Here is a 71,648-nt window from a genome sequence, read left to right on the forward strand (position 1 = left end):
GGGCCTTCTGCACTGTAGTAATTCTATGATTCTCCGACAGAGTATCCTACTCAAGCCCTCCCCTCTGCCCTATCCCCGTAACCCCGCACATTTCCCATGGTCAATGCACCTGACCTACACACTTTTGGACACTAAGGGCAATTTAACATGGCTAACCTACACATCTTTGGACTGTGGGGGAAAACTAGAGCATCTGGGGGAAACCCATGCAGACACAGGGAGAACATGCAAACTCCATATAGTCACCCAAGGCCAGAATCAAACTCGGGTCCCTGGCACCAGAAAGCAGCAGTGTTAACCACTGTGCCATCCATGGAGTATTTTAATCCACACATAGACTGGAAAAATCAAATGGGCAAAGGTAGCATAGATGAAGAATCCATAGAATGTTTTCAGGATAGTTTCTTAGAACAGCACATTCTGGAGCCAACCAGAGAGCAGATGATACTAGACCTGGTATTATGCAATGAGATGGGATCAATTGATAACCTCATCGTGAAGGCATCCGTGAGTAGGAGTGATCATAACTTACATTCAGATAAAGACAAAATACTGCTTGGAATCTGAAACAAACACAGAAAACGGTGGAAAAACTCAGGTCTGTGGAGAGAGAGTAGACATGATGTGGAGATGCCGGCGTTGGACTGGGGTAAACACAGTAAGAAGTTTAACAACACCAGGTTAAAGTCCAACAGGTTTATTTGGTAGCAAAAGCCACACAAGCTTTCGAGGCTCTGAGCCCCTTCTTCAGGGTAGACACAGTAAGAAGTCTCACAACACCAGGTTAAAGTCCAACAGGTTTATTTGGTAGCAAATACCATAAGTTTTCGGAGCACAGCTCCTTCGTCAGATGGAGTGGATATCTGTTCTCAAACAGTGCAAACAGACACAGAAATCAAATTACAGAATACTGATTAGAATGCAAATCTCTACAGCCAGCCAGGTCTTAAATGTACAGACAATGTGGGTGGAGGGAGCATTCAACACAGGTTAAAGAGATGTGTATTGTCTCCAGACAGAACAGCTAGTGAAATTCTGCAAGTCCAGGAGGCAAGCTGTGGGGGTTACTGATAATGTGACATAAATCCAACATCCCGGTTTAAGCCGTCCTCATGTGTGCGGAACTTGGCTATCAGTTTCTGCTCAGCGACTCTGCGCTGTCGTGTGTCGTGAAGGCCGCCTTGGAGAACGCTTACCTGAAGATCCAAGGCTGAATGCCCGTGACCGCTGAAGTGCCCCCCACAGGAAGAGAACAGTCTTGCCTGGTGATTGTCGAGCGGTGTTCATTCATCCGTTGTCGTAGCGTCTGCATGGTTTCCCCAATGTACCATGCCTCGGGACATCCTTTCCTGCAGCGTATCAGGTAGACAATGTTGGCCGAGTTGCAAGAGTAGGTACCGTGTACCTGGTCGATGGTGTTCTCATGTGAGATGATGGCATCCGTGTCGATGATCCGGCACGTCTTGCAGAGGTTGCTGTGGCAGAGTTGTGTGGTGTCGTGGTCACTGTTCTCCTGAAGGCTGGGTAGTTTGCTGCGGACAATGGTCTGTTTGAGGTTGCGTAATTGTTTGAAGGCAAGAAGTGGGGGTGTGGGGATGGCCTTGGCGAGATGTTCGTCTTCATCAATGACATGTTGAAGGCTCCAGAGGAGATGCCGTAGCTTCTCCACTCCGGGGAAGTACTGGACGACGAAGGGTACTCTGTCCACCGTGTCCCGTGTTTGTCTTCTGAGGAGGCCGGTGCGGTTTTTCACTGTGGCGCGTCGGAACTGTTGATCGATGAGTCAAGCGCCATATCCTGTTCTTATGAGGGCATCTTTCAGCGTCTGGAGGTGTCTGTTGTGATCCTCCTCATCCGAGCAGATCCTGTGTATTCGGAGGGCTTGTCCGTAGAGGATGGCTTCTTTTACATGTTTAGGGTGGAAGCTGGAGAAGTGGAGCATCATGAGGTTATCCGTGGGCTTGCGGTACAGTGAGGTGCTGAGGTGACCGTCCTTAATGGAGATGTGTGTGTCCAAGAATGCAACCGATTCCGGAGAGTAGTCCATGGTGAGTCTGATGGTGGGATGGAACTTGTTGATGTCATCATATAGTTGTTTCAGTGATTGCTCACCATGACTCCAAAGGAAGAAAATGTCATCGATGTATCTAGTGTATAGCATCGGTTGAAGGTCCTGTGCGGTGAAGAAGTCTTGTTCGAACCTGTGCATGAAGATGTTGGCATATTGAGGTGCGAATTTTGTCCCCATGGCTGTTCCGTGTGTCTGGATGAAGAACTGGTTGTTGAAGGTGAAAATATTGTGGTCCAGGATGAAGCGGATGAGTTGTAAAATTGCATCTGGAAACTGGCAGTTGATGGCATTGAGTACTGAGGCCGTTGCAGCAATGCCATCATTGTGGGGGATGCTGGTGTAGAGTGCCGAGACATCCATTGGAGAGAGTAGAGCCAATGTTTCAAGTCTGGATGACCCTTCAGTTTGAGGGAGAGAAGAGTGTATTCAAGTCTAGCAATTTAAACTTAAATAAGGGCAATTATGAGGGCATGAAAGCAGAACTAGGTGTAGTGAACTGGCACTTGAGGTTAAGGTAAAAGCAAATTACTATGGATGCTGAAATCTGAAACAAAAACAAAAAATGCTGGAAAATCTCAAGGCACCATCTGTGGGAAGAGAATAGAGCTAACGTTTCAAGTCTGGATGATGGATAGCAAGTGTTGATAGATAATTAAATAAGAAAAAAGTTAACAAAGTGACATCCCAAAAATAGCTGCAAATTGGGAAATTGAAAGAACTCAGGAAGATTACAATCTCCAGGCTAATGGTATTGAGAAAATTGTTGGGGTTGTGGGCTGATAAATCCCCTGGTACAGACAGACTACACCCTAAGGTCTTGAAAGTGGCTAGTGAGATTGTTGATGCCTTGGTTTTAAGTTTCAAAAATTCCTTAGATTTGGGGAAGGTCCCATTTGATTGAAAAATGGCAAATGTAACTCCTTATTCTAAAAGAGAGGGAGACAGAAAGCAGGAAACTACAGACTACTTATCTTAACACCTGTCAAAGGGAAAATGTTGTAAGCTATTTCTAAAGATGTTATAGCAGGATACAAAGAAAAAAACCAAGGCAACTAGGCAGAGTCAGCATGGTTTGTGCAAGGGAAATGTATAACCTATTGGAGTTCTCTGAAGGAATCCCGTGCTGTGGATAAAGGGGGTCCAGTGGATGTACTGTACTCAGGTTTCCAGAAGGCCTTTGCTAAGGTACCACATCAAAGGTTACTACGGAAAATAAAAGGTCATGGTGTAGGGGCTAACATGTTGGCACAGATTGAAGATTGGCTAGCTACCAAGATGCCAAGTTGGCATAAATGGGTCTTTTTCTAGTTGGCAGGAAGTGACGAGTGGTGTCCCATAGGAATTAGTGCTGAGGCCTCAACTCTTTCCAATATAAATGACTTAGATGAAGCGACCAATAGTTACAGTTGCTAAATTTGCTGATGACACTAAGATATGTAGGAAATTAAATTGTAAAGAGGACTTATGGAGGCTACAAGAGGGCATAGTTAGGTTAAGTGCGTGGGCAAAGATCCAGCGAATAGAGTATAATGTGGGTAAATGTGAAATTCTCAATTTTGGCACGAAAAATAAAAATAGTGAGATTGCAGTTTTGAGGTTCCAGAGGGATCTGGGTGTCCAACTAGCTCAAAATGCTAGTAAACAGGTACAAGTAATTAGAAAAGCTAATAGAATATTATTGTTTATTGTGAAGGCGATTACAAAAGTAGGGAGATTACGCTTCAGTTGTACAGGACATTGGTGAGACTGCATCTAGCATAGTGTGTACAATATTGGTCTCCTTATTTAAAGATGTAAATGCATTTGCAGTTCAGAGGCTTACTAGACTAATACCAGGATATCCACAGGTTGTCTTATGAGGAAATGGTTGACAGGCTAGGCTTGAATTTACTGGAGTTTAGAATAGGCAACTTGATCGAAGCCTTTAAGATCCTGAGTGGATATGAAGAGAATGTTTCCTCATGGGAGAATCTAGAACTGCGGTCACTGTTTAAAAATAAGGGGTTGTTCATTTAAGAGAAATAAGGAGAAATATTTTGTCTTAGAGGGCTGCCTTTGGAACTCTCTTCCTCAAATGATGGTGGAAGCAAAATCTCTGCGTATTTTTAAGGCAGACCTAGATAAATTCTTGATTAACAAGGATGTGAAAGGTTATCGGGATAGGCAGGAATGGGGGTGGAGGTTACAATCAGAGCAGCCATGAATGCTGGAGTAGACTTGGGGGGCCAACTCCTGCTCATAATTCATACATGTGTAAGCCTTGAGCAGCAACCTGCACCCAGCTGGGCCTGCACAAGTCACTGTATTCATACTGGAGAGAAGCCAGTCACCTGTAGCGTCTGATTCACGTAGTCCGATTTAAACACCAGTACATTCACATTGGAGCAATGTCTACTCTGTGAGAAGATATTCTTTTTGTCAACTGGCTTGATGAAATATCAGTGGACTCATATAGGACAGCCATCCACCAGTTCAATACACAGAAAATGATTTCTTCAGTCATCAGACCTGTTGACACAAGAATGTGATAGACTGATGAGCTGTTAAAATGTGTTTGTGTAAGCTGTTTAAAGTCTGAAAGACTTACCTCTGCATTATTTCCTTAATGTCAGCCAAATCTCAATGATCATGAGTCTCAAGTGAGTCAGATTAGAGGTTCATGCTTCACTCAAGGCTTGAGCTCATAATCTAGAGACATTGTTGGAGGGGCCCCTCTTTCTTGAGGTGTTATATTGAAGCCCTATCTGCTCTATCAGATTGATGTAATAATGAAGTGGTACTATTGGAAGACCTGAGGCACTCACCCAGTGTCCTGAACAATATTTATTCTTCAACCAACTGGTTATCTGGTCATTTTCATTCCCATTTGTGGGACTGCTATGCACAAATTGGTAGCCACATTTCTTACATTGCAACAGTGACTATATTTTGAAAATACTTTATTGAATTTACAAAATATAAAATGTGAAATAAATTTGAGGTTACAATTACAGTGTCACATAAAAATTGGATATTCTTATTTTCATTGTAGAGCAAAGTGTTGAGTGTGGCACATCAGGTAAGCGAATACTGCACAGCAATATTCAGAGTGAGACAGCTCACTGTCCAGCAACATGAGAACGAAGAATTTTGAGAAAGTTACAAAGTGCAAAATAGATCTAGTAAAAGATAACAGGGCCTGAGCCGGTAGCCACAACACTACACACTGCAAACAGAAATCGATCATTAAAGCATGCAACATTCAGGTTTCAGACAAAGACAGGAGGTCACAGCCTAAAGTCACACATCAAAGGCAGATACCAGCAACTGAACATAATCACTGACCTGTCAATCAGACCACACTCACAGCCTGTCAAACATGCCATACTCACCGGTGCTTCCTACAGTAAGTCATCACTGAGCAAAATGGTAAAGGTAAGATTGCCTTGCACCTGGAGCTATTAAGATTAAACAGTAGGCATTGGCACTCTCGTACATTTGCTGAACAGTGTAATTAGCTAAAATTGTTCCAATCAGGCAGGTGTGGGAGAGCAGTCCCCCACATTTCATTCCAAAATTCCCTTACTTCCCTCACTAGCTGGTAGTTTCCTCAACAGCCCTGCATTATTTATTGATGCACTGCACTTCCAATCACACCACTCACCAGTAATCACCTCTTTCATCTGTTTCAAATTATTCAACCAGTGATTTTTCATGAACAAACATAAAATATCTATATAAAAACACAACAGAAAATTAAAAAATCTTTGGAAACTTCCCCAGCCACCAACTGCAATTTGTTGCTCACCGGCCATAAATGGCAGAAGGGTTAATATCCATCAATGGTAGCTGCACACATATTACAGTAGAGCCACATGGTGGACACATTGACACAGTGAGTGACTGCCATGCTCACAGACAAACAGGGACACAGTCACACAATCACCGGTGCCAACTTCTGATTCCAGCTGTCCTCTCTCTCCAAGGAAGCTTGGCCACAATCAGCAATGGCAGGAATTTCTTCAGAATTCACCCAAATGACTTATATCTTTACTGGAAACCGGGCTCAAAATGTGTAAATAGTATTATTAGTTTTGCACCAGCTGATTAAGAACAACACGACTTACAAACTGATTAAGAGTGAGCAATAAGCTGAGATTCCAGGAAGATCATACCTCAATATTGTGAGGAAACACTTGTACACAGAGTGAGCTCTCAGCACCTGAACACAGACATCATGAGTATCATCTGACTGGCTATCTCTGGCTGCATTTCATATTATTGCACCCTGCCTCGCCATGGCTCTGTTACAGTGTTATTCAACATCAAGTGTTCAGCATCGCTATACGGTGTCTGGATTAGAGATGTGCAGGACTGCAGCATTGCTAGAAATACACAGCAACTCAGTCAGACAAATCACTATTTGGCAGCAAGGTTTTTTTTGAAAGAAAATTTTCACTGCCATTTATCTATCTGGCACTGAAGAACCTGTTGGTGCATGTTGAAACATTCTCTTCTCCCATAATCTTTATATTATTCATTTCACAATTCAATTCCAAACACACAGCTGCAGTGACTGTCTGTTTCCCAAATATATTCCAATAAATCAATTAAATGGCATTTCCAACTCAAACATATTTGTCAGGATTAGTCACACCCAAAACACGTCTCTGAGACTGACTGGCTTACTGTGTATTACCCCTATCCTAATTTCATTCCAACATTCACAATTCTTTTTGCTTTCAGCTGGGCTGATTTGCATAGCCAGGATTTCATGAGGGTGTTAACAGTGAATCCACTCACTACCGACTGCATTCCTCCCCCACTCCGCCACCCCCCTTTACTTGGGCTTTCAATTGTATGCAACCTGTCTCCAAACCAGATTTCACCGATTAAAAACAGATTCCAAAAATCCTTGCGATTGCAACATAGGTCAGGCATTGAATCAGCTTCCACATAAATGTGTATATGTCAGGTTCTAATAGACAGGATAGGATGTTGAATGATGTCTGTCCAGTCTCAGTCTCTGAAACTGGTAGCCAGTCAAACGTGAAAGGTTTAACAGCTCATCTGACCTGGTACCTCCAGCCACACGAGACGCAGCAGCACTCTGGAACATAAGCACAAAACACACATGTTACAATTCAATTCTTTCTTCAAAGAAATTGGAGGATAGAAGGACGTTCTTTGCCAGCAGAAGTCAAGCTTTGTTTTTCCAATTACTTGTTCACTACATTTCCTAATCAAGTTCATTTAATTCCCCTTTAAATGCCACGAAAGACTCAGTTTCAAAAAGCTGCAAGAAAAGAATTGTCTACTTCTGTGTAATGAAATTCAGAGTTTACAAGGTGTTGGTTACCACCTATAATGAATCTAGTTAAGTTTTAAAAATCATGAAGAGAATTGAGAAAGTTGATTTGGGCAAATTGTTCACTAAAGGGTTCAAATGTGGTGGGACACAACTTAAAGAGTCAAGAATCAGAGAAAAATCAATCAGCACATATTGTACAGTTCCAATGTCCTTTACAAGTGAGGGAAAGTCAAGAGGTAGATTAATTAGTTCAAGCAGGTATGGCGAGAAGGTAATGTTGAACTCTGCTAATGGGGTAGGAGTTATAGGCAGGAGCAGTCCCTGTACTTACCACCCAATTATACAGGGCCTTAATGAGACTACATCTGGAATAATGTGTCTAGTTTTGGTCTCCTTATTTGAAAAAAGATATAATTGTATTAGAAACAGTTCAGAGAGAGGGTTCACTCAACATTTTCCTGGGATGAGGGGTGCATCCTATGAAGGATGATTGAACAGGTTGGGCCTATCTTCTTTTTTGGTGAACACTCACTAACAAGTATGATTGTCCACCTGAGAGATTCTGTGTTACTGGTCATTGGTTCTATTATACTAATGGGTCAATATATTTCTGAAACACAAAATCCTGATGGAGCTTGGCAGGGTAGATACAGGAAGATGTTTCCACTTGTAGAGGAGTCTGGAATTAGGGGACACAGTTTAAGAATAAGAGGCCTCCTTTTTAAGATGGAGATGAGGAGAATTTTCTGCTCCTGGAGGGTGATGAGTCTGTGAAATTCTCTTCCTGGAAGCAGTGGAGACTGGGTCATTGAATTTACTAAAGGCAGAATTAGACAGATTTTTGATTGACAGTCAAGAGTTATGACGGGCAGACAGAAAAGTTGAGTTGAGCCCACAACCAGTTCAGCCATGATCTTACTGAATGGTGGAGCAGGCTCCAGAGGCTAAATGGCCCAACCCTACCTTCCTATGAAAAGAGTCAAAACCCTGTGGAGCCTGAAAAATATTTAATGTTTTCCACAATCTTTTGCTCGGTGGTATTATTCAGTCACAGATCACCAGAAACATGTATTGGCACAGCATTACCAACGACAGATCACAGCATTAGCATCTTACCAGGATGGAGAGATTACGGTCCAATGGTGAGGAAGGTTTTTTGGGTTCCACTGTACTGCGCAAGTCCAGGGTGTTTGCAATAGGAGTGGTGGAGGGCATGGTATTTTCCCAGCCCAAAAGACAGTGCTGAAAGAAGCAAGACAATGCAAGATCAGGCTCACAACAACCACTTACATTTTGATAAGATGAGAAAAGGTATGGATTAAGTAGACGTGGAGCAGATGCTTCCTCTTGTGGAGCATTCTAGGATGAGAAGTCATAGAATTAGGATAAGGGGCAGCAAATTTAAAACAGAGTTGAGGAAAAACTACTTCTCTCAAAGGGTTGTGAATCTGTGAAATTCGCTACCCCAAAGTGCAGTGGCTGCTGGGACAGTGAGTAAATTTAAGGAGGAATTAGACAGATTTTTAATTGGTAATGGGTTGAAGGGTTATGGGGAGAAGGCAGGAAGATAGGAATGAAGGGCATATCAACCATGATCGAATGGCGGAGCAGACTCGATGGGCCGAATGGCCTAATTCTGCTCCTTTATCTTATGAACTTATGATGGTGTACAAGGGACAACCAAGTCTAACTCTGCCCTTCCCTAGATGTTCATAGAAATCATAGAAACATAGAAATCATAGAAACCCTACAGTTCAGAAGGAGGCCATTCGGCCCATCGAGTCTGCACCGACCACAATCCCACCCAGGCCCCACCCCCACATATTTACCCGCTAATCCCTCTAACCTATGCATCCCAGGACTCTAAGGGGCAATTTTTAACCTGGCCAATCAACCTAACCCATACATCTTTGGACTGTGGGAGGAAACCGGAGCACCCGGAGGAAACCCACGCAGACACGAGGAGAATGTGCAAACTCCACACAGACAGTGACCCGAGCCGGGAATCGAACCCGGGACCCTGGAGCTGTGAAGCAGCAGTGCTAACCACTGTGCTACCGTGCCGCCGTGCCAATGTTCATTTGCATGTTCTTCCCAGAAGTGATTGGATGGGTGAGTTTTCTCTTACTAATCTGCTTAATTATTGTTCCATACTGCTAACTCAACAAAGGTTCTCTATACCAGAACAAAAGGTAAGGAAGACCTGGGGACTAATCCTAACCGTGGGTTGAGCTCAGCAACCTTAGCTGATATGTCTCACAACCTTCATATAGTTGTACCTGTGTTGGCAGTGAACATCATTTCCTTTGTTAAAACTTATAATTGAGGTCTCTGCATCTAGCAGTGGCTTGGAGACAACAGCTCCAAGCTAGTCTCTCTGTCAGCATTAATGAAAGAAAATGATCAGATCAGGTCGCAGGCTAGGAAAGGTGATACTTTCCCAGGCATGAAGTAGGCTCTCAATCTGTCACAGGAAATCCTGGAAACATTTAAAGAAATTATGAAAGACACATGAATAGACAGGTTCTGTGATATTTATTTTTCTATATTTCTTCTTTCACCTTTGCTCTGGTTTATACCTCTTGCACACCCCCATTTTGTTCTTTCATTTCCTCCGTTCCTGTTTTTTTCTCTCTCTCTCTCTCTTCTTTCACTACGTTTTTCAATTATCTTTTTCTTTCTCATCTCTCTCTGCAATTTGCCTTTGCCACGCTTTCTCTCTCAATGCTGTGGGACTTGCACAGTTGTGTGCTGAGATTGCAAGGCTAGGAACAAGTCACAAAAGGGGCGAATGTGATTATTTTAAGAAAGATATGCCTGTAGCAAACCAATCATGGGCGTAATGCTGAGTGGAACATTTGACAAGACTGACATTCAGTCAACTAGAAAGAAGCTCGAGCCTGAAACACATTAGATGCTTGGTCCAGCCATGGACAAAAGACCTGAATGCCAGAGGCAAGATGAGAGTGATTACCCTTGGCATCAAGTCAGTGCTTGACTGAATGTGGCATTAAGGCACCCTGACAAAACTGAAGTCAAAGGAAATCAGGGGGAAAGTTTTCCAGTGGTTGGAGTCACAGTAGGGGATTTTCACAGTAACTTCATTACTATGTGAATGTAAGCCTACTTGTGAATAATAAATAAACTTTAACTTTAACCTGGCACAAAGGAAGGTTGGCTGTGAGTGCCAGAGGCCAATCATTTCAGTCCCAGATTGTCAATGCAGGAGTTCCTCAGAGCACTATCCTTGCCCCAGCCATCTTCAGCTGCTTCATCAATGACCTTCCATCCATCATAAGCTCAGAATGTTCAGCACCATTCACAATTCCTCAAATATGAAACAGTCCATAGTCCATATGCAGCAAAACATGGAGAACATTCTGGCTTGGGCTGATAAATGGCAAATGACATTCACGCCACACAAGTGCCAGGCAATGAGCATCTCCAACAAGGGAGCATCCAACCATTGCCTTTGACATTCAATGGCATCATCATTGCTGAATTCCCCACTATCCAATATGCTATGGGTTACCATTGACTAGAAACTGAACTGAACCAGCCATATAAATGTTACGGCTACTCGAGCAGGCCAGAGGCTGGGAATTCTGAGGTTACGTAACTCAGATCCTGACTCCTCAAAACATGTCCATCATCTACAAGTCTCAAGCCAGGAGTGTACTGGAATTACCCCCCACTTGCCTGGATAGGTGCAACTACAATAAGAAGCTCGACACCATCCGGGAAAAGCAGTCCACCTGATGCCATCACTCCCATCAATGTAAACATTAACCAGCAGTGTGAACTATCTACGTTATAAGATTCACTGCTGCAACTCACCAAAGCTCCTTCAACAGCTTTCCACCTGAGAAGACAAGGGCAGCAGACATTTGGAAACACCATCACCTGCAAACTCCCCTCCAAGCCATAAACCATCATTGGAACAATATCATCATTTCTTCACTGTCATTGAATCAAAATCTTGGAAGTCTTTTCCTCAGAATGCTGTGGGGTTCCTACACTTAATGGACTGCAGCAGTTCAAGAAGGCAGCTCACCACCACTTCCTGAAAAGCAGTTTGACATGAGCAATAAATGCTAGAAGAAAAAGAATTGCCAACATCTGTGGCTAATTTTATTCATATCATCATAGCCACTGGAACTGTTAACTTGGTCACAATCAGGGTACCTAGAATTCTGCAATCACAAACCAGGATCCTCAGGTATAACTGACTAGACATGGCTGATACTGCAGACAAAGTTCAAGCAAGTAAGCATGTGAAAGACGTACCGACGGCAGTGACAGACTGTCAGTGGGATCAAAGCTCTTCCTACGGTGTGGCTTGTATTTGTGCGGAGGGAGCAGTGTAGATCTGGGGATGCTGACTCTGAAAGTGATACAAACACAGTCAAATCAATTTGCAGCCTAGCCCAGATACTGCTCTCAACGAGGACACAACCACTTACAGATCCCGGCCAAAACTGATACCTGCAAACTGAGAGCAACTATCAGGGCCATGAATAAAATTTATAACACATGAACACTTGAAAACCCTTACTGCTTTATTTCAGTTACTGCCAATATCTGCCTCACACTGTAATTACCAATTCAATGTGCATGCTGAAAGAAGGGTGGTCGACGGAGCTTTCTCTTCTCACTGATAACACGGGGGAACCAAGAAACAAAATCACTTTCAGTTTTTAAGAGAAAAGAGTGAGTGAGTGAGCCACATTCACACCAGATTCAGGAAGAACAAAAAAGCCCCAGGACTAGAGGTTACTAAATCAGTTGTTATTACTCAGGATTTAGGGATTGTTACTGATATTTTGGAATTGCATTCCATTATTTCATTTTTCTTTTCTATTAATCAAGGTCAGTGACTTTAGTTTTAAATTTCTTCAACAAAATAATGAATTAGTATGCATTATGTACAAAGTACCCATGGCTAATGTATACCAGCAGGGCCTGGACCATAGTGTGTGTTGTAGTTCTTGGCTACTATTCGCTGCACAGTTAGAGGTGACAGTTATCACTGGCTCTTACATCCAATCATTGTACTCCTATTTCACTGGTACATTATTGGTTTATTTACATTTCATGTTACGGGGGAAGATATCAGAGACCCACAACAGAGGATACCATTTGGCAGATAACACCTGTGCCAGCTCTTTGAAAAAGCTATCTAATTCCTATCACTCCTCACATTTTCCTCACTGAATTGCAACATTTTTCCTTTCCCAAACATTTTTTCCATTCCCTTTTTAAAATTGTTATTGAACCTGCTTTTGCCATTTTTAGGTGTGCATTCCAGATTATAATTTACCTAGTAAAATCATTTCCTTCTGTCCCCTCTAGTTCTTTCACTAGTTGCCATAAATCCGTGTCCTCTGATTACCAATCCATCTGTCACTGTAAACGGTTTCTCCTTATTTACTCTATCAAAATCCTTCATCATTTTGGACATCTCTATTAAATCGCCCCTGAATATTCCCTGCTCTAAAGAGAATGTCAGTTTCTCTCTCTTTCCACATAACTATGTCTTTCATCCTGGTACCATTGTAGTAAATCTTCCAAGACCATGGCATCCTTCCGGAAGATGATGCCCTGGCTTAGCCATGGCTTAACCAGTAATTTATAAAGATTTAGCATAACTAATTTATTTTGTACTCTATGCCCCTATTTATAAAGCCAAAGATCCTGAATGCTTTTCCAAACAGGGCTTATACTCTGAGTGAATGAGAGGTGATCTTACTGAAACATATAAGATTCTGAGGGGGGTTGGCGGGGCAGATGCTGAGAGGATGATTCCTCTGCTGGGGTATCTAGAACTAGGGAGCACAATTTCAGATTAAAGGGTCTCCCATTTAAGACAGAAATGAAGATGAATTTCTCCTCTCAGAGGGTCATTAATATTTGGAATTCTCTACTCCAGAGAAGAGTGGAGGCTGGGGTCATTGAATATATTCACGACTGAGTTGGACAGATTTTTGATCTACAAGGAAGTCATGGGCAATAAGGGGGTAGGCAGGAAAATGGAGTTCAGGCGATGATCAAATCAGCAATTATCTTATTGAATAGCTCAAGTGAATGGCTCATTTCTGGTCTTAATTCTAATGTTCTTGATTCTTTATTGGATTATAAACCCACCATTAATCATCAGCTTTATTTTTGTGTTTCATTTTATTACTAAAGCCTTAGTCATCCAGTGGATGACCAAGGTCAGGGCCAGATCCCTTTACAGCTCACTGAAATTTCCCTCTTCCATTTGAGTATCTTCACCTTTTGAATGCTTCTTGCCATTTTCCAAAACTACTCCAAACCTAATGACACTCCTGGATAATAGATATACACTGTGATCCTGTTATAATGCGGTCTGCTATAGTGCCGAACTCTGTATAACATGGGTCCATCTGCAAATATGGCCAAAAGCCTCTCCAACTATGAATACAGCTACCTACTTTAAAAAAAAATTAAGGCAACCATTTAATTATGTGGCCGATTTTAAACACTCCTTTGCTTTATTCATTTATTTTATAGCACGAGGACTGGAAACTGTAGGCATCTGCATGTAATATTGGTCCTGATGCTGTTGAGAGCAAGCCCAAGTGCTGGGTACCAGCTATGAGATAGGAACTCCATGGACATTATAACGGGGTCCTAGTGTATAATCTTACATCTGTGCCTGCTTTCCTGCCAACTTTTGCCGTTGTAAATTCCTATGGCCACATTTATAGTGGGAACTATGTAAATCTGTTACTCAATAGTTCCTCTATGCACCCATTGACTACACTTTCAATTATAAATATGGACTGATTAATTTAAAATAGGAATATAGAAAACAGAATAGAAAAGTATGCCTTTAAAATGAGAAGTGAATTACATCTGTGACATGATAACATTATATCCAGCCTCTAACCCCTCTTTACCTGGAAACAAAACCAAATTCTGGGAATTAGTGCAAGTGAAAACATGAACCTGGAGTTTCAGTGGAATCTTTTGTCTTTTGAAATTTTCTCAACAACTCCTGCTTGTAAACCCACCTTAGTTTAGTGGTTCAGACATTATGGCTGCTGTTTTTATAAATAGCCTTGTGCTTAAAATTTAAACCTAGGCAATGAAAAGTTGGAACTGACTTGTGGTGCGTGCAATGATGGATGGAGTCTCACCGAATATATGCAGGCTCCTCCATAGTGTGTGGGCGCTTTGATTTAGGCGTTTTACAGACGGGACAGGCTGCTACTGGTTCCAGTGGGACCGCAAACAGGCGACTATTAACACGGTAAGAATGAGTGCCTGAAAGAATCACAGATAGAAATTTCAGAAAATGTTATCTTATGTAGATCCACAGTTGTCAACTGGTAAAATCACTGCAGCAGATGAGTCTGCAGCCTGAACCCTGACACTATGCAGGGCTGCTCTGTAATTTCCCCAATAACCCCTTTATAAAAACACCCTTCAACTGGGGCCAACAATCATAATCACTCAGTTTCAGGTTCTGTGGCATGTGAACATGTGGAATCACATTCAGTTTTTAAAATGTGTTCTTGTGCTGTGGGCAGTGGCAATGTAATGTCCATTTCAAATATGGTCCGAGAACATTGAGAAGTTCAGATCTCCTCTTCCCTTGAAGCTGCTGATTCTCCCTGGGGCTCAGGCCCCTCCTCTCCACAAGACACTTATTTCACTGGCGTTCAGTTTCCCTTCCAGCCTGAAGATGCAAACCAAAGCAAAAAAAGAGACTTGAACTTCTATAGCATCTTTCACAATCATCTGACATCCCAAAGCACTTCACAGCCAATGAAGTATTGTTGAAATGCAGTCACTGTTGTGACATAAATTATTTTAATCTAGCGCCAATTCCACAAATACCAGCTATCACTTCTCACCTAAACAGCCAATCTTCAAGTGTCTGCCTCACGTTGTCAGCAGGCAACCTGACAATGGAGGTATCACAGTCAAACCTGATGCAGTTCTTAACACGTGAACTAAACAAGGATTGGAATATGATCAGGAGCAGGAATTCCGGATGATTTACCGTCCCTAAAACAGATACTGTGATTAGTTGTAACTCCTACAGCACAGGTCAAGCATGGCATCCACGACACTACATTACACAGTACCTTTGTCCATCCAGCCCTCACTGGATGAAACCTTGCAAATTTAACAATTTCCAAGCAGAATGGTTACTCACACTGGTGAATGTGGCGGTTGTAATCAAGCTTCTCCTGAACTGGGGTCTGGTCAGTGAGTTCCTCCGCCCTGAAAAGTAAAAGATTAAGATGAATGGCCCACCACTGTTCTAAATACTTACATCATTAATCAGATCCTAACTCTCCACTGGAGACAGAACAAACACAATCAGTCAGAGCTCCTAATTATTAATCTGTAATCCCCGAGTTAATGAGGACCTGGGTTCCTGTTGCTGTTAACCGCCCTGCATGGCCGAGTTATAGAAACATTTAATTAATCAAACAATTTGTCGGTGGCTGGATATCAGAGCCAATCAGAAATCAGGGAATGTTCTCTCATGCAACAAAAAGAGAGTTAACTTTTTTTATATAAACACAGATGAAGCAGAATGATTGAGACCGAGACTGACTAAAGGAGATGGCACCACAAACAATCGGCCATGTAGTCATCAACTAAACAACCTCTTCCCCTTAAACCCCTGACTATGTGAATCTTTAAATGATACTCCTCCTGCTCGTTAAAATGGTTCCTCACTGCAGTCCTCAAGGACAGTCATGGAAAATAGAGTTATGTTGAAACACTTATTTTTTTATTCTTTCTCAGGATGTTGCCATCATTGATTAGACCAACATTTATTGCCCATCCCCTTCAGAAGATGGCGGTGAGCTGCCTTCTTGAACTGCTGCAGTCCATGTGATGTAGGTACACCTGCTCGACGATCACCAGGCAGGAGTGTTCTCTTCCTGTTGGGGAACACTTCAGCAGTCACGGGCATTCAGCCTCTGATCTTCGGGTAAGCGTTCTCCAAGGCGGCCTTCACGACACATGACCAAGCAGAATTGCTGAGCAGAAACTGATAGCCAAGTTCCGCACACATGAGGATGGCCTCAACCGGGATCTTGGGTTCATGTCACACTATCTGTAACCCCCACAACTTGCCCGGGCTTGCAAAATCTCACTAACTGTCCTGGCTGGAGACAATACACACTTCTTTAACTTCTGCTTGTCCTCTCTCCACTCATATTGTCTGTACCTTTAAGACTTGATTACCTGTCAAGACTCACATTCCAACCATTATCTTGTAAATTGAGTTTGTGTCTGTATATGACCTGTTTGTGAACACAAGTCCTCACTCACCTGATGAAGGAGCAGCGCTCCGAAAGCTTGTGCTGCCAATAAACCTGTTGGACTTTAACCTGGTGTTGTGAGACTTCTTACTGTAGGCATGCCCACAGTGTTGTTAGGAAGGGTGCTCCAAGATTTTGACCCGAGTGAAGGAATGGCGATTACAGCTCCAAGATTACAGCTCAGGCGGTGGTGTTCCCATGGTAGGGAAATTATTGGAAAACATTGAGGGAAAGAATTAATCTCTGCTTGGAGAGCCAAGGATGAATCAGGGATAGTCAGCATAGCTTTGTCAGGGGGAGATCATGTCTAACAAATTTGATTGAATTTTTCGAGGAGGTGATGAAATGTGTAGATGAGGGCAGTGCAGTTGGTGTAGTCTACTTGGACTTCAGTAAGGCCTTTGACAAGATCCCACATGGGAGACTGGTCAAGAAGGTAAAAGCCCATGGGATGCTGGGTAATTTGGCAAACTGGATCCAAAATTAGTGGCTTAGTGGCAAGAGGCAGAGGGTGATGGTTGAAGATTGTTTTTGTTTTTTTAATGTACATTAATAATCTAGATGTGAAAGTAGGAGGTATGACAGAAAGTTCGCAGATGACATTAAAATTGATGGCGTGGCAAAAATCGAGGAGGAAATCCTTAAATTACAGGATGATATAGATGAACTGGTCAGATGGGCAGAGCAGTGACAAATAGAATTTAACTCTGAGAAGTATGAGGTGATGCATTTTGGGGAGATCTAATAAGGTAAGAGAACACACAATGAATGGTAGGAGGCTCGAAAGCACAGAGGGACCATGGGGTGCATGGCCATAGATCCGTGAAGGCAGCAGGATAGGTAGATAAGGTGGTTAAGAAGGCATATGGGAGATACTTGCTTTTATTAGCCGAGCACAGAATATAAGAGCAAGGAGGTTATGATGGAGCTGTATGTAACACTTGTCAGGCCACAACTAGAGAAGTGTGTACAGTTCTGGTCACCAATTATAGGATGGATGAAACTGCACTAGGGAGGAGGCAGAAGAGATTCATTTGGATGTTGCCTGGGCTGAAAAGTTTCCAGCTATGAAGAGAGGCTGGTTACTCATTGCAGAATTCCTAGCCTCTGAACAGCTCTTGCAGCCACAGTATTTATAGGGCTGATCCAGTTCAATTTCTGGTCAATGGTAACCCCCTCCCAGGATGTTGATAGTTGGGGATTCAGCTATGGTAATGCCATTGAATGTCATGGGACGATGATTGGATTCTTTCTGGTTGGAGATGGTCATTGCCTAGCATGTAAATGTGTGGCACAAACTTGCCACTTATCAGCCCAAGCCTGAATACTGTCCAGGTCTTGCTGCATGTGCACACAGACTGCTTCTGTATCTGAGGAGTTATGAATGATGTTGAACATTGTACAATCATCCCCACTTCTGACCATATGATGGAGGGAAGGTCATTGATGAAGCAGCTGAAAATGAGTGGGCCTAGCACACTACCAAGGGGAACTCTTGCAATGGCCTACTTCTGCAGCACACACACATTCATCCCCAGATACCATTAACTCACACTTACTCCATGTACTCCTGGTGCACACATTCTTCCTTGTTCACCCGTCGGAAGTCCTGAAGTTCCATAAAATACTGCTCGGATTTTTCTGACATTGGTGAGTCAATGTCCATCAGGCCTGAGCACAAAGCAGCAATCAAATATCAATGATCTTGTGCTCCAGAGAGTTTACACGTCATAGCAAGAGAAATTAAGAGCAATTCAGACAGTGCAAAAGTAAGATCGCTTGAAACACATAGACTTGCCCCTCAGCCAAGTGTTCAGTTAAAGACATAGGACGATTTCAAAGTAGCCCAGCACGTTACCTGCTATCCAATCGTAGCCCAAGAGGGGTCGCCTCGCCTGAACCTCTGCCCTGAGGCTGGACTCCTGTTGCGGAGACAGGAATGTGACATGACCCATGTCATCCGGCTGTGAATTAAGCAGGAAAATTTAATAGTCTGATTTGCATTGACCAACAGTAGATCTGCAACAAACAGCCCACTTCCACTCCACTAGTGATGGTTGGTGCAGATCTCAATGTACAGTGTACCCAACAGTGACAAAGAGCAAAGGAGGAAGTCAGTCGATGCAACCTTTGATTGAGAAGCTACTGAGGCCATTCCAGGCTCACTCCCTGTCCTGTAATCTTAGAAATCCTACAGCACAGAAAGAGGCCATTCGGCCCATCGAGTCTGCACCGACCACAATCCCACCCAGGCCCTACCCCCATATCCCTACGTACTTACCCACTAATCCCTCTAACCTACACATCCCAGGACACTAAGGGGCAATTTTAGCATGGCCAATCAACCTAACCTGCACATCTTTGGACTGTGGGAGGAAACCGGAGCACCCGGAGGAAACCCACGCAGACCCGAGGAGAATGTGCAAACTCCACACAGACAGTGACCCAAGCCGGGAATCGAACCCAGGTCCCTGGAGCTGTGAAGCAGCAGTGCTAACCACTGTGCTACCGTGCCATCCAGTAATGGTTCCTGTATCTCTCCACTCTGACTCTGTAACTTTGCTGTATCCCTCCACTCTGGCTAGCAATGTGGCTGGTTACCTACAACCCAGTATAACTCCAATTGTTGATGTAAAAGCTGATTCTACAGATGCTCTTGGCTCTGAAGTGCTTAACCAGGAAATGCTGGAGTATCAAATGTCAGTAGTAAATGAGGAAGGCTTCTTACCTTTGCCACCTTACTGTGAGATTCTAAGAGGATCGACTTTGGCTTCCGAGTGACTCTGATAAACTGCTCCTTGTGTCGATCATTGCCTTCACCCAACAGCCAGTCCAGATACAGAGGCGACCTTGGCTTTGGGTCCTCACAGAGGGACTGCAGGAAACGGGAATGATGCCTCGGGGTGTTTTCCTTGTAGTTCGCTCCACCTGTGCTCGACTGCCACAGATTTGGGGGTTCAGACTCTCTAGTTAACGTCAGGGCAGAGGGGGGTTTGGTAAAAGGCGTTGAGTATTTAAGCTGTTCTGAAACATGGCCATCAGTCAGCAACTTGCAAGGGATGCTTCTGGGTCTGGGCTGCGGCTTTAGTTTGCCCCTTTTGCAGCTCAGTGTCTCCACTGGAATGATGCTACCTTTCGGCGACAGATCTAGTGATGTAAAGCAGTTGCGTTCGATGTTGGGAATTGCTCTGGCCTCAGCATCAGGACAGTCAAGCAGCTCCACACCTGCTCCATCTCCTGCTCCAAGTGTCCAGCTTTGCTTCTTGGCTCTGCGTGTCGAGGGACTGTAAAGTGCGACGCGAGATGCTTCCCTTCTCTTTTGGGATTCAGTCACAACCACTTCACCAGGCTGCTCTGATCCATCAACATACACCTCGCGTCCCGGTAGTTCTGAATCAGCCTGGTCCTTCAAATTGGGATTCTTCAGTGAACTGCCATCTTGGTGCTGAAAGAGGTCAGGATATTGTGTTTAGGCCAGTGACAACACAGGGGGATAAGCAGCCTTAAACATTGAATTTAAATCCAGTTCACAGGTACAGAGCCACAATTGCATATACAAGCTGAGAAAATGTAACTCTAATCAAACAGCACAACATCCAGATAGGAGATCTTGTGCCACAATGATAGCATCCCTGCCTCTGAACCAGAAGCACCTGGTTTGAGTCCCACCCCAGGACTTGATGGCCAAAGAAGGTGCATTCGTAATACAGCCAAACAGGTTGAGTGTGTCAACGTGCAAATCCTGGCTGGCGGTAAGAGCAGGAGACACACCTGGTCAGCCACGCCTGAGTAATATGCAAACAAGCTATAAGCCTCTGGCGTCAAACTACCAAACTATTCCTAGAATTACTAACTATGCAAACAGACAGAAAGTCAGCCTTAGTGCACCACTAGGTGCAGGAAAAGAATTGGAATAGGGGAGGGGATGGCCTAGTGGTATTATCGCCAGGCTATTAATCCAGAAACTCAGCTAGTGTTCTGGAGACCCGGGTTCAAATCCTGCCACAGCAGATGGTGGAATTTGAATTCAATAAAAAATGTCTGGAATTTGGAATCTACTGTCATAAAAACTCATCTGGTTCACTTTAGGGAAGGAAATCTACCGTCCTTACCTGGCCAACATGTGACTCCAGATCCACAGCAATGTGGTTGTCTCTCAACGGTTCTCGGGCAACTAGGGATTGGCAATAAATGCTGGCCTAGTCAGCAATGCCCATGTCCCATGAATGAATAAAACAAAATCCAGATTATTTGATAATTCAGTTAGAGACCAGAGGGTGGCAGCTGTGAGATCAATGAGCAACAACAATTTTCATTTATAAAGCACCTTTCATTAAGCAAAACACCCCAAAATGTTTCAGAAACATTATGAAACAGATATGGCATTGAGTCACATCAGGAGATATTAAGGCCAATGACTAAAAGCTTGGTCAAAGAGGCAGGTTAGAAGAGGACGTAGAGACGGAGCAAATTTGGAAGGGAACATCAGAGCTTAGATCCTACACAAGAGAAGGCAATGGTAGGATAGTTAAAATCAGGAGTGCATAAGAATTCAGAATTGTTGGAGCTCAGATATCTGAGGGCTCTAGGGCTGGAAGAGGTGGCTGGAAGAGGTTAAGAGACAGGTAGGGATTAGAAACAGGGAGGAGTGCAGCAATGTATAGATTTGAAAACAAGAATTTTAAAATCAATACGGTGCTCATCTATGCAGCTAGTGAGTAAAGGTTGGTGGGGAATGGGGACCTGACGTGAGATAGCACACAGGCAGTACAGCTTTGAATTAACTCAAGTTTATGGAGAGTGGAAGATGGGGGCTGGCCAAAAGAATATCAGAATAGTCAAGTCTAAAGGTAACCAAAGCATAGAAGAAGATTTCAACAGCAGATACGTTGAGGCAGGGCTGGAGACAAGCAACACTGCAGGGATAGACAGTCTTGGTGATGGAGAGGATATATGTTTAGAAGCTCATCACGAGTTCAACTGTGTCAACAGATTTGAAAACAGTTTGGTTCAGTTCAAGACAGTAGCCAAGGAAAGGGTTGGAGTCCGTGGACAGGAAACAGAGTTTACGGTAGAGATCAAAAGCAATTGCTTCTCACTTTCTAAAATGTAGTTGGAGAAAATTTCAGTTTACTGGATGTTGGACAATTAATGTAGAGGGATCAAGAGAGGGGTAGTGGCAAGATAGAACTGGGAACTTTGTTCTGTATCTAACTCGTGCTGCCCCAGACATGATTGATGAGATAATGTAGAGAGAACTTTACTCTGTATTTAACTTGTGCTGTCCCTGTCGGGAGCATTTGATGTATTCCAACCATTATTTTGTAAATTGAGTTTGTGTCTTTATACGCTCTGTTTGTGAACTGAAATTCCACTCACCTGATGAAGGAGCAACGCTCCGAAAGCTAGTGGCTTGTGCTACCAAATAAACCTGTTGGACTTTAACCTGGTGTTATGAGACTTCTTACTGCATTTACGCCAGTCCAACACCAGCATCTCCACATCATAGCATTTGATGGGACAGTGTTGAACCACTAATATTTTTTTTAAAGGCTAATTTGCATTGAAGAATAAAAATGAGATGCAGGCTTTTCATTATCAGCTTACTAAAACCTATGCCTACCTCAAACTTGTTACCATTACTGTCTGCTTGGGAGTCTACAGCACATCTATTCTGTACTGAGTTGAGGTCAGTTGGACGGGTTCCATCGCCACTCGCAGGGGGCAGGAGTACATTCCATGGAGCTCTGAGCCGTTCCACCCTCAGCTTCTGCAGCAGATGTTTGTTCTGATCTCGAAGCTGCAGCAAATGGTCGGAGTGCGACATCTTCCAACTGGTAATTCAGCACTTGCTGCAAATAAGGCTGTCCGTCAGCGCGGAGCCGGCTCCAGGGTCGGATTTCCGCGGCCTTCAGTTCACCGTGCCCCCCACTCCCACCTCTCCCACTCCTCCCTCACACCGAGCCCCCTCTCCCACTCCCCCCTCCTCACACCGAGCCCCTCTCCCACTCCCCCCTCCTCACACCGAGCCCCTCTCCCACTCCCCCCTCCTCACACCGAGCCCCTCTCCCACTCCCTCCTCCTCACACCGAGCCCCTCTCCCTCCCTCAGGCCGCCATTTGGCCGTTTCTTTCCCGCTGTTGCCCTCGAAACGAGCGGCGCAGCTCACTGCTCTGATTGGCTGGATGGTCACATATGCTGTTGTCTGATAGGCTACTGAAGCTGTCCGTCAGCAAACACGGGCTCCTTATTGGTCCCTGCAATAAAGGGGCAGGTACCACCCATCATAGAATCTCTACAGTGCAGGAGGCCATTCAGCCCATCCAGTCTGCACCAACCCTCTGAAAGAGCACCTTCCCCAGGCCCAATCCCCAGGATTACTTACCAGGATCAAGATAAAATACTGCAGATGCAGGAATCTGAAACAAAAGCAGAAAATGCTGGAGAAACTCAGCAGGTCTGACAGCATCTCTTGGTTCTATTCTCTCTCCACAGATGCTGTCAGGCCTGCTGAGTTTCTCCAGCATTTTCTGTTTTTGTCCCATGTATTTACCATGGTTAATCTACCTAACCTGCACATCTTTGGAGTGTGGGAGCACCCAGAGGAAATCCATGCAGACACTGGGAGAATGTGCAAACTCCACACAGTCTTCCACGCTGGAATTGAACCCGGGTCTCTGGCACAGTGAGGCAACAGTACTAATCACTGTGTACAAACAGGAGCTGAGAGTAACACACTAGGACTTGCAACCTGAATGCATGACCTGGCTTGGCAGGCCACAGCAGCCGGGTTATGCCAAAAGGCCAAATTTCTTCACAGGTTTTCACACAAAACCTATGCCTAGTTTAAAGTTTATTTATTAGTGTCACAAGTAGGTTTACATTGACACTGCAATGAAGTTACTGTGAAAATTCTCTAGTCGCGAGGGAGAATTTAGCATAGCCAAAGCACCTAACCAGCATGTCTTTCGGATTGTGTGAGGAAACCGCAGCACCCGGAGGAAACCCATGCAGACACAGAGAGAACGTGCAGACTCAGACAGTGACCCAAGCCGGGAATCGAACCCAGGTCCCTGGCACCGTGAGGCAGCAGTGCTAACCACTGTGCCACCATGCACCCCAGGTCAGTCAGTGTCTAGGTTTGTTTTCCCTGCCCAAGTCCCTTGACTCTTGCTTCAATCCCCCTCCACCTATAGATCAAAGAATGCTCAGAGCACAGCAATGGGCAATTGGAGACAAAGGAACTTTTTGAAATTAATTTATTTCACCATGTATTTTACACAAGCCCAGTCCCAGGTATCAGATGACAAGAACAGTACATCACAGAGGGATCTTTGCATAAATTTTAACCAAAAAATACTTAATGAGACTAAGAGCAGCAGAAACATAAAGTGCACTTTAACTTTGAAAAAAAATCCAACTGAATGGGTACAATCAAAAGTACCAAGATTTAGACCCATTCAGTTGCCTTGTTACATGGTAGCATCAGCACTGAGCCCTCTGGTCATCATCTATACCTAATAGTTGCCACTTGGTGCAATGGCTCAAACCTGACAGAACTGGAATGCAGCTCAACCTGGATCACTCACTTCATTCTTTAACAGAAATAGACAGCAAGTTAGTTTTCATCAAGATGCTTAATATTTCATTTATTAACCAGTCTTTTCTCTGAGATGCTGACTAATGTATTACCAGAATTCTTAGTTCTTATTCCTTTCCAATATATTTAAATGTTTAAAACTATGAATATAAGCCTCAGTCAAATCAAGGCATAAACACAAAATAAGCCTCTTTAAAAGTGTGTTAAATACTTTTGTTTCTGCTTGAATGATCAAGAGGAAGATATAGTGTTGTGGTTTTGGGGACATAGTTGACAGTCAAATCAGTTATTCATGATGCACATAAAGCATTTTGTCATCAATGAAAACTGACCGGTTCAAAACTAATGCAGCTCTCAATGCTCCCAGTACATTACAAGATTTAAACAACACAGAATTTACCAATGTTCAGGGTAAAGGATTTCCTCCATCGGTAAAGCTGGGGCAACAAGGTCACCATGAGAACAACACAGCAGGAGTCTAGAGTTTTGATAGTGTACGGAGTTGATGCAAGCAATGTAGTTCTCACATCATATATACTTTGCACTGCATTGCACAGACATTCCACAGACACAAGTGTTCATCATCCTTGGTCTTTACATTTACAGAAAAATGTCTGAACCTTTCATAAATGTGACTCATGAAATGCAGAAATCTCCTCACACATCAATACTGTTCTTTTCATCATTCCAAACATTTCTGAACTGGTAAGGGGAGCGGAGGGTGGGGGGGTGGGGGGGTGGGGGGGGGGGGGGGGGGTTGGATTACGCATGCAATACACAAAGAGTCACACTGGAATTCTTCCTTATCACTTCCCAATATCTAGTGGTTTAAATCACAGACAATCCTTTCTCACACAGCAGAAATCTTTCCCAAGTTTACAAACTCATTACCAAGTCTACTCAGATTTGAATTTCAGTTGTCCTTTTGTTACTGACTTGCTTCTCTGCACACCCAGTTGACAGACTGGGAATGACATTACATACCAGGACTATGTTCAGCTCAAGACTCACCCTCTGTCAACACAAACCAACAATTCAGTTTAGGGTACAGATTAATTGAAAATAAGTATCTCAATTGAAACAGATACCCAAGAGTGAGTACTGGAATCTCATCAGTGGGGTTCAGGGTATTTGCATATAGAATACCGAGGAACAAGTTACAGACAGAAATCTAATCAAGGAGTTGAAGGTAGCACAGACTGTGATGTTTCAAGTTTTGTGACCTCTCTGAAACCCAGATTAGAATTCATATTGTAAATATCAGAATGATCTGGGAGCAAAGGGTGACACCCAGAGACATCATCTTTTGAACTCCAGGTTGGTGTCAAGTATACCAGCTGCAGATATTGAGCATATCTGGGGGTTATTAAAGGACTTCTTGGCTTTATTTCTCAGTCATGGCATGCAGTTTAAATGATTATCTTCAAGATGAACAATAGAAAATGCCACATATCACCTCTGATCAGATTTAGTGAACACTCCTGACATGTGAGACTTTGTAACTTGGAGATCTGATCATGTTGGGAGGTGTGGGGGGAGGGGGTAGGGGTGGTTTTAGGGTGCATCATCAGGAAGCTCTTTCCCCATCTCCAGTAAATTGTTCAAGTCTCTAGTCAAAATACAAATGTACTCCCATCTCTCAGTAAGGACCCAGCGTTTTGTCCATAGTTAAGGAACGGTCTGCCAATCACAAGTGAAGTCTCCCACACGTCACCCTGCATCACGCAGCTCAGACTATGAAAGATCAAGTGACTTGTCCCACAATGTGACAAGTTCCGCGTGTCCATTGCAGGTCAACAAGCCCGAGCTGCAAGATGCGTCTGAACCAAAACATAAAAGGCGGTTGGTCTCCTGCTGGCTGCTCTGTGCGATTCACCAAGTGTAAAATGTCAGACACTGATCAATCAGTCACAGCATTAATTCAGCCCCAAATAGCTTTAAATCAATTGTCAACGGTTTATAAATTATTCTGAAAAAAAATGAATATCCCAACAATCCCTTCCCCCCCGCCCCCCCGCCACCGGTGTGACAGTTAGTGTTGCATTTGTGTCTCAGGTGGTGGAAACATCTTCCAAGTTTGCACGCATCAGTCACTCTCATCTGCTCTGCTCCAGGTACTGGTGAGTGAACATGTTCAGTTCACTGTCCAGCCAGCCAGCCTTGTTCCTGCAAAGAATAACATTCAGTCACAACAAGTAGGGGAATCAGTAGACTAGGAGCTCAATGCACCACGACCGACCTAATTCTCAAATTAAACTCAAACCCCACAACAGTTCCCAGGGATTCTGCATTGCCACTTTCATTCAAAGCTGAGTGGGGATGGGAGGACCTGAGGGCGATTTAGAAACATAGAAAAACTACAGCACAATACAGGCCCTTCAGCCCACAAAGTTGCGCCGAACATGTCCCTACCTTAGCGATTACTAGGCTTACCTATAACCCTCTATCTTACTAAGTTCCATGTACTTATCTAAAAGTCTCTTAAAAGACCCTATCGAATCCGCCTCCACCACCGTTGCTGGCAGCCCATTCCACACACCCACCACCCTCAGTGAAAAACTTACCCCTGACATCTCCTCTGTACCTACCCCCCAGCACCTTAAACCTGTGTCCTCTTGTGGCAACCATTTCAGCCCTGGGAAAAAGCCTCTGACTATCCACTCGATCAATACCTCTCAACATCTTATACACCTTTATCAGGTCACCCCTCATCCTTCGTCTCTCCAAGGAGAAAAGGCCGAGCTCACTCAACCTATCCTCATAAGGCATGCTCCCCAACCCAGGCAACATCCTTGTAAATCTCCTCTGCACCCTTTCTATGGCTTCTATTTGGGGGAAGATGCTGGATGGAGTTAAGCCCTCACCCTTGCTGCCCGGGTGAGGTCATTGACCTTCTTGCAGCACTGCTTCCCTGTTCTGGGGGCCAGTGCCATGGCACTAACCGAGGCGGCAACTGCCTCCCAGGCTGCATTGTCATCAGGCCCCCTTGGTGAGTCTGGCTTTCTTATGCTTTTTCCCCTACTAATGCAGACTTAATGTCAAATCAGGGATCCACCGTGTAATTTTAACCTAACCTGAACTCAAAACTCAAGAGTCTTTTGGAACAGCTCTGCACGCAGCAGAAAGCTTCTGGCAACCGGTTTCTGAGCCCAAAGCTGTCAACATTTGCCACCGATTTTGCCAACATCCGTGGGCACCCACCTGAGCAGCTTGGCTTTGCTCTGCAAGGAATCCAGCAGTTCAATCTTCTTATTCAGGTCCTTAATCTCCTCGTCCAGGTTCTGCCGTGTCACATCCACCTGCTGACAGAGCTGGGCAAAGGTCCCTGTCAGCTCCCTGCAGAGGAAGGAATGGGAACGGAAGTGAAAGGGAGGTACAGAAACACAAATCCATACATTTACTGCAACACGTGGGGCCTGGGGAGAACGGACAAATCAGTCAAGGTCCAGCCGCTAATCAGTATCCGCTGATCCCTGCTGGAAGTTTCAAATCGAGATGTCGAGTCAGATCTGGCTTCACTGTAATGTCTTTTGTAATGGAATATCCAACCAAAATTCACTATCTAGTGCCACATGTGAAGAACAGTCATCGGTGTCTGAGATTGACAGCGGGTGACACTGGGATAATAGGCCGGTGACCCTGGATCACATTTCCAGGAAGAGTTGGTGCCACCGGCCGGGGGTAGCGTGCAAAAAGAATGCTCGAAAATCAGAGGGGGATAATATTTCTGATTGAAGGGAGCAGCCTGTGTTTGCAAACAGCAGAGTATGTAAGGAGGAGGGGAGGTGGTGCCTGGCTCCCTCCCAACCCCCACGTTTACTCCGTCCCCTCACTTACTGTTGCACCTGATGGCTGCAGTTGGATCCAGTGTAACCGACAATGAGCTGTAGCTTCTCAGCAGCATAATCCACCAGCTGACGCTTGAAGGCTCTTTCTTTGGCTCTGGTTGTCCATGTCAGCCGCTCGTATACGTACAGGAGGCCATACATCCCCACGCTCAATGCAATCAACCGCCAGCCCACTGCTTTCCACACCTGACACACAATCAGACGAGGGGGTCAGATTTCTCCAAATCCGTTCATCATACATCAATGTTGATTTATCTAGCTTGCTGCAACATTCAAAAGGCGGCTGGATATAGCACTTGGGGCGAATGGGATCAAAGGTCATGGGGAAAAAACAGGATTAGGCTATTGAGTTGGATGATCAGCCATGATGGTGATGAATGGCGGAGCAGGCTCGAAGGGCCAAATGGCCTCCTCCTGCTCCTATCTTCTATGTTTCTATTTCAAGCCCAGCCCCTGGGATTCAGCACGGAAATCTCTAGGACAGCTGCAGTTTTTCTGTTCATTTATATTCAGCAAAGGGAGGCCAGAAAGGGGCTCATCAAAGAATGAGGCTCCTGCAGTAGCACCCAGCTGGAGGCAAGGGCAAGAAATCAGAATCATGGAATTTCTACAGTGCAGAAGGAGGCCATTTGGCCCATCACATCTGCACCAACTCTCTGACAGAGTGTCTTACCCAGGCCCTCTCCCCCGCCCTATCCCCTTAACTCTGCACATTTACCATGGCTAATCCATTTAACCTACACATCTTGGGACACTAAGGAACAATTTAGTATGTTTGCACATCTCTGGACTGTGGGTCGAAACTGGATCACCGAGGGGGAACCCGTACAGATACGGAGAATGTGAGAACTCCATCCAGATCCGAGGCTGGAATTGAACCCGGTTCCCTGGCACTGTCAGAGAGCAATGCTAACCACTGTACCACCATGGGAAGTCCTTAGGTGCAAATACAGTGCCCATCATCTGACCAATAAGAGACCATTCCAGTCAGACACCAATCACGTCTGTGTCAATGGCTGCCTCCATGTTTTAATCCTATTCCTTCTTGCTCCCCATTAATATTTCTCGCTCTCAAGCAATGCTTTAAATGGATTTCTGGATTCCACGTCAACTTAAGAACATTAGAACATAAGATCATGAAAACTAGTAGGCCATCTGGTCCCTCCTGCTCCTAGTTCTCTTGATCTTATGTTCTAATGTTCTTAAGTTGAATGCTCCACCATTGAATAAGATCATAGCTGATCTTTTCGTGGACTTAGCTCTACTTACCCATCCGCTCACCATAACCCTTAATTCCTTTACTGTTCAAAAATCTATCTTTGCCTTAAAAACATTCAACGAGGTAGCCTCAACTGCTTCACCGGGCAGGGAATTCCACAGATTTACAACCCTTTGGGTGAAGAGGTTCCTCTGCTCCCCTTTATTTTGAGGCTATGCCACCTAGTTCTAGTTTCACCCACCAGTGAAAAACAACCTCCCTGCTTCTATCTTATCTATTCCCTTCTTAATTTTATATGTTTCTATAAGATCGCCCCTCATTCTTCTAAATTCCAATGAATATAGTCCCAGTCTACTCAGTCTCTCCTCATAAGCCAACCCTCTCAACTCCAGAATCAACCTAGTGAATCTCCTCTGTACCCCCTCCAATGCCAGTACATTCCTTCTCAAGTAAGGAGACCAAAAACTGTACACAGTACTCCAGACTTAACTGTCTCTTTTCATTCTTGGTGATTGTTTTAATTTTGGGCCCTCGTTCCCCTCACACTGATGAGGTAGAAATAATCCATCACTACATAGTAACCGTTCATAATAAAAGCCTCCATCAGGTCACTTAGTAACTTTACAGTTCGAGCCACTGCTGTGGAATGGGCGAGTGAGGGGGACCTCGGTGACATGGCCTTTCAACACTCCCACCAGCACTACAATACACTTGGGTAAGTTTGAGGTGGCAATGTGGCTCTGTGGTCAAAGTCTCTCTTCTCCAGTCAGAAGGTCGTGGAGCCAAGTCTCCAGAGAGGACATTGGTACATGCCAACACTCAATACAAAACAAAGATTGCAGAACCTTTCTTTTAGATGTTATGTTAAACTGAGGTCCTGTCTACTTGTTAATAGGATCTTGCTGAGCTGTGTGGCTGCTGTGTTTGTCCACACAAAAGTGACCGCACTTCTAAAGTAATTCCTTGGTCCTGATGGGGTTTGGCATGATCTGAAGCTGAGATCAGCTGCCAAATGGATTGTTACTGCTTTCCTTTAGGTTCCCGAAACCTGCTCCTATTCCAACCCCCTCATGATGCCAAGCAATGCCACACTGTCCTTTCCGATGCATCAGCACTGGATTACAGTAGGTGCAGTTACACAGAGCGGCCGCCATTGCCCAGCTCAAATCTCCATTGCTTCACCAGCAGCAGTTGACAGTCCGATCTGGCAGAGGTCACCGTACCAGATGTTGGTGAGTAAACAGCTATCACTTACCACACCCCCGACCACGATTATCCCCATTGATGTCCGCGAAGTTAATGAAGCCAATCCCGTTACCATAGAAACCATGAGTTCTTCCTGGGTCATGGACCCCTGGGGTAAGGATGGTAGGCTGGCACTGACTGGCGTAATGGGCAGTTGCCGCGAGACCTAGAGACACAGGAGACCAAGAATCGGTGAAAATCAGACAGCCTAAAACCAGCTGTGAACCTCTTAAATCACCCAATGCACCAATTAGATGACAGAAAAGTAAGAGGAAGTAATCACCACCAATCTCAGCCAGGGTTGAGTGGTACATCCTGGCCTCTGGGTCAGAAGTTCATGGATTCAGGTTCCACTCCAGAGACTTGAGCAGATTCCAGTCTGAGACTCGAAGTGCAGTACTCAGGGAATTGTGCACTGTTGCAAGTGCCATCCTCTGGATCAGACTTGAACCCAAGGCCCTCTGTCCAATGGAACAAATATGAAGCCAGGGAATATCTCCCCTTCGCACTGGCCAATCTTTATCCATCAGCCTTCATTAAAAGCTGAAAACCAGATATAGGATAATGAGCAGATAACCTGTTTCCCTTTGTTTTACCTGGTCGTTGTATCCTGCCAGGGCCCTGCGACTATTCTTTGGGCCCAGGAAGCGATTGACGAGCATCGTCCACCCGAGTGAGAAGTGGAACTCGATGTCTTCCTGGAAGTCGGCACAGAGTCTGTCACAATTCAGGTCGTAGCTGAGACTGAAGCGCTGACGAGGCACCAGCACATCTACCTGGCCCCTCTCTGTGGGTGGCAAGAGGGGGTGAAGGCTGTCTGGAAGGGGAGGGTGAGGAGGGGGAAAAGAAAGAAATCATTACAAAATCATCTAATGAAAAGGGGCTTCAAGATTCCTAACAAGAGGCTACTGACCATGTGCACACTGTCCTCATCCCGACCCTGCACACCGTTCCCCCCACCCCCACCCCCAGACCCTGCGCACCACAACCCCCGCACCCCCAGACCCTGCACACCGTTCCCCCCACCCCCACCCCCAGACCCTGCGCACCACAACCCCCGCACCCCCAGACCCTGCACACCGTTCCCCCCACCCCAGAGACTGCACACCGCATCAGACCTCCCTGCCCCCAGACCCTGCACACCACAACCTGCACACCACAACCCCCCCACCCCCAGACCCTGCACACCACTCCCCCCCCACCCCCAGACCCTGCACACCGTTCCCCCCACCCCCAGACCCTGCACACCACTCCCCCCCCACCCCCAGACCCTGCACACCGTTCCCCCCACCCCCAGACCCTGCACACCACTCCCCCCCCACCACCAGACCCTGCATACCGCACCACACCCCCCTGCCCCAGACCCTGCACACCACAATCCCCCACCCCCAGACCCTGCACACCACTCCTCCCCCAACCCCCCACCCTGCACACAAGCCCCCCACCCCCCACACAACCCCCGCACCTCCAGACTCTGCACACCACAATCCCCCACCCCCTGCACACCACTCCCTCCCCACCTCCCCCGGACTCTGCACACCACTGCCCCCCCTCCCCCCGCCCCTGCACACTGCCCATACCCCCGATTGTGCACACTGCACCCCCCTCACCCCTAGACCCTGCACACTGCACCCCCTCCGCCAGACCCTGCGCAGCACCCTCACCCCCGACCCCGCACACACCTACCCTCCACCCCTGACCCTGCACACCGCTCACCCCCACCCCCAGACACTGCACATCACCCGTATCCCGACCCTGCACACTGTCCTCACCCCCGACCCTGCACACCACACCTCTACCCCACCCTCAAACCCTGCACACCGCTCCCCCCACACCCCACAGACCCTGCACACCACCCGTACCCCCGACCCTGCACCCCCTCCGCTAGACCCTGCGCCCCACCCTCACCCCCGACCCCGCACATTGCCTCTCCCCAGCACACCATCAATATCTCCACCCTGCACCAGCCTCTATTCATCCATCAGCCCCACTCACAAGAAACCCGCTCCCAAACACATGGAATTCTCATTAGAAAAGTCAGAAACCTAGGCAAGAAAAGACCATGTTCCATCTAGTTGGTGTTCTACTTATCACAAGACTGTTCAAGGTCTTGCTGCCTAATCACGATAATTGATCTCTCTGTTAGTCTACAACAGATTCAGTAATAAAGTGAGGAAAACCTCAGTGGCCCGAGAGCTTTGGGAACCAAAGGCCTCCCAAGAATGCTCCACACTTACGCACGGTCATGTCTCAAATAACTCAGCCATCCTGCGCCTACTCACCACCCACCCCCAGGGTCCAGCAGTTGATCTATTCTGCCTGTCTGTGTGGCCCCTCACACCCTCCAACCCCTTCCATCTTCCCACTTCTCTGTCTCCTTCATTTGGTCTCCTCTCCTTGTTCTCTACCATCTCGATGTTGGTGCTGCCTTGGCACAGTAGTTATGTAAGCTGGATGTGTAAGACAGGTTCAAATCCCACCATGGCAGCTGGTGGAATTTAAATTCAATTAATAAAATCTGGAATATAAAAAAAGCTCGTCTCCATAATGTTCAAGATGAAACCATCATCGATTGTTGCAAAAACACACCCAGTTCATTGAGGTCCTTCAGGGAGGAAAATCTGCTGGAATAGATGGACAAGTAGCAGGACTGGAGACTTGTAAGTTTAAGTTTTAAGTTTATTATTTCACAAGTGGGCTTACATTAACACTGCAATGAGGTTACTGTGAAAATCCCCTAGTCAGCACACTCCGGCGCCTGTTCGGGTACACTGAGGGAGAATTTAACTTGGCCAATGCACCTAACCAGCACGTCTTTCGGACTGTGGGAGGAAACCGGAACACCGGGAGGAAACCCACGCAGGCACCAGGAGAACATGCAAACTCCACACAGGCAGTGACCCAAGCCGAGAATCGAACCCGGGTCCCTGGCGCTGTGAGGCAGCAGTGCTAACCACTGTGCCACCGGGCCGCCCACTTTTTCACCCTTGAGCCTAAAGTTGCAGTTTGTTGCAGAGTTCAATACTACTCACTGAGACCCATCTGCAGCTGGTTACACATCTCTGATAGTATATTGAGAAAGGACTGAATGTTCAGTACTGACCGATCATTTCATGCTGTGTTTTCTGCAGGCTGGTTGTAATGGTGACAGAACAACGCTCAGACATGTTGCGCCCAAGTCCTTCCTCAATGTGTTTGTGGAGCTCCTGTGAGAAGACAGAAACAAAGATAAGGATGTGTGGCAGAAGGTGGAAGAACTAAAAGAAAGAACCGGCCCACACTAACCTTGAATTGAAGCAACTCCTTCAGATTTGCCCCCAAGTCCAGTCTTACTTCTTCTGCAGAGGGGTTTAATGCAGTTATCTCCTTGTTCCTTGCTGTCAGATTTCTTAGAATCCGTACAGTGCAGAAGGAGGCCATTCAGCCCATCGAGTCTGCACCGACAACAATCCCACTCAAGCCCTATCCACTTAACCCCACATATTTATGCTGTTCGTCCCCCTGACACTAAGGTGCAATTTAACATAGCTAGTCAACCTAACCCCTACATCTTTGGACTGAGGGAGGAAACCAGAGTATCCAGAGGAAATTCACGCAGACACGGAGAACATGCAAACTCCACACAGTGACCCAAGGCCAGAATTGAACCGGGTCCCTGGTGCTGTGAGGCAGCAGTGCTAACCATAGTTTATAGGAGTCTCTTCCCCCATTGGGTCTGGTTCCTACAATGATTTCCAATTTGATCCTGTTAAGACTGGTAATCCACTGAACTTGCCTCTCATTCCTTCCCAATTTCAGTTCTCCTGTTCTACACACACACGCACTCTGTTTCTCACACACTCACTGCGTTGAGTCCAAGATTCATTTAATCTCCTACTCAAACTCATTCCTTCTCTGGACTTTCTGCCTACAAGCTACAGAATTTTAGAAGCCAAACTTGGCATCACCGAGCAACTGCCTCCCAATTTACATGTCCCAGCCTCTCATTCTTCACCCTCAACCCTTCACTAAACTTTCCAATAAAGGAACTCTGGTTAATTTTCTGTTGTGACCACCAGCTGAATTGGAAATAAATGAAGCAGAGTGCGAGGGGACTGGTTTAACAAGCAGATTCCAGTCGCCTACAATGCTTTAAATAAATGTAACTGTTCTGCCAGCATTCCTGAAACCGATAATCGTTTCTCGCACCAGCTTTTTGAAGTGTGTGTGTGTGTGGGAAAACTGAGCCCGGGGAATCAACCTGTTCACCCTCCGACACTGATACTCACACTCTTGTAGACTCGAAGCACGACTTGCGAGGGGTGAAAATCCATCTGGAAATCATCCACCAATGTGGCAAGGTGGCGGATTTCTTCTGCCATTGCGTTGGAGACCTGAGACACAGGAAATGGCATCAAACAGCAGCCAGGCCAGCCTTAGAAGCAAATCCAAAACCTCAGAGCACAAGGAACAGTCCAGCGAACAGTACATTACACTCACTCTCCCCGAAAGCTAAGCTCACTCTCACCTGCCGCTCCACCTCCTCCGTGATCTGTTTGATTTTCCCTTTACAATCCTGGGTCAGTAGGTCCAATTGATTGTCTATGAACTCCAGTCGATCCATTCGCTCCTTTCTCTGGTTCAAGCAATGCACCCTGCAACAAGGTTAAAGGTCAGTTCCAACCTCAGCTAATCCCAAACCGTCAGGGTGAGGGTCCGTAGGGTGGTGTTATTCTATTGTAAAAGCGGTTTCCATTTTAGATCTTGGTGGCTTACATTCCTAGTGTCCCCAGTTCTCCCCATTCAATGGGACAGGCCAATCAGATGTTGGGGGTTATAAAACAGGCAGCCTGTTGGTGTATCAACAAACGCACCTCTGCTCCGCGGCAGCAACGTGCACTGAATCCATAATTCGTCGCAGGGCCTCCGAGATCTGCTTGGCACGGACTGTGTGCTGCTCAAACTTGGTCTTTACAGCCGACTGCGAGATACATTCCTGCAGAGTATTCAGAAAAGAGAGTAGACAGGTAAGGCAAGAGCTTTAACCATAGAGCAAGAACTCAGAAAGGAATGAATTTTGATCAAAAGCATTCTTACGCGGAATAAAAGATTAAAAGATCAAAGTTATAAGAATTTTCTGAATGTATTTACAGCACACGAGAGCCTTCTGTGAAAGATATCAATCAGCCCCATTACCCAGCCACAGACCCACCTCAAATCGTCGCTCAAAGTTCTGGAACTCGAACATTCTCGCCTGGAACCCCTCAGCCAGTGCTCCACCTGTTCACAACACACAAACAGCATGAGCTGCACCACTTCTCTCTCTTATTTGTGGAACTCGCTGCCCCACAGCGCGGTGGAGTCTGAATCGTTGAATGGTTTCAAGAAGGAGATGGATATATTTCTAATTAAAAAAGGGATAAGGGGATATGGGAAACAGGTGGGGAGGTGGATTTGAGACCAGGGAGAGTTCAGCCATGATCTGATTGAAAGGCAGAGCAGGCTCGAAGGGCTGAATATGCCGACTTCTGCTCCTTATTCCTATGTTGCTATTGAGACACCTAGAGACTCAGGCCCTCGCAGCTTAAACTGGCAGAGTCAGGGCTGGGGAAAGATCCACAATATAAGAGACGCAGGGTGCGAGTCAGACAGCTGCTTTTAATCCAAATATTTCAATCTACTAATTTCTGTTTTTTAAAGCAGGCTTCACCACAGGTCTGGGCTGGGTTATCAACTGGCCGCAGTTTCTCAGGGTTAAGGAGGGGATGATCCCACTCCTGATTGTTATCCAGTGACTTTCACTGGAGATTGCGTTTCTTTTTATGTTGGGCTTGATTATGCTGCCCTCTTCAGTGGAACAGCCAGCGAGCTTCTCTCACAATCCTGCGTACAGATCTTAAAATCAAGCAAGAGTACTGTGATCCTTACCCAGCTTTATGCCATTTTATAATCTGGGTTTAGTGGCCTGCTGACCTTTGAGGATATGTCAGAGGTCATTCACTGTGGACAATCAGCCAATCACAAACGTGGGCGAATATTGAATAAATACTTGTTGGGGAAAGATTTGATGTGGAGAAGCCGGCGTTGGACTGGGGTAAACACAGTAAGAAGTCTCACAACACCAGGTTAACGTCCAACAGGTTTATTTGGCAGCACTAGCTTTCGGAGCCTCAAGCTCCTTCTTCAGATGAGTCAGTGAGTGAGCTCACTCACCCACTCACCTGAAGGAGCTTGAGGCTCCGAAAGCTTGTGCTGCCAAATAAACCTGTTGGACGTTAACCTGGTGTTGTGAGACTTCTTACTGGGGAAAGATTTGCTCGGCAATGGGAAAAGGAAAGAGTCAGACTAACTGGTTTGCTCCTTCAATGAGCTAACTGGCTTCCTTCTGTGCTGGAGGACTCTATTGATCAGAAATACAGTTCATTACGACCAGGTTCCTTTGACCAGTAGTGTAAACATGCACCTATCCTGTCTGCCTCCCTCGTACCTGCTTCAGGCATCCCCTGTGCTTTCTGGATGCGAGCGTTCAAAACCTCTTTGGCTGACACAAAGAAGATGCGGTCTGTGGCCTGAGCCCGATCCACCACTCCCAACTCGTCCACCAGGAAGCTGGTGCAGCGATCCATATGCTGCCGACGCACCTGTCATCACGAAAAGAAGTGCCGCATGATGTCCATCACATTCAAGTAATGCCCAGGTCACTGAGCGATGAAAAACACAAAATAAATGAGGCCCAGCCAGCGTTGGGTACTGCCCTTAGCGAACCCTGTAATCACTGCAGAGCGTGTGCAGGTCAATCACACACCGACTGACAATTCTCACAGACACCAACATGGCTCAGACACGTTTCCAGCAGCATTCCCTTGGCACTGTCAGCTTGTCTGCTGACTCCCCTGGGGAAGGAGCTTCCAGCTGCTGTTCCAATTACAACGTTCGATGCCAAGGTGCCCGCTTCAGGAGAAGTTGGCATTATTCTCCTTGGGGCAGAGAAGCTTGAGGAGGTTTTACAAGAATAAATGAGGAGAAACTGCTTCCAGTGGCAAAGGGGTTAATAATCAGATCTAAGGTAATTGGCAAAAAAAATAAATCATAGGTGACATAAGGTAACGTTCTTATAAACTCAGCGAGTTGATGTAAAATGTACTTCCTGGAAGAGCGGTAGAAGTAAATTCATTAGTAACGCTGAAAAGGAAATCGAATAAATACTTGAAAAGGAGAGATTTGAAGGGCTATGTGTGTAGAGCAGGGGAAAGGGACTAATTCAACAAATAGCGCCTTCAAATAGATACAATGGGCCAAATGTAAGATTCTGAGATTCCTTGGCTGCAAATGCGATCAGTTTCAGAATTCAGCGGATGAAACATAGGATCTCCCCCACCCGTGCCAGGTCCACAGTGCGCTCAGAACCTCACACAGCCATTCACAGAGCTGCTTGCTATAAAGCGCCTGCCGCACACTGCTCACCTCCTCCATGTACTCAGGTTCCGAGGCAGAAGCATCCCAGCGGTTATTGAGGATAAAGATATTGGGTTGTGACAGTCGCTCGTTGACTTTGTGAAAGAACTGCTTCTCCTGAAACAGAAACCAAGGGGTAAAACTCCATCCTTGAATTATTGACGTCTGCCCGAATGCAAACGAGTCTCACACACTGCCGCCTGTATCCGACAGAGCTTGCTCCCTCTTGCCTGTACACAACAGCGTTTCGCTCACTCACCGTCTGCATTAACGTTGACTCAGAGTTTGCCACCAACACAAACACATCAGCATCCAGACAGAATTTATCAATCCAGCTGTCCAGTTCTGTGGTTACATCGATCCCAGGACTGGGACAAACAGAAAAAAAGAGAAGAGCTCATTAATAGCAAGGTATGGGACAAGGTGCCAGTAAGTACAGCGAGGTTGAATACACTCTCTCATACCTATCCACCAGCACCAGGTCGTCTCGCAATAAAGCACATTTCATCTTGGGCCACATGACGGAGACAAGGCTACCTGCGGTGAGCTGTTGATCCTGGTGAAGTGCGTGAGCCAAGTGATTCACAGTCTGTAGGAGACACAACAAACTCTTTCACAAGGGCTTCTTAAATGATCAAATTCATTCCTTAGCCCCAGTGCTCCTTCTATCTCTGGTGATCTTGCCTCAGGCTTCAGCCGTGAGTCAATGTCTGGCAGTAGAGCTTGGTTTTCAGAGCCCAGCCCACATTCTCCCTCAGTTCAGATCTGGCCCGGGCACCAGGGCTACTAAAGGTCAGCTGAACTGTTCCATGTTGTCGCCGAGCTCAGATTCAGCTCATCAGGGTGGCACAAGGACAGCCCAGGGAAGCACCCTGCTTTCACTGGACTAACATCAAACCACAGGTAAATTGGTGGCAATGAAGGGGTTAGAAATGCCACGACCGTTCCCATTCTGTAGCACTGCTACCATCAGCCATCATAGCCCAGAGAGAGGGCATGGAATTAATGAGCAGGACACAGAGAGGATCTCAAGAAAAGCAATTTGTTCAGTCATGTTTAAACAGAGTGTAGGGGAAACCCCCCCCCCCCCCCCCACCAAAATCATGGCTCATGTGCTCCTCAACCATGCCCCAGACATTCACTCCAAATCCTCAGCCTGCTTTACACAACCGAGAGTAGCCCTCAGATCTGACACACACGGAGATAGATCCCCGTCCCATAGTCACCATACAAAGGGTGTCAACTGTCTAACCTTGATATTTCGTTTCTCCTCAGATCCATCTGTGAGCAGGTACGCCTCATTCCCGTCTGAGCCCTCCACACGTAGGAAGCAGTTGGTGGTGTGGCCAATTCCCGAGGGCAGGACTTTGTCCCACAGCATCGCATTAATCACACTGCTTTTCCCATTGCTCGTCCTGTGAACAAAACATATTTTAACCTCGCACAAATTGGCAGAGCGGACACCGTGCCGAGGAACAACCAGGTGCTTGGGAATTACACCACAGAACCAACAGCACCGAGAGCAGAGCACCATAGAACCAGCATCAGCGAGAGCTCACAAACAAACCAACCCAGCAACACCAAACCTCAATCTTGCTCATAAGGTGCAAAACTCACGAATGCTGTCACATTTACTGGGACACCATCAGCAATCTGCAGGAGGGCCCAGAAACAATCTGGGGACTACTGGAGACCAACCGTGGCAACTGGGACTGATGGGAGACCAGGGACAGTACAAGTCTCTCAGTATGAATCTCTTCCCCAGAGGAAAGCGGAAGCCGGGTCTTTGAATATACTTAATGCTGACATAACGCAGATTTGTGATGGGGGGGGGGGGGGGATGGGGCAGGCAGGAGTTCAAGCCACAAACGGATTGAATGGTGGTGCAGGCTTGATGGGCCGAATGCCCATTCTTATTTCTAACGATCCCAAGTGAAGCAGGGTCGATACCGGACATGGAGTTAGTACAGTCACGTGGTGGACATGACCTACCTGCCAAAAAATGCTACCTTCATGTGTCGTCGCGCCAGCACCTCACTAATCCCCCCGACCTTCGATAGATAACCCGTCACCTCCAGCACCTGTTCCTCTGTGGTGATTGGGTCCAGCTCTCCATTCTGGTATGTCTCTGTGCAATGGCAAACAAACCGGGATCAAGCTACGGCATCCAGTTGACGGAATTCTGGAAAGCAGCCCAGCTTTGAAGCAGTGCTCGTGTTTGGAAATGAAGACAGTTCCTATGATGTCTGGGGGACAGGTGGACGTGCTTACACACGGTTCAGTAACTGGGGTCCCAGAGAGCTGCACAATCCCCAGTTACTGAGACACTGAGTGCGATTCTGGATGTTCCACGTGTTTGCATGGTTGTTATTTGGTTGTTTTGAGCAAAGTTATCTCATTAAATACAAGGCCCCCCCACCCCCCACCATGCAACCCAGACAGCCTTGGTATATCTCCTGTTTACGAAGCTTGTGGAGTCGGAACCCAAGACGCCATTTTACAGGCAGAGTCGACAGGAGGCCAGCGTCGGGCACAGGCCCAGGGCAGCAGGAAATTACAGCGAAGGGTTGGTGAAAGAAGCTGCACGATTGTTGGAGTGGGTTTAAAATTTGTTTGTTTAAAGTTTATTTATTAGTGTCTGAAGTTACTGTGAAAATCCCATTGTCGCCACACTCCGGCACCTGTTCGGGTACACCGAGGGAGAATTTAGCACGGCCAATGCACCTAACCCGCATGTCTTTCAAACTGTGGGAGGAAACCAGAGCACCCAGAGGAAACCCACGCAGACGTGGAGAGAATGTGCAGACTCTGCACAGACAGTGACCCATGGCGGGAATCGAACCCAGGTCCCTGGTACTGTGAGGCAACAGTGCTAACCACTGTGCCGGGTTTGAATCTCTGGTTCAGCAGTCCGCCTGGTTTCTAAAGTGAACTCTTGATTACTGCATCATGTTCATAACCCACAGCCTGTTTCCTGATTGGATTGATTATCCTGCACACAGCTATGGGGAGAGAGGGATGGTGAATAGGGTGTGAAGGGGGTTGGGGAAGTGCTGATGTGCTACATCCCTGAAGTGAGGTGATGTAACAGGTGCAGAAAAGCCCAGAGTGTGGCTGCCACATCCCCAGCTGAACAGACTGTACATCACACTCATACCCAGGCCGGATTAGCTATGTGTGTGCACGCTGCCCTCCCCATCATGTAAAAATCTCTACCCACCTTTGAGGAACGCAGCACTTTCCTTGATGTAGGCTGCGAGCTGCTCAAAAATTCCATTGATTTTCTTTTTGGCTGTGACAAAGTGTTTGAGCGGAGAAGCATTAACCTCGGCCATCAGACGCTTGTCTTTCTTACCAACTACAACAGGGTGTGAGCGGGAGAACATCAGGGACATGGCACTGAAATAACCAGAAAAAACGTGAGGTAGTTAATCCAAACTCTGCAGTCACACAGCATCCAGCTTCCTACTGACAGCCTTGTTGCCATTACTTTGGGAGAAGGGGAGGCAGGCACTACCAAAGTTAAGGGTTATGGTGAGCGGGTGGGTAAGTAGAGCTGAGTCCATGAAAAGATCAACAATGATCTTATTGTATGGCGGAGTAGGTTTGAGGGGGCAGGTGGCCTACTCCTGCTCCTAGTTCTTATGTTCTTAATTAAGTGATGAACTGCCTGGTATTTAAGGGACTGTCCCTTAATCTGACCATTTGGTGGTGGCGGAGGGAGGGGAAATCAGTTCCCATGCTGGGGGGGAGGGGGGAAATCAGTGCCCATGGTGGGGGGTGGGGTGGAGGGGGATCAGAACCTGTGCTGGTAGGGAGGAGGGGGGGGGGGGGACAGTTCCCGTGCTGGGGGCGGGTCAGTGCCCAAGCTGGGGGGGCGGGTCAGTGCCCAAGCTTGGGGGGGGGCGGGTCAGTGCCCATCCTGGAGGCTGGGCAGTGCCCATGCTGGGGGGGTGGGGCAGTGCCCATGCTGGGGGGGTGGGGCAGTGCCCATGCTGGGGGGGAGGGGCAGTGCCCATGCTGGGGGGGAGGGGCAGTGCCCATGCTGGGGGGGAGGGGCAGTGCCCATGCTGGGGGGGAGGGGCAGTGCCCATGCTGGGGGGGAGGGGCAGTGCCCATGCTGGGGGGGAGGGGCAGTGCCCATGCTGGGGGGAGGGGCAGTGCCCATGCTGGGGGGGGAGGGGCAGTGCCCATGCTGGGGGGGAGGGGCAGTGCCCATGCTGGGGGGGAGGGGCAGTGCCCATGCTGGGGGGGAGGGGCAGTGCCCATGCTGGGGGGAGGGGCAGTGCCCATGCTGGGGGGGAGGGGCAGTGCCCATGCTGGGGGGGAGGGGCAGTGCCCATGCTGGGGGGGAGGGGCAGTGCCCATGCTGGGGGGGAGGGGCAGTGCCCATGCTGGGGGGGAGGGGCAGTGCCCATGCTGGGGGGAGGGGCAGTGCCCATGCTGGGGGGAGGGGCAGTGCCCATGCTGGGGGGGAGGGGCAGTGCCCATGCTGGGGGGGAGGGGCAGTGCCCATGCTGGGGGGGAGGGGCAGTGCCCATGCTGGGGGGGAGGGGCAGTGCCCATGCTGGGGGGGAGGGGCAGTGCCCATGCTGGGGGGGAGGGGCAGTGCCCATGCTGGGGGGGAGGGGCAGTGCCCATGCTGGGGGGAGGGGCAGTGCCCATGCTGGGGGGAGGGGCAGTGCCCATGCTGGGGGGAGGGGCAGTGCCCATGCTGGGGGGGAGGGGCAGTGCCCATGCTGGGGGGGAGGGGCAGTGCCCATGCTGGGGGGGAGGGGCAGTGCCCATGCTGGGGGGAGGGGCAGTGCCCATGCTGGGGGAGGGGCAGTGCCCATGCTGGGGGAGGGGCAGTGCCCATGCTGGGGGAGGGGCAGTGCCCATGCTGGGGGAGGGGCAGTGCCCATGCTGGGGAGGGGCAGTGCCCATGCTGGGGAGGGGCAGTGCCCATGCTGGGGGAGGGGCAGTGCCCATGCTGGGGGAGGGGCAGTGCCCATGCTGGGGGGAGGGGCAGTGCCCATGCTGGGGAGGGGCAGTGCCCATGCTGGGGGAGGGGCAGTGCCCATGCTGGGGGAGGGGCAGTGCCCAGCCGATAGGGACATGGGAAGGGATTTACGAATTGGCGAGGGAAACGGCTCCAGAGTGCAGGGACCGGGTGTTGGGCTTCGGGGCCTTTTTAAGCTGAGCCCGGGGCCGAGGATACAACTGTCACCGGGGAATGAGCCCGGCGGGACCCGGGACTCAGCCACTGCTCTGGGCGGCGGAGAGCAGTGACCTTGCGCCACGGCGCGGAGCTCCGGCCCGGTCACACACTTTAACCGATGTCGGTGGGGCCGGGGCTGCACCTGAACCGCTCCAGCCGAGATCAGACCTACGTTTGAGCTGCTCTAGCCGAGGCCTCGTCAACAGCCGCTGCTGCTTCGCCACCCCCGGCCCGACAGACAACCCTCCCGCACCGTCATCAACCCGCGACAGCCCTCCCGCACCGTCATCAATCCGCGACAGCCCTCCCGCACCGTCATCAACCCGCGACAGCCCTCCCGCACCGCCATCAACCCGCGACAGCCCTCCCGCACCGTCATCAACCCGCGACTTGCCTCAGTATGGATAGACAGAGGGAGAATTGGCAATGGGGTTTTGTATTTATTTAGTGATGCGGAGCAAAATACTGTAGAAGCTGGAAATATGAAATAACACAACACCAGGTTAAAGTCCAACAGGTTTATTTGGAAGCAAATACCATAAGCTTTCGGAGCACTGCTCCTTCGTCAGATGGAGTGGAAATGTGCTCTCAAACAGTGCAAACAGACACAAAATCAAGTTGCAGAATACTGATTAGAATGCGAATCCTACAGCCAGCCAGGTCTTAAAGGTAAACCTTTAAGGTAAACCTTTAAGACCTGGCTGGCTGTAGGATTCGCAGGTCAACCTTTAAGACCTGGCTGGCTGTCGGATTCACATTCTAATCAGTATTCTGCAACTTGATTTTGTGTCTGTTTGCACTGTTTGAGAGCACATTTCCACTCCATCTGACGAAGGAGCAGTACTCCGAAAGCTTATGGTATTTGCTACCAAATAAACCTGTTGGACTTTAATCTGGTGTTGAGAGACTTCTTTCTGTGTTCTCTTGACAGACAAGCTTGAAGTCAGAACAGCTCCCCAAAACACCAGGGAGAGAGGCTCTAGGTACTAACTAGCAAGCCTCCAAACGTTTCACTCTAGGAAGGCAAGAAGCCTTGCTTCCAGCTAGCCAGCAGAATTTACAATATCGGGGAGAGAGAGAGAAACACTGTTTTTCAGTCGGATGTCCAAAAATCTTCGAAACTAAAATAGCGGCCAAACTGAAAATGAAAGAACCCCTGTCACCTAATCTGTTAATCACTCTTCCCCCTAACAATGCAGGATCATTAAAAATCCCAGAAAGTATCTGCGGCCCAGAGTAAAAATAAAATCCCATTTAAACCATTGAAGCAGCAATAAAAGGACTTTTAGCAGACAGTTCAGCAAAAAAAAAGACTTACAAACTGTGGAGAACATGATTTTTAAAAAATTCTTCAAGGTACACTAGCGTCACACCAGAGGGTGGTGATGGTCTGGAATGCACTGCCTGGGAGGGTGGTGGAGATGGGCTGCCTCACATCCTTTAAAAAGTATCTGGATGAGCACTTGGCGCATCATAACATTCAAGGCTATGGACCAAGTGTTGATAAGTGGGATTAGGTGGGAGGTCATGTGTTTCTTGCATGTCGGTGCAGACTCGATGGGCTGAAGAGCCTCTTCTGCATTGTATAATTCTATTGCACTCCAAAACAGTTTCCACAACCACTTGCCTGGTGCAAAACCTGTTTTTCAGTCAATGCCTGATTCTCCAGGCTGTCGTGATTCCTGCCAGGAGCTAGTGGGCGCAGAGAATTATGGCCAATGAGATGCAACATCAGTACAACAACCAACACATCTGCAAATCCAGAACAGGAAAGGGCGAAATCCATATCTCCAGAGGGTTACACAATAACAAGATAACATATGGACTCTTAGACTTCCAAGCTCATAAATTTTACAGTAATTGTTTCTGTCATCGTATTACAGCTTACAATCTCTAACTCTACATAACCAAGTTTGTTATTACTGGTAGTGTGGAAAATTCTGAGGTACAGAGGCTCGAAGAAAATATGTTGCCATACAATTTCTAAATCTATTATTACTATTATGTATCTGTAATGACTCAGGAAGCCTGACTGGACAAGAACATAGTTTATTACAGAATGCAAAGTAAAACCACTACCATGGTGGAACATACTCTAGTCCCTGCCTGGGATTAGTGTTTAGCAGGGCCAGTCTTGGGCCTGCCTTATAAAAGGCTCAGGTAATGAGTTCCAGTTGGGCAGGCCATTGCCTGCTACCAGGGGAACTCATACCCAATGAGCCCCACAGGAAGATCAATCAATGATTTTGCCATGGACCTCATGGGGCTTATCACAGTATCAATCATTTGTGTCCCCAAAATGAGCAAACTGTGCTTTTTAAGTGAAAAATATTCATTCTGATGGGTGGTAGGCATTTTATTTTGAACTGTGGTATTTTGAATCATTAGTTTTTAGAGTAGCTTGAATTTAATTACACAATATTTCACAGATCAACGCTGGAATTCTACTGCCTCGCCCCCTGAATCGGAACGGGCAAGGGGCAGAGAACGGAAATGTCCGTTGACCTTGGGCAGGAATTTCTGGTCTCGCTCAAGTGAGGCTGTGAAGTCCCTCCCCAAGTATCTTTGGGGCCAATCACATTTGCAGATTGATGGTAAGTGCACCTTTCACTGCTGAAGGTTGCAAAATATAAAGGATCCTCTCTCCATGATCCAACCTTATGGAAAACCGGATATTGAGCCAAAGGGAAAGAACGTTAGTAGAGGTGGGGACTGTTGTAAAAGGTTGATTATAGTTCAGTAAGTCACAAGTCTTCATAGTCATACAAAGATTAACAAAGTTTTTATTGATTGTTGGAACTAGTTACAACTATGAAGTAAAGGGTACAAACTAGGAACTGTCTCCATGCCTTGCTGGTATACACAGCTCTGTCCAAAACTCAGTTGACGAGACTTTAATTTGATTTGGTTTGATTTATTATTGTCACATGTATTGGATTCAGTGAAATGTATTGTTTCTTGTGTGCTATACAGACAAAGCATATCGTTCATAGAGTACATGGGGGAGAAGGAAAGCAGAGGGTTCAGAATGTAATGTTGCAGTCAAGAGTGTAGAGAAAGATCAATTTAATATAAGATAGGTCCATTCAAAAGTCTGTTGGCAGCAGAGAAGAAGCAGTTCTTGAGTCAGTTGGTACATGACCTCAGACTTTTATATCTTTTTCCTGATGGAAGAAAGTGGAAGAGAGAATGTCCGGATGTCCGGGGTGCGAGGGGTCCTTGATTATGCTAGCTGCTTTTCCGAGGCAGCGGGAAGCGTAGGCAAATTCAATGAATGGGAGGCTGGTTTGCGTGATGGACTGGGCTACGTTCAAACCCCTTTGTAGTTTCTTACGGTCTTGGTCAGAGCAGGAGCCATACCAAGCTGTGATACATCCAGAAAGGATGCTTTCTATGGTACGTCTGTAAACATTGGTGAGAGTTGTAGTGGACATGCCAAATTTCCTTAGCCTCCTGAGAAAGTAGAGGTGTTGGGCTTTCTTAACTATAGCGCCAGCATGGAGGGACCAAGAAAGGTTGATCTAGACATCTAGAAACTTGAAGTTCTCGACCATTTCCACTTCATCCCCGTTGATGTAGACAGGGGCATGTAATCATGTACATCACTATGTGGATGGTACTGTTCTCAGTCCCACATTAGCCCTTACACTGAATCTCCACCCAAATCTTTATCATACATTTATATTGTCATTACTACATTATCACTACCCCATCTCCCCCTTCAAGTCCTTGAATTCAAAGGTTCAGGTGGTTCAGAAGCTATATAATCCTTCCATATGTCATTCACACTACTGTCGGAGGAGCAGTAGGCTCTGTTGCTGAAGGTTTGGAGGTTCTTCTCGTATCTGGGTATGTTTTTGATTCTTCCATTCCTTTGTGTTGAACCACAGTTTGTCAGATTGGTTGCCATGCTGGTCGGTGCTTGCTATCTTACCTCTTGTGGGGTGGATGAACATTATGCTAATCTCCTTGTCATTTCTTTTGCTTCTTCAGTTGGCATGTGGATTGTTGAGATGTCCTCTGCCATGGATGATGAGTATTTCTGTGGCTGAATTAAGTTGAGTATAGCACTAAACTTTGTTTTACTGTCAGCAATGTATGGCTGCAGTCAAGTTCCAGCATCTTTTGTGGCTTTGCCATGCTGGCTGGGAGATGCAGCGTATATTTGGTGGGTTATAGTGTTGTCCTGCTGTACTGACTTTGGAGCCAGAGGTAAGACTCATTGGAACCTTTGTCACTTTTTTTCACTTCCTCCACTAGAGATGTCGAGGTTACATCCTGGATGGTTGGCTGGTTTGACCATTGTACGTTTTCCAGCACCTATAATAAGAATGGACAAACCTGCTTCATGAAGAGAAAAGGCAGCTCAGAGCTGCAGTTCCAGTCAGGGTGCTTTTTTTTTTGTTTGAATACTTAGGAACTTACACTTCTGCATGACTAACAACAGTGATTGCCTTGATATCTTCTGCTGTTTTGAGGAGGTCCAGGGCTATATAGGCATCTTTGCTCAAGAGAAAGAAAGGCTGGTTATGGATGACGTACATTAGCTCAAAGATTTGTTTGCCACCATACCTTAGTGGTCCCACAATCTGACTGTGACTGGACATCAGGTTCCTTCAGGCCCATTGTGTCTATTGTTCAAAGCCAGAGATCTTTTAGCCACAGATCTTTGTCCAGTAGGGCTGTTACACTGGCTCCTTTGTCTAATTTAAAATCGGTTAATGGCCATTGACTGAAATGTCCACATTCCCAAAATGAGAAACCTAGATTTTTGACCTCACCCAAGAAGTCTGGCTGTGTGTTTTCTGGGCTTGCAGCCTGAACCTTCTGGGTGATCTTTGTCCTCCTTTGCTTTTCAGTTTATGCCTTGCACAGATTGCTGGTGTCCAGTCCTTTTGCTCTGAAAGCATTGGGCTGAAATTATAAAACATTGATCTTGCCTATGGGGGCATTTCACTCCACAGCATTGGTATGGTTGCTCTGATGGCTGGTTCAGTTATTGATTTCCCTGACCTGGAATGCCCCTGTGTCTTTTTTGCTTAACTAACTGAACTAAGGATGGTCCTCTATACCACAGTTTATTTTCTTCACTTAAAATGGTCCGGTGATGCTCACAGAGTTCTGACTGGTTAACTATCTGGATTGCTATTTCGAGGGTTAGATCTTCCTTTACTTGAAGGAGGTCAGAGAGTGTGTTATCCTCGAAGTTACCAACATTTACCTTCACTACTCTCTTATTTGCATCCTTGCAAAAACAGCGGCACAGTGGTTAACACTGCTGCCTCACAGCACCAGAGACCAAGTTTCAATTCCGGCCTTGGGTCACTGTGTGGAGTTTGCATGTTCTTTCTGTTCCTGCGTTGGTTTCCTCCGGGTGCTCCGGTTTCCTTCCAGTCCAAAGATGTGCGGGTTAGGTGCATTGGCCATGCTAAATTGCCCCTTAGTGTCCCGAGATGTGTAGGTTAGGTGGATTAGCCATGGTAAAAATGCACATATCGCCTCATCTTCAGCAGTTGCAAGCATGAATGTTTCTCATAAGACAATCCGCCATTTCAAGAATTAGTCTGGTAAACCTCTGAACTGCTTCCAATGCATTTACATCATTCCTTAAATAAGGTGACCAATACTGTACACAGTACTCCAGATGTGAACAAAGAACAGTATAGCAGAGGAACAGGCCCTTTGGCCCACCAAGCCTGTGCTGATCATGTTGCCCTATCTCGACCAACCACTTGCATCCCTCTATTCCCCGCCTGTTCATGTGTCTATCCAAATAAGTCTTAAATGTCGCTAACGTGTCTGCCTCAACCACCTCAGTTGGCAGTGCTTTCCAGGCTCCCACCACCCTCTGTGTAAAAAAACTTCCCCCGCACAGCTCTACTGAACCTTTCCCCCTTTACCTTGAACTTGCGCCCCCTTGTAATTATCATTTCTGCCCCGGGAAAAAGCTTCCGACTGTTCACCTAATCTATGCCCCTCATAATTTTATGAACTTCTGTCAGGTCCTCAGCTCCGTCTTTCCAGAGAGAACAATTTATTCAATCTCTCCTCATAGCTAATACCCCCCATACCAGGCAACATCCTGCTAAAGCTTCTCTGTATTCCCTCCAAAGCTTCCATTTCCTTCTGGTAGTGTGGTGACCAGAATTGGACACAGTATTCCAAATGTGGCCTAACCAACATTTTATACAACTGTAACGTAATTTGCCAATTTTTATACTCAATGTCCCGGCCAATAAAGGCAAGCATGCCATATGCTTTCTTCACCACCTTTTCCACTTGTGCTGCCACTTTTAAGGATATGTGTACCTATACTCCCAGATCTCTCTGCGTGTCTATGCTGATGGTTCTGCCATTTAATTTATAGCTCCCACCTGAATTGGATATACCAAAATGTATCACCTTGCATTTATCTGGATTAAATTCCATCTGCCATTTCTCCGCCCAATTTTCAAGCCTATCTGTATCCTGCTGTATTCTCTGACAATCTTCATCACTACCCGCAACTTCAGCAATCTTAGTATCATCCGCAAACTTGCTAATCAGACCAGCTATGTTTTCTTCCAAGTCATTTATATACATTACAAACAACAGAGGTCCCAGCACTGATCCCTGCGGAACACCACTAGTCATGATGTGGAGATGCCAGCGTTGGACTGGGGTAAACACAGTAAGAGTTTTAACAACACCAGGTTAAAGTCCAACAGGTTTATTTGGTAGCAAATGCCATTAGCTTTCGGAGCGCTGCTCCTTCGTCAGATGGAGTGGATATCTGCTCTCAAACAGGGCATACAGAGACACAAAATCAAGTTACAGAATACGGCCTTCACGACACACGACAGCGCAGAGTTGCTGAGCAGAAACTGATAGCCAAGTTCAGCACACATGAGGACGGCCTAAACTGGGATGTTGGATTTATGTCACACTATCAGTAACCCCCACAGCTTGCCTCCTGGACTTGCAGAATCTCACTGGCTGTCCTGTCTGGAGACAATACGCATCTCTTTAACCTGTGCTTAATGCTCCCTCCACTCACATTGTATCTTTAAGACCTGGTTGGCTGTAGAGATTTGCATTCTAATCAGTATTCTGTAACTTGATTTTGTGTCTCTGTGCCCTGTTTGAGAGCAGATTTCCACTCCATCTGACGAAGGAGCAGCGCTCCGAAAGCTAATGGCATTTGCTACCAAATAAACCTGTTGGACTTTAACCTGGTGTTGTTAAAACTCTTACTGTGAACACCACTAGTTACAGACCTCCATTCAGAAAAACACCTTTCCACCGCTACCCTCTTGTCTTCTATGGCCAAACCAGTTTTGAATCCATCTAGCTAGTTCATCCTTGATCCCGTGTGATTTAACATTTTGCACCAGCCTGCCATGAGGGACCTTGTCAAATGCTTTACTAAAGTCCATGTAGACAACATCCACAGCCCTTCCCTTGTCGATCATTTTTGTCACCACCTCAAAAAAACTCAATCAAATTAGTGAGACATGACCTTCCTCGTACAAAACCATGCTGTCTGTCACTAATAAGACCATTCAGTTCCAAATGTGTATGGATCCTATCCCTAAGAATCTTCTCCACCAATTTCACTATTACTGACGTCAAGCTCAAATGTGGTCTCACTAGTGTTCTGAATAACTGAAGCATAACCTCCCTATTTTTGTATTCAGTTCCCCTTGCAATGAATGATAACATTCTATTTGCTTTCCTAATTACTTGCTGTACATCTATACTAGCTTTTGTGATTCATGTGCCAAGACAGCCAGAGCTGTATCTCAGAGCTCCACAATCTCTCAACATTGAGATAATCTTTCTCTTTCATTCTTCCAACCAAAATAGAAAATTTCAAATTTCTCCACATTATATTCCATTTGCCAATCTTTGCCCACTCACTTAACCTATCTATATCTTTTTGTAGCTTCCACCTAGCACGATGGCACAGTGGTTAGCACTGCTGCCTCAAAGAACCAGTTCCCAGGTTCGATTCTGGCCATGGGTGACTGTCTATGTGGAGTTTGCATGTTCTCCCTATGTCTACTCCTGTTTCCTCCTACAGTCCAAAGATGTGCAGATTAGGTGGATTGGCATTGCTAAATTACCCCTTGGTGTCCAAAGTTATGTAGGTTGGTGGATTAACCACGGTAAATGCACAGGATTACAGGCATAGGGTGGGGTGGGCCAGAGTAAGATGCTCTTCAGAGAATCAGTGCAGACTCGATGGGCTGAAATGCACTATAGGGATTCTGTGGTTCTTATGTCCTATTCACAACTTACTTTCCCTGTTTTCTTTGTGTCATAAGCAAATTTGGCAAGCATCCCATCCATCCCTTCATCCAAGTCATCTATATAAATTATAAATGGATGAGGTCCCAACACTGATCCCTGTGGCACACCCTTCCTTATATGTTGCCAATCTGAAAAACACCCATTTATGTCTACTCTCTGCTTCATGTTAGCCAGTCAAGCTTTTATCCAGACCAATATGTTACGCCCTATACCAGGAGCTTTTATTTTACTCTATTACCTTTGATGTGGTATTTTAACAAATGCCTTTTGAAAATCTAAGTACAACACAGCCACTGGTTCCCTTTCATCCATAGCACCTGTTACTTCCTCAAAGAACTCCAGTAAATTGGTTAAACATGATTCCCTTTGACAAAACTATGTTGATTCTGCCTGATTACCTTGAACTTATCCAAGTGCCTTGCTGTAGCTTCTTTAATAATAACTTCCAACATTTTCCCTACAACAGATGTTAAGCTAATTGTCCTGTGGATTCCCGCTTTCTGTCTCCCTCCCTTTTAGAATAATGGAGTTACATTTGCTATCTTTCAATCTAAGCGACCTTCCCTGAACCTAGGGAGTTTTGGGAAATTAAAACCAATGCATCAACTATCTCACCTGTCCCTTCTTTTAAGACCTTAGGGTGAAATCCATCAGGACTCAAGGCACTTGTCAAACATTCCACGATGGCACAGTGGTTAGCACTGCTGCCTCACAGCGTCAGGGACCCGGGTTCAATTCCAGCCTTGGGTGACTGTATGGAGTTTGCACGTTCTCCGTGGGTTTCCTCCGGGTGCTCCAGTTTCCTCCCAGAGTCCAAAGATGTGCAGGTTAGATGGATTAGCCACATTAAATTGCCCCTTAAATGTCCCAAGATGTATAGGTTAGGGGGATTAGTGGGGTTAATACATGGGGTTTTTGGTATAGGATGGGAGTGTCGGTGCAGACTCCATGGGCTTCTGCACTGTAGGGATTCTATGATTGATTCCAACAGTTTACTCGGTACCATTTCTCTGGTGATTGTGATTTTCCCGAGTTCCTCCCTACCTTCCATTTCCTGATTTTACAGCTGCTTCTGGGATGTTACTTGTATCCTCTATGGTGAAGACTCTTTTTCAGAGAATGTGAAGCTCCCTGAGCTTGTGACTAAGAAATATGTCAATTATCTGAACTGCACGGTTAGAATGGTTCAGATGAGCTCAGAGCTGAAAGTTGAGAGGTGGAGGCAAACCATTGCTGGATTTTTCAGCCCATGCTGAACATTACGTTTTAAATTGCGTTGAAATAAATCAAGTTGCCCACTTTCAAAAATGCCTTTCCAAACACAGTAAGAAGTTTCACAACACCAGGTTAAAGTCCAACAGGTTTATTTGGTAGCAAAAGCACTAGCTTTCGGAGCGCTGCTCCTTCGTCAGGTGAGTGAGAGTTCTGTTCACAAACAGGGCATATAAAGACACAAACTCAATTTACAAAATAATGATTGGAATGCGAGTCTTTACAGGTAATCAAGTCTTAAAGGTACAGACAATGTGAGTGGAGAGAGAGTTAAGCACAGGTTAAAGAGATGTGTATTGTCTCCAGACAGGACAGTTAGTGAGATTTTGAAAGTCCAGGCAAGTCTTTAACCTGTGCTTAACCCTCTCTCCACTCACATTGTCTGTAGCTTTAAGACTTGATTACCTGTAAAGACTCGCATTCCAATCATTATTCTGTAAATTGAGTTTGTGTCTCTGTGCCCTGTTTGTGAACAGAACTCCCACTCACCTGACGAAGGGGCAGTGCTCCGAAAGCTAGTGTGGCTTGTGCTACCAAATAAACCTGTTGGACTTTAACCTGGTGTTGTGAGACTTCTTACTGTGTTTACCCCAGTCCAACGCCGGCATCTCCACATCATGATTTCCAAACACAGCCAGTGATCGCAAGCTGCATCAGTATCTTGAGCAGCACAATGTGGTGTGACAGCTGCTCCCACACATTGATCATATACAGCAGTTTTTCCTGAATCGGGACCGTCCTGTCACTAGTCCACATTACCCAGGACTGCACAATCCATCGGTGACCCTAACACAGGAACTGAAGGGTTACTCTTCACTGTCGATTACTGCAAGCGAATGTAACCAATGATACAACTTGCCCAAACCATTGTATCAGCAAAAAACACAGAAAATGTTTAATCCTTTTATTTTGACACCATATGAATCATAGGATAAGGAACCCCACATGCTCTTTCTCCTTCTCCACCTTCTTTCTCCAATCAAACTTTATTGGATCTCGATAAACTGCTGAGTGTCCATGTGCAAATTTCAGCATGCATACAGTTTATGCTATCTGTCATGGCCACACAGTCCCACCCTCAAATAGAGCTGTTCTTTCAAAAAATGTTGCATATGTTTGTCAGAACTATCCTAGATGTGGACTGGGACACTGCTTTGTGAATGCTCACTAAAACAAGGTAGGAAATGAAATATAACCTTAAAAACATATTAGTGCTGAAAAGTGGCCACAGGAGTTGGGAAGGGAGGGTTTTTAGCACCACTGACCCTCAGAGACTTTAGAGTGTTCCTACAAAATTCCAAGAGGTGCCCTGATCTATCACCATCTGCCCACTGAATCTACTCCTACTCCCCTAAACATATCGGGGCCACGCCGGCATCACCACTCATTAACCGCAGTTCCAGCACTGCTAATACTGTTCACTCAGGCTATAGGTTTATGGCATGAATATTGGAACTGTAATATTGTAAGCACAGCAGCAACACTGTTTATGTTTCTTTGGGACATGGCGAGTCCGACTCCACTTCTGTCACTCTAACACCTTGGCTGAAAAAAAAATTGGCTCTTATGATGAGACAAAACAATAAAAGGGACAGTTGCTGAGTCTCCAATCACCAGAAATGTCACATAAGCTGGAGATCCACTGGCAAAGACAGAGTGAAATGTGTGACAGGATATGTGAAATGCTCAATATATTCTGTGTTAATGCTGAGCAACAGATCACAGGTTTCTTCTACAAGCTGTGAATACCAAAAGCTTCTGCTGAGAGGCCAGCTAGCAGAGGTCATAGAGACAGGAGCAGCCACTTAGCCAACTCTTTGTCTTTTCTCCACATCCCTTCATTCCCCAAGTAACTCTCTTCCTCTTAGACCTGATGCATCAGTGGTTCTGAGGGGCAATGTGTTGCTGCAATTTCATGTTCTTTGAAGAGGCTTTTCCACAATTCCCTGATTACTGGCTTAGTTCAAATTCTAAAATCCCCTACAACCAGTCAAGGTGAGTATGATCTACATCCAGGTTCCCGCTTCATCCCTACAATCTCAATACTGAACCTTGTTTTGCACAGCCATCTTTTCCTCACCCCCTCTCCAAAGGACACTGATATTTCAAGTTCTGCTCCACAGATGAGAGTGTTGGCAAATAATTAAACCATCACAGCCGGACTCATCTTGTCCAAAACCACTGTGCGTTGCATGCACACATCCAGTGGGATTCAAATGACACAGGGCAGAGGGCCAATCACAGTAACCTCTCGGTCACCCTGTCTGCAATAAGTTGGCAGCATGGACTCAGGATTGGGCAGAGCTGGAACCTGATTCACCCCTGGAATCGCTGCATTCAGCCAATTCAAACTAGAAATTGAATTGGGTAACCAGATATGTCCATCATCATAGGTTCTGAATATTATGGAATGGGATTGTCCTGTATTTCTAGAATCTGCAGATTACATGTGGCCTGGTTATTATAGGATGGGGGTACCTTCATTTCTGTAAAATCTATGGGTTACAAATGGTTTGGTTACTGAAGGGCTGGGGAAGTGTATCATCGCTAAAACCTACAGGTTACATATATTTTGGGGTTTGGTTATTCTCGCACTAACTTCACAACTGCAGCCAGTGTAACTATCTCTTTCTACTAAGCACTCAGAGAATTCTATGAACCATAATATACAGAGCAGGAGCATAGGCTGTCCTTGCTGCAATATTCTGAGCAAGGTCAGATCTCGGTATGTCACGAACAGTCAGTAACAGCTTCCAGATACTAAGCACTTTATAATTAAGGGTCAATGAAAGAGACGGCAATGTATCGTGTTCCTTTGGTGGTTGGAAGACCCTCGTGGTAATGCGTTAGTCGCCCCGGGTGCATGATGGCCCAGCCCTTCCGAGGAGCCTGGATGGAGCAGTTATACCTGAGGAACCTGCAGCCACCTCCCTGCAAAAGACAGAATAACTCTCAGTATTACAGCAATGGGCTATTACACCTGAATAAAGGCTAAACACACAATGGCCCAATCATGATGAGACTCGAGAGTCCTTATGTTTAAAAGCACACTGTCGACAGGATACTGAAACATCACTCCTCACTTCTGTATTACACAGTCAGTGGCACAAACACACACACATAGCGGCACAAACACACACACATAGCGGCACAAACACACACACATAGCGGCACAAACACACACACATAGCGGCACAAACACACACACATAGCGGCACAAACACACACACATAGCGGCACAAACACACACACATAGCGGCACAAACACACACACATAGCACCACAATACATTTAATCACAGAATAAAAGGATGGAAAAATAATATTTAACATTCAACATGAACAGAGATCTGACCGTAAAGATGGCTCTGATATTACATCCTCTCCACAATACACACAGGTGGATACACGGTGGTTGGGGTTTAGCAGGGAGTTGGGGAAAAACAGCAAAATGGGGAAATAGGAGCACTGGTCTGAACTGGTCTTGTATACCTTAAAATTGGACACCAGTGAAATGGGGAAATAAGAATTCTGGTCCAAACTTTTTTTTCCTTCTGAGTGGGAGCTGGGCGTTGAGGCTTTGGTGCAAAGGTCGTTTCCAATAACGCTGCCTCTCACCAGAGACACCGCATTGGATCCACATGTAGAATCACTAAAGGTGAATCAGTTGGTGTCAGAGAAAGCAAATGTTCACTTGGTCCCAGGGCTGTCTGATATGCGGCCATTGACTCTGTTTCCCACCCATCTGTGGTGAAGATAAACTGTGGTGGGGTCAGACAGACTCAGAGTGTGAATCCTACTCTGTAACCACCCGTAACACAACAACCCTCAATCCATAAACTCAAACCATTCCCTCCTCTTCATGCCTGAGATATTGGCAACCATTTAAAAAGTTAAATGGTTAAAAATTAAACCATTTAAAGTCATAAACTAACATTCTCCTTGAGAAAACTCCTGATAAATAAACACCAGAAATTATAACATCTGACCTGTTTTAAATTCCTTGTATTTCTAGTTTGGGCACATTGGGCCTTAATTGTAAAGTGAAACTCAGGGGTTTTGCTCTTACCATTTTTTAGATCCTCAGGCTCAACCTTAATTTCCTGGTTTGCTGGGGTAGGGAGGGGTCCTACAACCTGTCCAAAATAACTCCTTCAGTGAGGGTGGTGGGACAAACAGACAGACGGACAAGTCCAGACACAGACTGGCAGACAGAGGTTGACAGACTGGCAGACAGACAGTCCCAGACACACAGGCAGACTGACACAGAGACAGAATGAGGTGTTTTGTGATCTAACCTGTAAAGCACAAATTGGATCCTTAACAATCCAGAATTAAACACCAACAGTAAATATTAGAAAATGAAAATCAGGGATAAAAATATGATTTGCTTTATTCAGCAGGGACCCTGCCATCTCGGGAAGCCTGACTGACTTCAGTCGATCTGGACTCTCCCTGAGAATGGTGAATGAGGAAAGCACGGGAGTGAGTGAAAACTGCAGAGTTGGTTCAAGGAGGTTCTTGTTTGCGGACTAAATCAGAAAACTTTGCAACTGCATCAAATGTCGCAGGCAATTAAGTCACAGACATTGGGATCAGTAACATTGTCTGTGCTAAACACAAGGGGACATCCTGGAATCAGCTTAACTTGACACCAAAAATCAATAACTGGTGTCAAGATTTCGGATTCAGACTGTCCCTGCCAGAGTCAGTGAAAATCTCACAAATCTTTGCGTAAGATGTAAATAAAGTAATATTGTAAATATGAGTATCCAGCAATATCCTCTTATCAACAATGCAGTGAAATATATTGAAATAAATCCCATAGCTGAGTTTTGACACATCCTTACCTTTCCCTCAGTATTAAAGACCACCATTAGTTGAAATATCCGACCTCAGGCTGGACTGACTGTTAATTATTAGAGCGACCATGCACCTGAGTCTGGAACATTCCACAGCTCAAACATACCTTTGGAAACATGCAAGACCAGAATGAAGAGGAAGAATTGATTTACCAAACTCTGAGGACTTTCCAGTGGAGACCACTCGGTGCACGCCAGTGTAACTATCAGAGCCATGCGTTGATTCAGTGTACGCTCCATGGAACAGCCCATGAAACCCGCTCTGTACTCGAGTACAGAGTGAACCAGATAGGCCTGTTCTCCAGCACCAGACATACAACTTACCTGATAGTCAACTCCAACCTTGTTGAGTGCAATGTTTATAGTAAAAGTAGAAGCATCGTGATGTGGCATTAAAGATGGCTGTTCATCAGGTTTATATCTAACTACAAAGGCCAGGTCAAAGAGAGCCTGCAAGAAAGAAAAGGGTTGTGAAGCAATACCATGCAGCATCCATTATAGAGCAGACGTAGAGAGCACTAAAGCCTATCTTACACAGTCCTGTATCCCCAGGCACTGACTCCACCTAGACCTCGAGCTACCTCCAATGTCACATGACACCCTAGGCCTCATACGTTTTCTGCGTACAGCAGCGCCCAGGCCTCTCCTTCATCGCAGGCAAATCCTCCTGCTGTAATCCAGCAAGACGGAATTCGTTTTACCTCATAATCAACTCCTGCCATGTTTAGAGCTACGTTAATTGTGAAGGTTGAGGCATCATGGTGGGGTTCAAGCGAGGGCTGCTCCTCAGGTTTGTACCTCACTACAAAGTTCAGAAACGAGAACGCCTGGGAGGCAGAAGTTTAACATGGAAGAAACAAAACCAGCATTAGTAACCATGGCGTTAATAGTCATCAGTTGTTACAGTTTATAATCATTTTATAACAGGCTCATTTTGATCCCTGTTCCTATTGATTTGTGTCCCTAAACACCAGTTTATTAATTAATGTGTAAATGAAATGGTTTGAAAATTAGTTTTCTCTGTTATTTTTACAGTTTCTTTCTCCCCCACCTCTTGTGTTCAATTTCACAGATACTGCCATCTCCCCTACCGCTTCCAAGGACCGAATGTCACACTCGATCCAGACCTCGAGAACATTATCAAGTTGTTAAATGGTGTGTGCGTGTGATCCCCCTGATCTACCGTGAGAAAAGTTGGGAAAAACATCACAGAGCCATTTAAAAATTTGTCTTTTTTTCCAAAATATCTGAACATTTTTGATTACTACTGGGCTTAGCAAAAGACTATTGGACCATTTGAGATGTTTGGAGTCTAGTAGTCGGCATAATGAAACTTTCAGGAATGTGTCTGACTAGGGTTGGTAACTTTGTTCCTGGAAAGGTGTGGAACACAAGAACAAGAGTTGGCCATTCAACCCATCAAGCCTGTACGACCATTCAAGTAGATCATGCCTAATCATCTATTCAACAGCACTTTCCCAAGCTAGCTCCACATTCCTTGATGTCATTAGTCTCTGGAAACCTATTGATTTCTGTGTTGAACATGTTCAGTACTTGAGCTTCCATAGCCTTGTGGGTTAGGGAATTTTAAAGACACACCACCTTCTGAGTGAAGAAATTCCTCCTCATCTCAGTCTTAAGTGGCCTGCTCTTATTCTGAGATCATGTCTTCCGGTTCAAGACTCTTCCATCCTACCTACTTCCACCCTGTAAGAATTTTGCAAGTTTCAATGAGATCATCTCTCATTCTGCAAAACTCTGAAGAATACAGGCCCAGCTTATTCAATCTCTCTTCTTCAAACAATCCCACTATCCCAGGGATTAGTCTGGTGAACCTCTATTAAGACAGACACAAAGTAATTTGTTAATTTCTCCGCCATTTCCCTGTCCTCCACTATAAATTCTTCTGTCTCCACACATATGTCCTGGATAATCTTTACTTTCTCACAGTCTGCCTTTAAGTTTCTCACTAGCTTGTGTTTACATTCTCTTTTCCCTTTATCAGTTTTTTTGTCATCGTTTGTTAGCCTCCAAATTGCTCCCAACGCTCAGGCCTACTGCTTTTTTTGGCATCTTTGTAAACCACTTCCTTTGTTTAATCTTTTAACTTGTTTTGTTAACCATGGTGGGTTCACCTTGGGTGTTTGTGCCTTAGCAGAATGTATAGCTGCTGTAGACCGTGCAGTGCATGTTCTGTGACAAGTTTTACTTTCAAACCTCGGGTCTTGGACCTCAGACCTCAATGTCCACGTTTGTATCCACACCGCCTGATGTGGAGACTGAAACATTTTCACTCTGAGCTGCTCCATTAGTCACATTTTTAAACAATCGTAGTTAAAGGAAGAGGTTAGGAACTGCTCTAAATAGTTTCATCACATTTCAGTCCATTTTATTCCAATCCGTTCTTTCAGTCACTAACCCCTCAGGAATAATTGACAGGAAGCTAACCTCTGGTCTTTTCAGGAATAAACTCCCTGTACCTCTTTGAAGCCATGTCACCTGCATGTGGTGTTACCTGGCGATCAGCATCATAAAAATCGATTTATCTCCCCTTGGCCCACTTTTGGTTCTTAACCGCATGCTGCTCATTGGAGATTTCACCTGAAAACACACCCAGTTCTCACATGTTGCTGACAAGGCTCAGCTTTACCTCACCACCACCTCTCTCAACTCCTCCAATGTTTCTAATTTTACCTATTGACGTATTGAGCAGAAATTCTCCGCAACTAAATATCGGGCAAACCAAAGTCATCGTCCCACCCCCAGTGACTACTTTGTGAGGCTGAACCAGGCTGCTTGCAACCTTACTGTTCTGTCTGGATTTGAGCCAAATTTTGTGATCACAGATCCACTCCATCACCAAGACTGTCCACCATCAATAACATCGCCCATCTCTGCGGCTGAAATCATCATCCATGCCTTTTTTACCTCTAGACTTGACCTGTCCAGTGTTCTCCTGACCAGCCTCCCATCTTCCATCCTCCATAAACTTGAGCTCATCCAAAAACTCTGCTGCCCATGTCCCACTAGGATCAAATCCCATTCACTCATCACCTCTGTGCTCACTAATATAGATTGACTCCCATTTGAGCAATTTTAAAATTCCCATTCTCATTTTCAGATCCCTCCATTTCCTCATCACTCCTTTTCTAATCTCTTCTGAGATATCTGTGCTCCTCCAATTCTGGCCTCTCGGCTTTCCCCGATTTTAATGGCAGAGCAATCACAGGCTCCGTCTCGACCTATTGATTGACGTCCCTGTAATATTACCAGTCTCTGGATGATATTAAAGTAGACCCACCTTCCCACTATCACTGGGTTTGAGTGGATATTAATATTGATGGTTGTGTTACCCCAGTACTGCAGGAGGGGGCTATACTGGACCTAGTACTGGGGAATGAGCCCAGTCAGGTCATCAAAGTTTCAGTGGGGGGAACATGTAGCAAATAGTGACCACAATTCTGTAAACTTTAGGATAGTAATGGAAAAAGATGAGTGTTGTCCTATGGGTAAGGTGCTGAATTGGGGGAAGGCTAACTACAGCCGGATTAGGCAGGATTTGGTGGCTGTTGATTGGGAGAGGCTGTTTGAGAGTAAATCCACATCTGGCATGTGGGAGTCTTTTAAGGAGCAGTTGATAGGACTGCAGGACAGGCATGTGCCTGTAAAGAGGAAGGATAGGAAAGGTAGGATTCGAGAGCCGTGGATAACCAGTGAAATTGTGGGTCTAATCAAAAAGAAAAAAGAGGCATACATGAGGTCCAGGCAGCTAAAAACAGATGGAGCACTGGAGGAATACAGAGAGAGTAGAAAAGAATTCAAACAGGGAGTTGGAAGGGCAAAAAGGGGTCATGAAATGTCCTTGGCAAACAGGATTAAGGAGAATCCTAAGGCATTTTATACATACGTTAGGAACAAGAGGGTTGTTCGGGAAAGAATCGGACCTCTCAGGGACAAAGGAGGGGAATTATGCTTAGAACCAAAGGAAGTAGGAGAGATCCTAAACGAATACTTTGCATCAGTATTCACAAAGGAGAGGGACATGTTGACTGGTAGTGTCTCAGAGAGATGTGTTGACCTGTTAGAAAAATCTCAATTACAAGGGAGGAAGTGTTAGGTTTTTTAGGAAACATTAAGACAGACAAATCCCCAGGGCCGGATGGCATCTATCCTAGACTCCTCAGGGAGGCAAGAGATGAAATTGCTGGCCTCTAACAGAAATCTTTGTCTCTTCACTGGACACAGGTGAGATCCCAGAGGATTGGAGGATAGCAAGTGTGGTCCCGTTATTTAAGAAGGGTAGCAAGGATAACCCGGGTAATTATAGGCCGGTGAGCTTGATGTCCGTGGTAGGGAAATTGTTGGAGAAGAGTCTTAGAGATAGGATATATGTGCATTTAGAACTGAATAATCTCATTAGCGATAGACAGCATGGTTTTGTACGAGGGAGGTCATGCCTCACAAATTTGGTTGAGTTTTTTGAGATGGTGACAAAAACGATTGACGAGGGAAGGGCCGTGGGTGTCGTCTATATGGATTTTAGTAAAGCGTTTGACAAGGTCCCTCATGGCAGGCTGTTGCAAAAGGTTAAATCTCAGGGGATAAAAGGTGAGCTAGCTAGATGGGTGGAGAAGTGGCTTAGCCATAGAAGACAGAGGGTAGCAGTGGAGAGGTCTTTTTCCGGTTGGAGGTCTGTGACTAGTGGAGTTCTGCAGGGCTCTGTACTGGGACCTCTGCTGTTTGTGATATATATAAATGATTTGGAGGAAGATGTAGCTGGTGTGATCAGTAAGTTTGCGGACGACACAAAGATTGCTGGAGTTGCAGATAGTGATGAACATTGTCAGAGAATATAGCAAGATATAGATAGGCTGGAACATTGGGCGGAGAAATGGCAGATGGAATTTAATCCAGATAAATGCGAAGTGATGCATTTCGGTAGATCTAATGTAAGGGGGAGCTATACAATAAATGGCAGAACCATCAGGAGTATAGACACACAGAGGGACCTGGGTGTACAAGTCTACAGATCCTTAAAGGTGGCAGCACAGGTGGAGAGGGTGGTGAAGAAGGCATATGGCATGCTTGCCTTTATTGGACGGGGCATAGAATATAAAAGTTGGCATATGATGTTGCGGCTGTATAGAACTTTGGTTAGGCCACAATTGGAATACTGCGTCCAGTTCTGGTCGCCACACTACCAGAAGGACGTGGAGGCTTTGGAGAGAGTACAGAAAAGGTTTACCAGGATGTTGCCTGGTATGGAGGGTCTTAGCTATGAGGAGAGATTGGGTAAACTGGGGATGTTCTCCCTGGAAAGATGGAGGATGAGGGGCGTCCTAATAGAGGTGTATAAATTATGAAGGGCATAGATAGGATGAACAGTGGGAAGCTTTTTCCCAGGTCGGAGGTGACGAACACAAGGGGTCACAGGTTCAAGGTGAGGGGGGCAAGGTTCAACACAGATGTCAGGGGGACGTATTTTACACAGAGGGTGGTGGGGGCCTGGAATGCACTCCCAAGCAAGGTGATTGAGGCGGACACGCTGGGATCGTTTAAGACTTATCTAGATAGCCACATGAACAGGAGGTCTATTTGAGGAGGTAACTAAGTGTGTCGATGAAGGTAGAGCAGTTGATGTCATATACATGGATTTTAGTAAGACGTTTGATAAGGCCCCCCATGGTCGGCTCATGAAGAAAGTAAGAAGGTGTGGGATAGAGGGAAATTTGGCCGATTGGATAAGTAACTGGCTATCTCATAGAAGACAGGTGGTGGTGGTAGATGGAAAATTTTCAGACTGGAGACCAGTTACCAGCGGTGTACCACAAGGATCAGTGCTGGGTCCTCTTCTATTTGTGATTTTTATAAATGACTTGGAGGAGGGGGCTGAAGGGTGGATCAGTAAATTTGCAGATGACACCAAGATTGGTGGAGTAGTGGATGAGGTGGAGGGCTGTTGTAGGCTGCAAAGAGACATTGATAGGATGCAGAGCTGGGCCGAAAAATGGCAGATGGAGTTTAACCCTGATAAGTGCGAGGTGATTCATTTTGGTAGGACAAATTTGAATGCGGATTACAGGGTCAAAGGTAGGGTTCTGAGGAATGTGGAGGAACAGAGAGATCTTGGGGTTCATATCCACAGATCTCTGAAGGTTGCCACTCAAGTGGATAGAGCCGTGAAGAAGGCCTATAGTGTGTTAGCGTTTATTAACAGGGGGATTGAGTTTAAGAGCCGTGGGGTTATGTTGCAACTGTACAGGACCTTGGTGAGACCACATTTGGAATATTGTGTGCAGTTCTGGTCACCTCACTAGAAGAAGGATGTGGAAGCACTGGAAAGAGTGCAAAGGAGATTTACCAGGATGCTGCCTGGTTTGGAGGGTAGGTCTTATGAGCAAAGGTTGAGGAAGCTAGGGCTTTTCTCTTTAGAGCGGAGGAGGTTGAGAGGCGACTTAATAGTGGTTTATAAGATGATGAGGGGGATAGATAGAGTGGACGTTCAGAGACTATTTCCTTGGGTGGATGTAGCTGTTACTAGGGGGCATAACTATAAGGTTCATGGTGGAAGATATAGGAGGGATGTACGAGGTAGGTTCTTTACTCAGAGAGTGGTTGGGGTGTGGAATGGACTGCCTGCTGTGATAGTGGAGTCGGACACTTTAGGAACTTTCAAGCGGTTATTGGATAGGCACATGGAGCACACTAGAATGATAGGGAGTGGGATGGCTTGATCTTGGTTTCGGAAAAGGTTCGGCACAACATAGTGGGCCGAAAGGTCTGTACTGTGCTGTACTGTTCTATGTTCTAACAGACTGGGAATAGAGGGATACAAACGGATGGTCTAGTTGGGCACATGAGCGGCGCAGGCTTGGAGGGCCGAAGGGCCTGTTCCTGTGCTGTATTGTTCTTTGTTCTTTGAAACAACTGTCCAATGACAGAGTGGACTGGAGCATACCGAACTGGACAGTAGAACTGACCTTGGTGTAGTAGCCTGGATAGACCTTTTCTGTTACAGGTGCAATGTATTCTTTTAAAAACTTCTGCCATCCTTTCTCAAAATTGATCTGATTCATGTGAATGTCGATGGTTGGTACATTTTCATAGCCGCCCTGAATCCGAATGTCCTGGGGAAGAGATGGAGAAAATGTGTAGAATATTTAGGAGCTGCGTTTGGATTCATGGTAGTAATTACTGACCTTTGACCCCTGATGCTCTCACCCGATTGCCTCCGGTTGACCATTGTCCAAAATGTTCCATCTCCTCAACAATGTCATCACAGGCTCGTTCAGTGAAAATAGGGAACCAGTAAACATCTGGACAAGGCTGTAAAACAACACAACCATGTGATTTGGAATCTACACCAAGCACCCAGTTGTCGCCTATCAATCAACTGGTGAACAGCCATCTCCTGCATTATTGTGTGCTGGATCATGTTGATCAGTATTCATGCAGCTGGATTAGCTCAAATCTGTCATACAATCCATACAGTGCAGAAGGAGGCCATTCGGCCCAATGAGCCTATACCGGCAACAATCCCACCCAGGCCCTATCTCCGTTACCCCACGTATTTACACTGCTACTCCCCCTGACGCTAAGGGGCAATTTAGCATAGCCACTCAACCCAACTTGCACATCTTTGGAATGTGGGAGGAAACGGAGCATCTGGAGGAAACCCACGCAGACACGGGGAGAATGTGCAAAGTCCACACAGACAGTGACCTGATGCCAGAATTGAACCCGAGTCCTTGGTGCTGTGAGGCAGCAGTGCTAACCACATTGCATGCGACCATTTGTAACAACTCGGACAATGTGGATTTTTTTATAGCTCCATGGCGCTTGTAAGTTGCTGTGTGCACAGTTACAGTGACCATCACCAGACCAACACCTCACTGCTGGAGTGCATAGTTTTTATCAAGACACATATGGCTGCATGTTACCATTAGACACGAGTGTCACATGACATTACACATGAGCATCACACACAGTTTTAAAAACTACAAGCCCTTTTGAGTGCTTAAAAAAAACTCAAGAGTTCGCAATGAGCTGTCGTCTCCAATTGCTGATCTCTGTGCAGCCTTCAGCCGTGAGCATGCAGTAAAACCGGATCTCAGTGCACTTGTTTCCCCCTCCCAAGGACACCCTGCATTACAGCAATGTCAATGATTAGCTTCAGTTGCAGGCTGGATCAGCAAGAACCCAGAGTCCTTGTGTTGGTTCTGCAGTAACCGGAGCACTCACTCACACAGCAAGCCCTTACCTCTAAAATGATCTTTTTTCCAATGACTGAGCTGTAGTTCTCGTGAATGTACTTCTCCTCCCAATCCTGTAACACATCACAAAAGGAGAATGAACAGGACCTGTGGCACTACTTCTTCAGATGTCTCACTGCTTTAGTCCACGTGTCAAATTGAGTAACTGAGACCCTCAATATTGTCCTGATCAATTAGTCAGGGATCAGTAAAATAAACTGAGATGCTCTGGATTTTTGCATCAGATTATTACTCTCTGATAAGATTTCAATTGGTAATTTTAAAAGGAAAATACACAAATATTGCAATATTTGCAGCAGAATTATTTGATCAATTAACTGGAATATATTATTCCTTCCTCCTTCCCCCTACACTTTTAGAGGCCATAAGTTACACCAGGGATTGTTCCACACTTCAGTATCCTCAACACAGGACCGGACTGGAACCTTGGGGTAACTCAGGCCTATTGGGTTCAGTCCCACATCTCACAGTGCGTCACGCACAACAGACTGGGTCATTCCCATTGTCCTGCTTCAGGGTCAAAGGTCTGATTCCCACCAAGTATTCCCCACCCCCTCCCCACTCCCCCAACTCCCCTTTAATGTACCTGTGGGTTTTCAGACATCTGCCACAGATCATTGTGTAAGTGGTCCGTAAGACAGTTTGCCACAGAGAGAATGCGTCCAAACTCAAGCATGTTGGTGATGTACATGAAGATTCCCTGCAGAAACAAAGCACAGGTCAATCCCGACACTCAGAAAGTCTAATCCCTGCCAAGCAGACAGGATCCATCAGCATTTCCCACCCGCAACCTCTCTATCTCTCCGGCGGGGGGAGGTGGAGAGAGATGCTCCGGCAATCCCTCCATCCTGACAGGAACAGCTCTCACCTGCTCCCTGATATTATGACAGAAAGCCATGTCTGGGTCCAGCTTGCCAGCGTGGTAGAGATCTTTCTCCGTCAGGACTGATTGCAGCAAAGTGCCTTGAATCAGGTACACGCTGGAGATGTACGGAACATTCCAGAGACCACTGCAGGGAAAGAGAGCACATTAGTCTCAGAAAGCAATGAAAACATTGCCACATTAACCATCTGACTGTCTTTTCTGAAAGGTGCACCAGTGTCAAGTCACAACATCAGCTCCTATTTGGTGCCCTGCGGCCTGCCTGGAGTTTCTTTGAATGATGGTCGTTCTGCAAATGGTTTCAATGTTGTCCTATTGGGAAACTGCTCCATTTCCTCACTGCCAATTAACAGTGAAATCCCCAGCTACAGGGCCAGTCCTTTTCAAACAAAATATTCATTCATGGGAAATGGGCAAAGCTGACAAGACCAGCATTCACTTCCCATTTGAGAAGGTGGCGGTGAGCTGCCTCCTTGCAGCACTATAGTCTGTGCGGTGTAGGTACACCCACAATGCTGTAAGTAAAGGACTTTCAGAATTTTGACCCAGCGATGATGAAGGAATGGCCAAGTCCCAAGATCTCTGCTCACCTCTGAGACATGGATTTAAACCTCACCCAGAATCATGGGACGAAAATCCTTCTCCACCAGTCAATGAGAGGTTCAATGATAATGGCCGGAATTCTACCGCCCTGCCCGCCACGGGAATCGGAGCGGGTGAAGAACGGACAATGGGAAGGTCCATTGACCCTGGGCGGGATTTTACAGTTTCGGGATGAGCGAGGCCGTAAAATCCCACCCAATTGGTTTGGAATGGATTTAAATCCAGCTGTAATGGTCCAATGAGAAGTGAATCCGGATTGATCCAATCCAGCTGTAATGATCCAAAGGGATTGAGTCTGGAGTGGATATAAATCCAGCTGGAATGGTCCAATGAGAAGTGAATCTCGAGCAGATCTAAATCCAGCAGCAATCGTACAATGAAGAATGAGCTTGACGTGGATCTGGGCACGAGGTGCCCACAGATCTGCAAGTAATCAGCAGCAAAATGACAGCTTGTTCACAATAAACCCCAAAGAAGATCGATGCTGGGAGTATTCGACTCCCGAAGTCAGTTTGATAAAGTTGTGTTGCTCAGGGTGTGTCAGGGAGTCTTTGGCACAATGTGCAATAGATTCTAGTCCTCAGCATCCATCAGCTCAATGAGGACAAAATGCTACCCAAAAATGCAATTCCACAAAGTAAATAGCGCCACTATCAGAATGACACGCAGGGAGAGGGGACACAAGGCTTCTCAGTGTATCGAGGCACTTTTGTGTCTTCAAGGGCCGATTGACAATGTCATAATGTGTGAGAATGAAAAGTTTCTGAGCTCAAGAGGTTTGAAAGGTTGATACTCACATTCTCTGTCGCTGAACAATATCCACGTAATCCTCTGACCGGGCATAATATCCATCAACACTCAGTGCCCCCCAGAAGTTAGACCACAGCTTCTTGTGCCGACTGATCATTGGAGCCAGTACCGATCTACCAAGACCAAGTTCATTCATGACAATCCATTAGACAGTGAGGACTATTTCTGCATGAAACAACCTTTACAATTCTTCAGTGAGTACTATAAACTTCCAGAACTAAAGGAAAGCAATTCCAATTCTACTCTTAAGCTATTTTTACATCAATTCTTACATTTTCATTTTATCTGCGGCCCAGGCTACAGCAGCAAACACCAATTCCAGTCCTGATTCAACAATGCCAACATGATCCACTCTATTCCACTGAGTAATTTATAAGCATCCAGAAGGACACTTTCCATTAATCTATTAATGTTATACTCTTCTTTTAAGGTGCTTCCCATTAACCCATTAATAATATAGCCCTCTATAAAGGGCACTTCCCATTAATGTTATAATCCTCGATAAAGGCACTTCTCTTCACTTCCTATCCACCTGGATGACAGAAATAGCTAATATCGATCACCAAGGTTGTTCACAAGAGTTTGGGTTACTTCAGATCAGCCTTTTTTTCAGTTGTGAAAAGCTGTCTGGACCAGATTTACTCAGGAACATGGGGTCAGGGAGAGGCTATTTAACCCCTTGAGCCTATTACACCATTCAATGAGACCACAGCTACTCACGATCTTAAATCCATCCACTTTGGCTTCCTGTCCCTCAACACCTGTGTCTAGCAAATCTCAATCAATTTAAAATGTCAGATTATTAATTGAAGTAGCATCTACTTCTTTTCATTCTATTCGCCTTTTGGATTATCTTTTGCCCCTGAATTTACTGAAGCTTTTCACCTTATTTTTAGGTCACATGCTCTGACCATATTTTGCTGAGTCAGAACACTGAGGAGGCAGGGCTTTGGATCAAAAACGCCTGTTTATAGGAATCCAAAAATTGCTCTGAGAATTAAAGTTGTTCTGTTACTTTGTTTCCAGAAAAAGGTTTACGGTGCTGTTGAACATTATAGTTGTTATATTATATTGTTATATTGTTATATTGAACATTATATTGTTCTTATTCGGCAGATTTATTTTATTTCTGTGTGTCAACACTAAATGCTATTTATACTTTTGCCTGAAATACATGGTTTGCAGTTTGGATCATTTTTGTTTATATGGAAGTACAGGACGCCCCCCATTCACCTTAACTCCAGGAAAGGGTCATTGTTAATGAGTGGCACACTAAACATTCACTCCACGGGTGAGACTTGGAGGCTTCAGTTGGCACCCTGAGAGAGTGGTTTAATGCCATTCCATTCAGAGGGGCACTGGGGAAGGGCAGGGGGAAATCTTAGGCCAGAACAGATCTTTTGGATACATGGCCTTGTAATCCAGAGTGAACATTACCCTCAAACGAATGAAGAATATTTAATTATTGAGATTAGGGAAATTCTCCTTCATTCTGTGACGCCAGAATTCTCCCATTCTGCCCGCCACTGGAATTTTAGTGGGAGGGGGTTGCGGACAATGTGAAACCCCATTGACAGTCGGGTGGGAATTTTCGGCTTTTAGACTAGCACGGCCGGAGAATTCCGCCCCTGGTCTAGAGGGAGGCAAGGGCCTAGTGGTATTATCACTAGATAATTAATCCAGAAACTCAGCTAATGTTCTGGGAACCTGGGTTCAAATCCCGCCACGGCAGATGGTGGCATTTGAATACAATTTTAAAAAATCTGGAGTTAAGAATCTACTGATGACCTTGAAACAATTGTCAATTGTTGGAAAAACCCATCTGATTCACTAATGTTCTTTAGGGAAGGAAATCTGCCATCCTTACTTGGTCTGGCCTACATGTGACTCCGGAGCCACAGCAATGTGGTTGACTCTGAACTGCCCTCTGAAATGGCCGAGCAAACCACTCCATTTCAAGGGCAACTAGGGATGGGCAATAAATGTTGGCCAGCCAGCGACACCCATGTCCAATGAATAAAAAAAAGTTGATGAATCCAATACTGTTGATAAGTTCATGAACAAGGGACTAATCAGATGACAGTTTGTCTTGAAGTTGGTTTTCTCTTTTGAAGATGTTAAACTGGATTTTTGATGTTTCTGCACAAGGTTGTATTTAGTTCCACCTATGGCTGCTCAATCTGTACACTTAATGTTCTATATTTTCTATGCTTTAACGTATATCTCCCGCCCATCCTTCTGATAGAAATCAACTGGAAATTAACAGATAGGGACTGGGTGTGAAGGGTTTGCTCTGACCTGTTCTGTTCAATGAGGTTTTTCAGAATGTCTCGATTCTGCAGCACGACTTCAATATCGACACTGAAGTAATAATCACATGTCACATCTTGCCGGCACAGGTCACTAAGGTCAGACAATCATACAGAATTACACTGCAGGCTTGGCAAAACAGCAATTTCAATTCACACAATCAATTGCATCATTAACAAAAATAAATTAAATTTATACAGCGCCTCTAATGGCGCTGTATCCCAAGATGCTTCACAGGAGCAAAAGCATGATAAATTTGCCAGAGTGTCAAAGGAGGGGATATTAGGACGGGGCGGCACAGCACTGCTGCCTCACAGCGCCAGGGACCCAGGTTCAATTCCCGGCTTGGGTCACTGTCTGTGCGGAGTCTGCGCGTTCTCCCCATGTCTGCATGAGTTTCCTCTGGGTGCTCCGGTTTCCTGCCACAGTCGGAAAGGCGTGCTGGTTAGGTGCATTGGCCATACTAAATTCTCCCTCAGTGTTACCCGCACAGGCGCCGGCATGTGGCGACTAGGAGATTTTCACAGTGACTTCATTGCAGTGTTAATGTAAACCTACTTGTGACTAATAAATAACAAAATAAAATAGGACAGGTGATAAAAGGTTTGCAAAATAAGTAGCTTTTAAGGAGTATATTAAAGGTAGAGAGAGAGGCAAAGATAAAGACAGAAAGAGAGGTGGAGGGATGGAGAGAGAGGTGGAGAAGCAGAGAGTGGGAGAGGTGTAGAGATGAAGAGGTTGAGGAAGGAAATTCCAGAACTTAGGACCTTGGCAGCTGAAGGGATGGACATCGATGGTGGAGCATAGGGTGTGTGGGATGCATAAGAGGTCAGGGTTGAATACACATGTCTGAGCATACACACACACACAAAATCAATGTGTATATGTATGCATACACATGTACATGGCACAGAAATGCACACACTTCTACATCCATAAGCCACTACCACACCAATAAAAGGAAATCAGTAATATCAGGGACTACATTTGCCATGAACATAAATGGCGACACAGGCACAAAATCTCATAGGAGTCAGGAAATGAGATACTCGCCGGGAGATCTTGTTTCCCATTTTTCTCGCCCCTTGCCGGTGATGTAACCAGCTTCCCGTCCACACATGGC

The 71,648-nt window shown here is 45.8% G+C and overlaps 3 protein-coding genes across 3 annotated transcripts in view; all 3 read right to left on the minus strand.

The window, feature by feature from the left end:
• Positions 1-4,977: 4,977 nt before the first annotated feature.
• miip (migration and invasion inhibitory protein) lies at positions 4,978-22,823 on the minus strand. The gene is made up of 9 exons (XM_078238852.1): positions 22,299-22,823; positions 19,404-20,120; positions 18,534-18,639; positions 18,235-18,346; positions 15,550-15,617; positions 14,525-14,651; positions 11,649-11,745; positions 8,478-8,603; positions 4,978-7,160 (listed from the first exon to the last, which is right to left on the minus strand). The coding sequence occupies exons 1-9, from the start codon at positions 22,500-22,502 to the stop codon at positions 7,029-7,031; spliced, it is 1,689 nt and encodes a 562-aa protein (XP_078094978.1). The 5' UTR covers positions 22,503-22,823; the 3' UTR covers positions 4,978-7,028.
• Positions 22,824-23,917: 1,094 nt separating this feature from the next.
• mfn2 (mitofusin 2) lies at positions 23,918-43,509 on the minus strand. The gene is made up of 18 exons (XM_078238851.1): positions 43,394-43,509; positions 41,242-41,420; positions 40,014-40,149; positions 39,274-39,436; positions 38,486-38,610; positions 38,281-38,389; positions 38,031-38,138; positions 37,054-37,207; positions 35,779-35,846; positions 35,441-35,562; positions 35,095-35,221; positions 34,856-34,960; positions 33,691-33,793; positions 31,184-31,404; positions 30,598-30,753; positions 28,113-28,309; positions 27,477-27,611; positions 23,918-26,441 (listed from the first exon to the last, which is right to left on the minus strand). The coding sequence occupies exons 2-18, from the start codon at positions 41,414-41,416 to the stop codon at positions 26,372-26,374; spliced, it is 2,274 nt and encodes a 757-aa protein (XP_078094977.1). The 5' UTR covers positions 41,417-41,420; positions 43,394-43,509; the 3' UTR covers positions 23,918-26,371.
• Positions 43,510-53,675: 10,166 nt separating this feature from the next.
• Positions 53,676-71,648, minus strand: part of plod1a (procollagen-lysine, 2-oxoglutarate 5-dioxygenase 1a) — a 29,566-nt gene continuing 11,593 nt past the window's right edge. Inside the window, exons 11-19 of the mRNA XM_078239747.1 lie at positions 70,514-70,618; positions 68,203-68,328; positions 66,788-66,929; positions 66,506-66,619; positions 65,907-65,972; positions 64,868-64,972; positions 64,627-64,773; positions 57,971-58,096; positions 53,676-55,716 (exon numbers count right to left, since the gene is read on the minus strand). Of these exons, the coding sequence (XP_078095873.1) occupies positions 55,561-55,716; positions 57,971-58,096; positions 64,627-64,773; positions 64,868-64,972; positions 65,907-65,972; positions 66,506-66,619; positions 66,788-66,929; positions 68,203-68,328; positions 70,514-70,618 (1,087 nt within the window). The 3' untranslated portion in view covers positions 53,676-55,560. The remainder of the gene's footprint in view (positions 55,717-57,970; positions 58,097-64,626; positions 64,774-64,867; positions 64,973-65,906; positions 65,973-66,505; positions 66,620-66,787; positions 66,930-68,202; positions 68,329-70,513; positions 70,619-71,648) is intronic.

This window comes from Mustelus asterias, chromosome 22 (genome assembly GCF_964213995.1).
Source record: "Mustelus asterias chromosome 22, sMusAst1.hap1.1, whole genome shotgun sequence".
Lineage (NCBI taxonomy): Eukaryota > Metazoa > Chordata > Chondrichthyes > Carcharhiniformes > Triakidae > Mustelus > Mustelus asterias.

What these genes read in the sequence shown, in the direction of transcription:
- miip (XM_078238852.1), bottom strand. Translation starts at nt 22,502, where the DNA reads ATGTCGCACTCCGACCATTTGCTGCAGCTTCGAGATCAGAACAAACAT. An exon ending in GGGCTACGATTGGATAGCAG is followed by an intron (nt 18,347 to 18,533) that starts GTAACGTGCTGG and finishes CTTTGTGCTCAG; the next exon opens with GCCTGATGGACATTGACTCA. An exon ending in ACAGTCTGTCACTGCCGTCG is followed by an intron (nt 8,604 to 11,648) that starts GTACGTCTTTCA and finishes TGCTTCTTTCAG; the next exon opens with CACTGTCTTTTGGGCTGGGA.
- mfn2 (XM_078238851.1), bottom strand. Translation starts at nt 41,416, where the DNA reads ATGTCCCTGATGTTCTCCCGCTCACACCCTGTTGTAGTTGGTAAGAAA. An exon ending in AGGAGAAACGAAATATCAAG is followed by an intron (nt 38,611 to 39,273) that starts GTTAGACAGTTG and finishes TGTCTCCTACAG; the next exon opens with ACTGTGAATCACTTGGCTCA. An exon ending in CGGAGGAGGTGGAGCGGCAG is followed by an intron (nt 34,961 to 35,094) that starts GTGAGAGTGAGC and finishes CCTGTGTCTCAG; the next exon opens with GTCTCCAACGCAATGGCAGA.